At 46.1% G+C, this 72,089-nt stretch overlaps 1 protein-coding gene across 1 annotated transcript; it reads left to right on the top strand.

The window, feature by feature from the left end:
- The first annotated feature begins 23,101 nt into the window (after positions 1–23,101).
- ALOX5AP (arachidonate 5-lipoxygenase activating protein) lies at positions 23,102–54,064 on the top strand. Its single transcript, XM_061170948.1, has 5 exons — positions 23,102–23,210; positions 30,267–30,366; positions 44,726–44,796; positions 48,362–48,443; positions 53,614–54,064. The coding sequence occupies exons 1-5, from the start codon at positions 23,141–23,143 to the stop codon at positions 53,774–53,776; spliced, it is 486 nt and encodes a 161-aa protein (XP_061026931.1). The 5' UTR covers positions 23,102–23,140; the 3' UTR covers positions 53,777–54,064.
- The last annotated feature ends 18,025 nt before the right edge of the window (positions 54,065–72,089 follow it).

The raw sequence follows: 72,089 nt of genomic DNA, 5'->3' as shown, positions 1-72,089 counted from the left end.
CATATCTGTTAGTTTCCTAGTCTGATTTTATTTTTTACTTTATTATTGTTCTTTTTTTTTCTGCCACCCCATGCGGAATGTGGGCTCTTGGTTCCCGAGTCGGGGATGGGGCCGAAGCTCCTGCAGTGGAGCTCCGAGTCCAAACCACTGGACTAACAGAAAACCTCAGATCCCAGGGAATATTCATCGGAGTGAGGTCTCACGGAGGTCCTCATCTCAGCACCGAGACCCAGCTCTACCCAATAGCCTACAAACTCCAGTGTTGGAAGCCTCAGGCCAAACAACCAGTAAGACAGGAACACAATCCCACTCATTAAAAAAAACAAACAAACAAAAAAAACTGAGACAGCAAAAAAATATGTCACAGATGAAGGAGCAAGGTAAAGACTTACAAGACCAAATAAATGAAGAGGAAATAGGCAATCTTCCTGAAAAAGAATTCAGAGTAATGATAGTAAAGATGATCCAGAATCTCGGAAATAGAATGGAGGCACGGATTGAGAAAATACAAGAAATGTTTAACAAAGATCTAGAAGAACTAAAGAACAAACAAATAGAGATGAACAACACACTAACTGAAATGAAAAATACACTAGAAGGGATCAATAACAGAATAACTGAGGTGGAAGAACGAATCAGTGAGCTGGAAGACAAAATGGTGGAAATAACTGCCGAGGGGCAGAATAAAGAAAAAGAATGAAACGAATTGAAGGCAATCTCAGAGACCTCTGGGACAACACTAAATGCACCAACATTTGAATTATAGGGGTCCCAGAAGAAGAAGAGAAAAAGAAAGGGTCTGAGAAAATATTTGAAGAGGTTATAGTCTAAAACTTCCCTAACATGGGAAAGGAAATAGTCACCCAAGTCCAGGAAGCACAGAGAGTCCCATACAGGATAAACCCTAGGAAAATCACACCAAGACACATATTAATCAAACTAACAAAAATTAACTTCTAAGAAAAAATATTAAAAGCAGCAAGGGAAAAACAAAAAATAACATGCAAAGGAACCCCCATAAGGTTATCAGCTGATTTTTCAGCAGAAACTCTGCAGGCCAGAAGGGAGTGGCGGGATATACTTAAAGTGATGAAAGAGAAAAACCTGCAATCAAGATTACTCTACCCAGTAAGGATCTCATTCAGATTCGATGGAGAAATCAAAAGCTTTTCAGACAAGCAAAAGCTAAGAGAATTCAGCACCACCAAACCAGATTTACAACAAATGCTAGAGAAGCTTCTCTAGGAGGGAAACACATGAGAAGAAAAAGACCCACAAAAACAAATCCAAAACAATTAAGAAAATGGTAATAGGAACATACATATCAATAATAACCTTGAATGTAAATGGATTAAATGCCCCAACCAAAAGACACAGACTGGCTGAATGGATGCAAAAACAAGACCCATATATACGCTGTCTACAAGAGACCCACTTCAGACCTAGGGACACATACAGACTGAAAGTGAGGGGATGGAAAAAGATATTCCATGCAAATGGAAATCAAAAGAATGCTGGAGTAGCAATACTCGTATCAGATAAAATAGATTTTAAAATAAAGACTGTTACAAGAGATAAGGAGGGACACTACATAATGATCAAAGGATTAATCCAAGAAGAAGATATAACAATTATAAATGTCTATGCACCCAACATAGGAGCACCTCAATGCATAAGGCAAATGCTAACAACCATAAAGGAGAAACCAACAGTAACACAATAATAATAGGGGACTTTAATACCCCACTTTCACCAATGGACAGATCATCCAAACAGAAAATAAATAAGGAAACACAAGCTTTAAATGACACAATAGACCAAATAGATCTAATTGATATTTATAGAACATTCCACCCAAAAGTGGCAGAATACACTTTCTTCTCAAGTGCACACAGAACATTCTCCAGGATAGATCACATCTTGGGTCATAAATCAAGCCTTGGAAACTTTAAGAAAATTGAAATCGTATCAAGCATCTTTTCTGACCACAACGCTATAAGATTGGAAATCGCTTACAGGAAAAAAACTGTAAAAAACACAAATACATGGAGGCTAAACAGTGCGCTACTAAATAACCAAGAGATCACTGAAGAAATCAAAGAAGAAATAAAAAAATACATAGAAACAAATGACAACGAAAACATGATGACCCAACACTTATGGGAAGCAGCAAAAGCCTTTCTAAGAGAGAAGTTTATAGAAATTCAGTGTCACCTCAAGAAACAAGAAACATCTCAAATAAACAATCTAACCCTACACTTAAAACAACTAGAGAAAGAAGAACAAAGAAAACCCAAAGTCAGTAGAAGGAAAGAAATCATAAAGATCAGAGCAGAAATAAATGAAATAGAAATGAAGAAAACCATAGCAAAAATCAATAAAACTAAAAGCTGGTTCTTTGAGAAGATAAACAAAATTGGTAAACCTTTAGCCAGGCTCATCAAGAAAAAAAGAGAGAGGATCCAAATCAATAAAATTAGAAATGAAAAAGGAGAAATCACAACTGACACTGCAGAAATACAAAGGATTATAAGAGACTACTACAAACAACTATATGCCAATAAAATGGACAACCACGAAGAAATGGACAAATTCTTGGAAAGGTACAATTTTCCAAGACAACCAGGAAGAATTAGAAAATATAAACAGACCTATCACAAGTAATGAAATTGAAACCGTAATTTAAAATCTTCCAAGAAACAAAAGTCCAGGACCAGATGGCTTCACAGGCGAATTCTATCAAACATTTAGAGAAGAGCTAACACCAATCCTTCTCAAACTCTTGCAAAAAATTGCAGAGGGAGAAACACTCCCAAATTCATTCTACAAAGCCACCATCACCCTGATACCAAAACCAGAAAAAGATATCACAAAAAAAGAAAATTATAGACCAATATCACTGATGAACATAGATGCAAAAATCCTTAACAAAATACTAGCAAACAGAATCCAGCAACACATTAAAAGGATCATACACCATGATCAAGTGGGATTTATCTCAGGGATGCAAGGATTCTTCAATATACGCAAATCAATCAATGTGATACACCATATCAACAAATTAAAGAATAAAAACCATATGAGCATCTCAATAGATGCAGAAAAAGCTTTTGACAAAATTCAACACCTATTTATGATAAAAACTCTCCAGAAAATGGGCATAGAGGGGACCTACCTCAACATAATAAAGGCCATATATGACAAACCCACAGCAAGCATCATACTCAATTGTGAAAAACTGAAAGCATTTCCACTAAGATCAGGAATGAGACAAGGATGTTCACACTCACCACTCTTATTCTACATAGTTTTGGAAGTCCTAGCCACAGCAGTCAGAGAAGAAAAAGAAATAAAAGGAATACAAATTGGAAAAGAAGAAGTAAAACTGTCACTAGTTGCCGATGACATGGTACTATACATAGAATGTCCTAAAGATGCCACCAGAAAACTGCTAGAACTAATCAATGAATTTGGTAAGGTTGCAGGATACAAAATTAATGCACAGAGATCTCTGGCATTCCTACAACCAACACTGAAAAATCAAGAAGAGAAATTAAGGAAACACTCCCATTTACCATTCCAACAAAAAGAATAAAATACCTAGGAATAAATCTGCCTAAGGAGGCAAAAGACTTGTACTCAGCAAACTATAAAACACTGATGAAAGAAATCAAAGATGACATAAACAGATGGAGAAATATACCACGTTCTTGGATTGGAAGAATCAATATTGTGAAAATGACTATACTACCCAAAGCAATCTACAGATTCAATGCAATCCCTATCAAACTACCAGTGGCATTCTTCACAGAATTAGAACAAAACATTTTACAATTTGTATGGAAACACAAAAGACCCCGAATAGTCAAAGCAATCTTGAGAAAGAAAAACGGAGTTGGAGGAATCAGGTGCCTCGACTTCAAACTATACTACAAAGCTACAGTAATCAAGACAGTATGGTACTGGCACAAAAACAAATATTGATCAATGGTACAGGATAGAATGCCCAGTGATTGATAAACCCACGCACATATGGGGAACTAATTTATGACAAAGGAGGCAAGAACATACAATGGAGAAAAGACAACCTCTTCAATAAGTGGCACTGGGAAAACTGGACAGCTGCATGTAAAGAATGAAATTAGAACACTCCCTAACACCATACACAAAAATAAAGTCACAGTGGATTAAAGACTTAAATGTAAGATGAGGCAATATAAAACTCTTAGAGGAAAACATAGGAAAAACACTCTTTGACATAAACCACTGCAAGATCTTTTTTGACCCACCTCCTAGAGTAACAGAAATAAAAACAAAAATAAACAAATGGGTCTTAATTAAACTTAAAAGCTTTTGCACAGCAAAGGAAACCATAAACGAGAAAAAGACAACCCTCAGAATGGGAGAAAACATTTGCAAATGAAGCAACAGACAAAGGATTAATCTCCAAAATATACATACCTCATGGGGCTCAATATCAAAAAAACAAACAAACCAGTTAAAAAATGGGCGGAAGACCTAAATAGACATTTCACCAAGGAAGACATACAGATGGCCAAGAGGCACGTGAAAAGATGCTCAACATCACTAATTATTAGAGAAATGCAAATCAAAACTACAATGAGGTATCACCTCACGCTGGTCAGAATGGCCATTATCAAAAAATCTAGAAACAATAAGCACTGGAAAGGGTGTGGTGAAAAGGGAACCCACCTGCACTGTTGGTGGGAATGTAAATTGATACAACCACTATGGAAAACAGTATGGAGGTTCCTTAAAAAACTAAAAATAGAACCACCATATGACCCAGCAATCCCACTACTGGGCATATACCCTGAGAAAACCATAATTCAAAAAGAGACATGTACCACAATGTTCATTGCAGCATTATTTACAATAGCCAGGACATGGAACCAACCTAAATGCCCATCGACAGATGAATGGATAAAGAAGATGTGGCACATATATACAATGGAATATTACTCAGCCATAAAAAGAAACGAAACTGAGTTATTTGTAGTGAGGTGGATGGACCTAGAGCCTGTCATACAGAGTGAAGTAAGTCAGAAAGAGGAAAACAAATACCATATGCTAACGCATATATATGGAATCTAAAAAAAAAATTGGTACTGATGAACCTAGTTGCAGGGCAGGAATAAAGATGTAGGCATAGAGAATGGACTTGAGGACATGGGGTGGGAGGGGAAAGCTGGGGCGAAGTGAGAATAGCATGGACATATATACACTACCGATGTAAAATAGATAGCTAGTGGGAAGCAGCTGCATAGCACAGGGAGATCAGCTCGGTGCTTTGTGACCACCTAGAGGGGTGGGATAGGGAGGGTGGGAGGGAGACGCAAGAGGGAGGAGATATGGGGACATATGTATGCATATGACTGATTCACTTTGTTGTACAAGGGAAACTAACAAACAGTACTGTGAAGCAATTATACTCCAATAAAGATCTATTTTAAAAAATGAGCATTCACGAAGTTTGCTTTAGCAGTCGTAGGTCCCAGTATTCCAGGACAGCAGTGAAGGAAAATATTCCACCTGATTACTAGACCCATGTGCCAAACAATGGGGCTAGCCAGGTGTTCTTATTCATGGATCAAAAAAATACAGTAATGATAAGAATAGTCCTGATTCCCTGGGAATTAATATCTGAGCATGATTTCATTTTTTCCCTTCTTTTTGGAAGATTGGTAGGTGCTAGATTCCTTGGAGTCCCTAGTGTTGAATCACTGGTGTACCTGTCCTCTCCAGGCCGGCCACCGTGGTCCAGAGAGGGGACAGCCAGCACTGAGCAGTCCAGGGTGAGGACTGGCCCATTTCCTTTCTGAGGGAAGCACACTGCCGAGACTTTTTACCTAGAGAATTTCAATGCATCCCTGTTCCTATTTCCTTTCTTGGCTCTCAATTCCCTGCATAGAAAGAGGGAGAGATTGGCAAGGATGTTTTGTTCTGGGGATCAGGGGACGGTGTCCAGATCTTGCTGGACAAAAAAGACACAGCTTTTTAATCTCTGGTGTAGTTTGTGGTGTTTCCTGTGCTCTCAGCAGCTCCTGTAGCAGAAGCGAGGGTCCTGCCCCTCACACGCTTGCAGAGGACCATCTCCTGAATCACTCTCAGAATCTGCTGCTGCTGCCGGGCTACCAGCTGCGTTATAGTCATCTGTGTGCCCGTTTGTCTCCTCCACTGGATTACAAAGGTCTTAAAAGGAGAAACTCTCTTGTTCATCTTTGAATCCCCACAGTAGGTGCGTGAACGAGTAAATGAATGAATGCATGAATAGGAACCATCACAAGAAAGCTGAGAAGAAAGTGGAAGGATTGGGCCATAAAATCTTCATAAAATCTTATTTTAAAATACTTTCAGTAATATTCTAATGCACTGAGTTTACAGAATAGAGATTTTTAAATATGGTGCCATTTGTCCAGTCATTTGTGAGAAGTTGTCAATGTTTCGCTAGGCTGAAAACTCCGTGGAAGCAAGAACCATGTCTGTCCCCAACAGCTAGCACATAGTAGACCCATAGTATGATGTTAAATGAAATAGTCTCTTCCCAGTCTGGCAGGAAGAAAGACACATTCAATTCAATTTAATTTTTTTTTTATAAATGTATTTATTTTTTATTTTTGGCTGCGTTGGGTCTTCGTTGCTGCGCGCGGGCTTTCTCTAGTTGCGGCGAGAGGGGACTACTCTTCGTTGCGGTGCGCGGGCTTCTCATTGCGGTGGCTTCTCTTGTTGCGGAGCACAGGCTCTAGGCGCGCAGGCTTCAGTAGTTGTGGCACGCGGGCTCAGTAGTTGTGGTGCAGGGCTTAGTTGCTCCGCAGCATGTGGGATCTCCCCAGACCAGGGCTCGAATCCGTGTCCCCTGCACTGGCGGGCAGATTCTTAACCACTGTGCCACCAGGGAAGTCCTCAATTTAATACATTTTTTATAGAGCATCATCTTCAAGTATTTTGCCAAGGACTGGGTGAAAATGTGAATGTCAGGGATTTTCTCCTTAGGAGTTTTCAGTCTTTTGGAGGTAGATACATTTGCACCCAACTATAATACAAGGCAGAGTGTGATAAGTACTGCAATGGAAGTAAAAGTGCTGAGTGAACCAGGAGTTTATTAAAGCTTATGGGATCTGGGTGGCCTTCATGGAAGAGTGAGCTCTGGCAGAACTGGGAAGATTTGGGCAGCTAGGAGTGGGAGGAGGGTCATTTTGAGTGGCTACCATGCAGGGTGCCCAGGATGGGAGGGTGAGGGTCACGATGGAAAATCATGGTAGCCAGCCTCCAAGGTGGTGCCCGGTGATCCTCGCCTTGGGGCATTCATGCTCTTTCATAGTCCTCCCAACACTGTATGAAGGTTGGTCTGTGTGACCAACTAAATATAGTGGAAGTGATGGTGTGTGGCTTCTAAGACTAGGTCATAGAAAATGTTTCCACTTCCCTTACTGGATTTTGGATTGCCTGCTCTGGGGAAGCCAGCCATTCTGTCATGAGACACACACGCAGCGTAGGGAGAGACCCACGTCGGGGAGGAACTCAGGTCCCCTGCCAACAGCCAGCACCCACTTCCTGTCCCCGTGAGCGAGCCACCTTGGAAATGGATCTTGCAGCCCGAGGTCCAGCTTTCAGATGACTTCAGCCCCTGCTGACAACTTGACTGAAACCTCCTGAGAGACCCAAGCCAGCACTGCCCAGCTAGGACATGCCTGAATTTCTGACTCACAGAGAGGGAGAGATAATAAATGTTTTCTTTGTTGCTTTAAGCCACTCACTGGGGGGGTAACTTTTTATGCAGCAAAAGATACAGAAATGAAGGCTAGGGGAATCGTTTGGGAAAAGCCTTGAGTTTCAAGGCTTTGCCATGGTGTTGTGTGCAATGGGAGCAATGTTTTTTGTTTGTTTGTTTTGCTTTGTTTAAAAAAAACACACAAAGGGGACTTCCCTGGTGGTCCAGTGGTTAAGACTCTGCACTTCCAATGCAGGGGGCCCAGGTTTGATCCCTGGTTGGGGAGCTGAGACCCCACATACCGCAACTAAGCCCATGCATTGCAACTACTGGGCCCGCGGACTCTAAAGCTTGTGCGCCACAGCGAAGACCCAGCGCAGCCAAAATAATAAATGAAAAAAAAATTTTTTTAAATAATGAAAAGAAAACAAGCACAAAGAATGATAATTCTGATGATGTGCATAGTATCGGTCGTCAAAAGGAGTGACCGGAGGTGGGAAGGTAATTTCGGAGGCCACTGCAGTAGTCCAGACAAGTCATAATGAGAGTCTGAACGCAGACACTGTTGGGGGGATGGAAAGAGACACCTCAGGGGCAGGTCCATGAGACCCTCGACGTGGGGAGGAGTGTGAAGGAGCAGAGGAGGGTGACTCCTTGGTTGGGAGCCTGGGGACGCGGGAGGGCCAGGATCTCATTTACCCCAAGAGGAAACAGGAGTGAGCACTGGTGTGGAGGCCTGGCGGGTAGGAGAGAAGCCGTGTAGATGTCCAGCAGCGGGGACTGGGCACCAGGCTCGTTCACAGACCAGACTGGCTGAGAAACCTCTCCCTGAAGGATGGGGCTTTCCATGTCAGAGCATCTCTTCCTCGATGCCAAGTGTTCCCCGGTGACAGCGTCTGCCATGGAGATTTTTAGCGTGTGACCTTTCCCAGCCTGAAGAGCAACATCCCCTTCCAGGAACTTGTTCTCCAGCAGACAGTCAGTGACCCTTAGAGGAGGGAGCTGCCGGGGCCTGACCGGCCAGAGTCTGTGGCAGCGCCGGTGTGTGTGGGAAAGAGGAGGTCAGACCCTGAGATGAAAGCCTCCATCTCCCTCCCTTCTAGGGTACCAAGTTCCATGCAAATCAGAGGCTGAAAAATAAAAAGTCCTGTCCATAAATCCCAAGTGGAAGGGAGCTTCTCATGGAATTGCCTTACATGACAGTGACATCAAGCCTGGAGGTAATACTTGGCAAGATAATGTTAGGAAACCACCAGGACATAAACATTGCTTTTAAAGATCCTAGAACAGCCCTGAGCAAAAGCCCTTTGGGATTCGTAACATGCTTTCTTGCAACAAATAGAGTCTGGTTTGGAGCAAAGCAAGAAAGCACTGAGGGAAACTTGAGAAAGACTGAAGAGTGTCTCAGATGGGGTCTGCAGCCCCCGGCCGCAGCGGGGCGGTGGGAGGATACACCTGGCTGCAGTCCCAGAGTTGTGAGAGTCCTCTGCAAGGGATCATGTGTTAAGACCGTGTGTTTTCATGTTTATGGTCATCTAAACAGATGGAGATAAGCCTATTCTGTGCTCTCCAGTGACCCCCTCAGTTAGGAGTACTACTTTGCCACCTCAGGACCCGTATCCATAAATGGGTTTATAATCGTTTTGATGCCACGTGGCATTTTTAAAAGTAGTCGCAGATTAATGGAAAAGACAAGAGATGGATTTCATACGAAACAAAGTATTTGTGTCAAGTGAAGGACAAGAGACATCTCAGTGCCTGGCGTGAGTGAAGACATAGCAGCAACTCACACCAAGAAGCCAAGGAAGTTGCCTGACAGGCAGGGCCACCTCTGTGGTTTGACGGAATTAGGGTTCAGCAAAACAATAACATCTGTCGTTCTGAACTAACGTGGTTCCCTGGAATTTCAGGGTTTGGAAGCTTCTTGCATTTAATTTGCAGCTGGTCAGGTGGCAGAAAATGCAGGTGAAGTGTGCTCGGAGGACAGTCCCCTCAGGCCACTGAGCTCCATATGCCCAGGTCTTCTCCCTGACTTTCTGGGAGAATCCACTAGAAATACCACGATCACTGTTCCTGCTGAGCTGGAGTCTGATGAGCACAGTTTCTTTTACTTTCTAAAGCAAAGTTTTTCTGGGAGATGTGTGACTCCACCCAAAGAAGAAAGAGCCACTATTGTGGGGAATATAATCAACAAAATCACCACCAGCACCAGCACCATCATCATCGTCAAAGCATTTATCAATACTTGGCATGTGCCCTAGGAACTGCAGTAGGTATTAGTGATGGCATGTGTTGTTGTTGTTTTTCAATGGGAACCGCATGGATGCTTTGGGATCAGAACACAAGGTCTTATTGCTGATGCTGTGAAAGCCCCACATAAGTCTACCCCAGAGGGTGAGGGGCAGATGCACCACTGTGGGATTTTGTTCCTGGAGCCCCAGCTGGGCTGGGCTGGGGGTAGAGGGGCCAGAGGACAAGACTATATGTGTTGGGTGGTAATAAATGGGCAAGGGAAGTGGCCTTCCATAAGAAGGTCCTATACTGCTGTGAAAACGGCTTCGAGGTGAAACCATACCCCTGCAGTATGTAACGGCTGGAAACTAGGATGGGGACAGAAACACAACGAGACCTCAAATGGAGTCAAGGCACCAGGTATAAACCCTCCTCTCCCCTTAGCAGACCCAACTCATACGTTAGCTTGGGCCTCTTAGAACTTCAAAGATTTAGGTACGTTTGTTCACACACCCAGTTTCCTGGCTGTGAGTTTCTAAAGCTCGTCCCATGATGCCTGGAATACCCGAAAGCCTACCTCCCCTTGTCCCTTGAGTGTCCCCTCAGGAAGAAGCACATGTGATCTATTTCCACCCTGTACACAAAGCTTCATCTTTTCAGTATTCCCACCCACCTGCACAAGAAAATCCAATTAAACTATGGGATCAATGCAATTAATTTCACTGTGCTTGTGAAGGTTTAAGGACTTATGAAAGGAGGTCACACTGTATGCCACACTGCCTTCTGTCCGCTCTTCATTTCACCTTTATTATTTTTATTTTTGCTCTGGTTCTTCCTTCCTGAATCAATGACGGATTACATTTGGTAGCGTTAATAAAAACCTCACCACAGCGCTTAACCAAATAGGGTAATTTGTTTTTTGGAGGTGTTGTTTACATGATGTAAATTCCACACAGTTTAAGTGCACAGTTCAATGAGTTTTCACAAGTGTAAGGTAGCTATCTAAAACCACCCCCTCAAAATAGAAAACGTTTGTATCACCCTAGAAAATGACCTCTTGTCCCTTCCTTGTCAATCTGGGTCCCCTGTCCCCAGGCAAAAACAGTTTGGATTTTTCTCACCATAGCTAAGTTTTGCCTGTTTCTAGCACCTCATATGAATAGAGTAATACAGAATGTATTCTTTTGTGCTGACTTCTTTTGTTCAAAATAATATTGCTCTATTGGCAACCAGAGTGGTCCCAGAATCTCCATCCAACTCCACCTACTTCCAAACCAAATTTCTTCTAAAGTTTTGTTCCATGAATCTGAACATGGGGCCACCCTCCTAGCAAACTGAGAGTTTGAGGGATTCTTATCTGCCTTGCATTAAATAACTGTGATCTCCCTGAGCGGTACCTCCGCGCCCTGGCTCTTTATAAATGGATGCTGAATAAGCATTAGGGTAAGTGATGGATTTACCAACCTTAGAACAAAAGACCTGAGCTGAGTGTTCAGATTGACAAAGAGCTTAGAACATCGCTCCGCCCCTTTGGAGGGAGAAGCCAGGCGATCCTTTCTGCTCTCCTGAGGAAGACACTCGGAGGCAGTCACTGTATTCCCTCCTCATGAGTGGCCTCTCCAGGACCAAGGGCGAAGGGGGTGGAGCAAGTGGGGGGGAGACTCGAGGAGTAAGTGTGGGCGTCACCGTGTATGGACACTGGTGGGATCGCTCAGCGTGAGTGGTCCATTTTCCGAGGCCTCATTCATTCTTTCCTGCCCTCCCCGCATTCCCAGGCTCCTCCTGAGAGAGGCAGGGGGCTGGCAAGGGGGCTGGCAAGTGGCCTGGCGGGAGGACTGCCAGCTGCCCTGGGTCGGAGGAGCTCCCGGGACCCAGCACCTCGTGGGCAGCCTGCGGACGGCTCTCACGATGCTTTGGGCGGGAGGATGGTAGACTTGGGGAGCATTTGTAGGAGGTTCTGTTGGGGGCTTTTGTGGCCTCTGAGAAGCCAGCTTGCCACTGGGCCCTGGGCACTGGGCAGAATGTCTCCACTTAGCTTACAGGCTGTGGTTCCTGTTGGGAAATTCATCTTACTCTGTGAGCAGTGCCACTCCCAGCATCATCATTACTCACCGTGGTACTGTGCTGGGTTCCCCTTTTGGAACTTGCGTCAAGGTTGTGAGAGACTGTCCCTTGGCTGGGGAGAGGGCACCTTGTGGTCAGATCACTTCTCGATTGGCTATGGCTCACAGGCTGTAGCAGGGCTGCCCTCATCCCTGGCTTCGCCACCTTGCTCCTTCCCCAGGTTGATGTGCGCCATGGACGGGTTGCCTGAGCCTCCAGGGCCTCCAGAATAAGTAACTAAGTTTCACTGGCTTTGGAGTTGACGGGACTGGCTTTGAGTACCATGTTTTTCTTTGCTTTGTGACTTTAGTCAAGTGACTGGGGTTCTCTGAGCTTCAATTTCCTCATCTGTAAAAAGGGCGATAACAATAGGGTTTTGTCCATGTTAAATGAGGCATTGGATGAAAAAGCACTTGGTACAGTGTCTGGTGCATTTACTGCGTTTGCTATATGTTAGCTTTTATTCTAAGATACATTCTAAGACCACATAGTTGTGCCACAGTGCACTGGCCAGAGTGAAGGTGGTAAGGGTCTTCTCGAGCACTGGGGGCAGAGAATATCTCCATGCCCAGTCTTACTTGCTCCTGAGCCTGGAGGCCTCCCTGTCAGTACATGCAGAGGAAAAGGCGGCAGTAACCTCCAAGGCCTGTAGGTGGACCAGGGAGGCTGGGACGTGACTTACGGGGTGGGAAGTGGTCCAGGCGCCCTGCTGCCCTGCCCCGGTGGCTCCTCCTGGCTTGAGCCCCCGTGGAAGCCGTCCTCATGGTGGGAAGGGCCCATCCATCAGGATGTGTTTCGAGGCCAGAACAGTTTGAAAAACTCCCCGTCGAGTTTCCTTCTGTAACACAGCACCCCTTTCCTCTCTTGGGCTTCTTTTCAAGAACTAATGTTCAGGCAAGTGGCCCCTTGACTACTAGGATGATCCCTTCCTGGCTACCAAATCCAACATTCAAAGTGATAAGAAAAATATATGGTCATAGTCAAATAGGAATGTCAGCATTTAAGGGCCTGATGATCACTGTGATGCTGAGTTGGGGGCAACATCTGCCAACTCGTGACATCAAGGCTATGCCCCCCGTCAGAGCTGAGCTGCCTCCAGGGGTCCGAGTCACTGGGCCTGTGATGTTGGAGTGATGAGAGCTACCAGCCCAGAGGAAGCGATCCCCAGGGGCCAGGGGAACCCCACTGGGAGACATGCTCCTTTGTCAGTTTCACAGGGTCTGGGCTAGTTTTTACATGTTTTCCAACCATAAGCAGACCTGTGGGGCTACATCAGTGGCTTGAGGTCACATCAGCAGGTGGGATCAGGGTGGCCCTGGCTTCCCAATGCAGCTTTTGAAACTCCCGTAAAATCCCTGAGCTTTGAGGTCATGACAGCCCCCTCCCCCTCTATTCCTAGCTGCCCCCTGACCTCCCTACTCTCCCTCCCTCAAGTTCACTGAACATGTGGCCACAGGCCTCACAGTCTTCCCCTCCCCCAAACTCCTGCCCTCATCCTGAGTGACAGCTGCATCTTTTGGACGCCTCAGCCTGGGCAGCTTTATTTTTGTGCTCTGGTTGCTTCTTAATTTTTTTCTTTTTTCCTCTCTTGCCATCAAGTTGCCCCTTCTTACTGTTGCCATGGTACCTGTTTCCTGCTGTCCCTTCCCCTATCAGTGCAGAGCAGACTGTGGTGAAACCCCATGGGCTTGGAGTCACACTATCCCGGGTCTGAGGCCCGTCTCTGCTCTCGGTGGGTTGTGCGATGGTGGGAAAGTGACCGAAAATTTCCTCAGTTCACTCATCTGTGGCATGGTCACAATAGAGAAGGGTGACAAAGTCTTTTTGTAAGAATTAGGGGTTATAATGGATATAAAGTGCTCAGGACAGTATCTGGCACACACAGAAAACAACCAATAAATGTTAGTATTTATTGTTATTATTATGATTCTCTAGAGTCAAACAAGCCTAGGCTAGGATTTCAGCTTCACCACATGCTCGTGTGACCTCTCTCAGCCTCAGTGTCCCCAGCTGTAAAGTGGGACAACAATGCCTCTTCAGAGGGTTGTTATCAAGATTAAATAAGGTGCTGCGGTTGCTTGCACTTAGTTGCATTCAACAAATGTTCCCCAAGCCTCACCCTCATTCCTCCTTATCTCTTCCTGTAGGTGTACACTTCAGAGAACAAGTCTTGTTACAATCCTGCATACAATGACCAGGCTCTTTAGGGCATTTCAAAGAATCAAATGGTGTTTAGTGAATATTCTCTGTTAAACTTGCTTGGATTGCTTAGGGCTGTCTTTGCCGTGTCATAGTTCATGGTGCCGTTAATGGACAAGCTCCAGGTCGAGTGAGGAGTGACTGTTTGGGATGTTTTGTTGATAAACCTGTGTCAGTTCTAACTTGTGAATGTGATTCAGACACAGTCAGAGAACAATAGGGCTGCAGTTCAAATGCTTTGTTTTTCTTCTTTTTAAGGATACTTTTTTAAAAAAGGGATTTAAAAATATATATATATTTATTTGTTTATTTATGGCTGCTTTGGGTCTTCGTTGCTGCGCATGGACTTTCTCTAGTTGCGGCGAGCGGGGGCTACTCTTCGTTGCGGTGCGCGGGATTCTCATTGCGGTGGCTTCTGTTGTTGTGGAGCACGGGCTCTAGTCACGCGGGCTTCAGTAGTTGCAGCGCGTGGGCTCAGTAGTTGCGGCGCCTGGGCTCAGTAGTTGCGTCGCGTGGCTTAGTTGCTCCGCGGCATGTGGGATCTTCCTGGATCAGGGATCGAACCCATGTCCCCTGCATTGGCAGGCGGATTCTTAACCATTGCGCCACCAGGGAAGTCCCATAGATGCTTTAAAAATATGTGTTCGCATTTGGAAAATGTGATTGGCATTTTTTTCTAACTTTATAATATGACAGAGAAAATCAGATGCTATGGATTACTGAAAACTTAGCCACCTAAGAAGATCTCTAAGTGGCTCTCAACACCCTTCGTATACAGTGTAAATTGTAATATCTCTCAGGATATGTGAGAACATCTGTTTTTCTTCTAATGCAGTAAACATATAAGAGTCTCTTGGGATATCTTTTAAATAGACTTAATACAACATTCAGGAATGATAAGCAAAATATAATCACAGTCGTGGGGAATGTGAGCATTTCATATTAATAACATTGGAACCTTATGTTTAATGCAGTGTTAAAAGTTGACAATTAAGCATGTAAGAGTCAGGAAATTCAATTAAAATTATCACAGTAATAGGAATTTAGCCACATCCTATATTAGTTAAGAAATCCATTTAACACCACAAACAGTAATGTTTTCAGCTAGTTTATTCGAAAGGAAACCAGGAACAAAAACACTTCAATGCTGTATATACTCTGTTCATGTGGTCAGGCTAATTTTGCCAGAGGAAGAATCTTAACTTTTGAATCTTTGAATGCCCAGTCATTTGATTTGAGTTCTATGTACTTGCTTGTTGCATAATTTCTGTCAATAAAGACAGAACGACAAACAAAGGAGTTCTTCTCTCTTCTGCCTGCGGCTCCCTAAGAGAATGGGGTGTCTGCACCCTGAGGGCATCCTCCAGCGAACACAACCACCATTCTAATGTCTCTCCCCACTTCTCTGTGGGCACAGATGCTCTTCGGTTGTGGGAGTTGAACTTCATTGTGGATGCTGCACCTCTAATCTTGAGCTGGGAACCCCCTGTGGCCGTGTATTTGGGGGGAAATGAAGCTTGTAATTCAGTTCTCCAGTCATCACACAGGGTTCATGGACTCTTCGTTGAGTCTACCCCATACACCTTCCTTCTGATAGCCAGGTACACCTCCCTCTACTCCTGTCAGGAGACCATAGGAAATGGGCATTCATTTTTAATACACGTACCTCTGCATCAATTCTAAATTTGCTATATCTCAATAGTACGGTCAAGTGGATCATTTGGGAGCTATGACGCTTATCAAAATTCACTCAAGAAGAGCCAAAGTCAACCAAGCACTGGGGACTTCAGCTACGTGCCCAAATGACCCCTGATGAGGTACCATAAGAATGATGATAGTGAAAGGGTCTCGAGAGGAACTTCTCAGGGAATTGCGCCAACACTCATCCAGATCCAGAACGTTGTCAGAAATCTGAGAATCACACTTGTCTTCTCTTCCTTATCCCCCATCCCTCGCTAAACCTCATAGTTACTATTTAATAGCCCTCATATCCACCATCTTGTGCCCGAAGCCATTTTTCTCCATAGATCTCTGGAACGGACCCCCAACTGCTCTCCCGTCTCCATGCTGGCTCCTCCAATTTGCTCTCCATACTGTAGCCAGCGTGATCTTCCAAAATGCAAATACAGTTGCGAGACAATCCTCTTAAAATCCTCGAGTGGCTTCTCTTTGCCTCTGGGATCATTTCAAAACTTCTTATTTTATTTTATTTTATTTTTGGCCACCCCACGCAGCTTGTGGGATTTAGTTCCCTGACGAGGGATTGAACCCAGGCCCTTGGCAGCAAGAGTGTGGAGTCCTAACCACTGGACCACCAGAGAGTTCCCTTGAAACTTCTTGATGGCACTGGTAGGGCCCTTTGTGACGGGGTTCCCCAGGCCCTTCTCATACCACCTCTTCAATCTGGTTTCCAGCTAAATGAAAAAGATTTCAGCTCTTCAACTGCATCATGATCTTCCTTTTTTTTTTTTTTAAACTTTTTTCCCCCATTTATTTATTTATTTATTTATGGCTGTGTTGGGTCTTCGTTTCTGTGCGAGGGCTTTCTCTAGTTGCGGCAAGTGGGGGCCACTCTTCATTGCGGTGCACGGGCCTCTCACTATCGCGGCCTCTCTTGTTGCGTGTGGAGCACAGGCTCCAGACGCACAGGCTCAGTAATTGTGGCTCACGGGTCCAGTTGCTCCGTGGCATGTGGGATCTTCCCAGACCAGGGCTCGAACCCGTGTGCCCTGCATTGGCAGGCGGATTCCCAACCACTGCGCCACCAGGGAAGCCCCCATGATCTTCCTTTTGCATACAAATTCAAATTCAGCCTGCTGTGAAAGCTGCTCTGTCACTTGAGCCTAAAGACTCTGCTGATACAATGTGATTCAGTGGTGGTTGAAGTACTATTGGTAGGTCGCTGGTAGCGGTAGGTAGGAAGATGTGGTTTGGAGCCTTTGGCAGGCCTCTACAGGTGAATCCTAGCAAAGCTCCTTAGGATGTTGGAGCAAAGCTATGTTATCCTCTGAAGATAACTATTCTCCTTTTAAGAAACACCTGGCTTGCTCTTGATAATAAATGCTGACTCTTCACCATGGGCCATCATGGTAGCTTGTGAACTGAGTTGTCCATAGTGAACTGTCATCTGACCCAAGCTAGAAAGTTGGGCTCACAAAGCCACATTCCATCATCAAATGGAAGGGGTATACGTATACGAGACTGGGCTCAAGCAGTGCCTGAAGCCACAAGTAAATTGCATGAGCAAGTAGGTTTCAGAGGCAACGTGGCCCTGCCAACAACTTGATTTTGGACTTCTGCTCTCCAGGACTGTGAGACAATAAACTTCTGTTGTTTTAAGGCACGCAGCTGTGGTACTTTGTTACATCTGCCCTAGAAGCAAATACATACATGCACATAGACTATTTAACCACACAATTGTGTTAGGTCATATCCCTATAATACGTCCATATATATACATATATTGTCTTCCAGTGGTTCTGCTTCTCTGGTTGAACCCCTGCTGATATAGGACATATGTTTTTACTTCTTTTGGAAAAATACCTAAGAATTGCTAGGTAGTAGTAAGTGTGTATCTAGCTTTTTAAGAAACTGCCAAGCTTTTTCCAACGTGTTTTTATTTATATTTTACCTTTTTTACATTTAGCACTTTACACTCTCACCAGTTACAGATTAGAATTTCACTTGTTCCACATCCTTGCTAACCATTCTAAGAGCTTTATAGTAGGATCTCATTGTGGTTTTAATTTGCATTTCCCTGATGGCTAATGATGTTGAGCATCTCTTCAGGCACTTCTGGGCTATTTGTCTATCTTCTTTTTTTGAAATATCTGTTCAAGTCATTTACCCATTTTCAAAATGAGTTGTTTATATTCTTGTCATTGACTGAAAATAAGTTCCTTATGTATTCTGGTTATAAGTCCTTCATCAGATTTATGTAGTACACGTATTTTCTCCCTGTCTGTGGCTTGCATTTTTATCTTCTTAATGGTCTTCTGAAGTGCAGAAGTTTTCAATTTTGATGAAGTCAAATTTATTGATTTTTTTCCCTTACATAGCTCACACTTTTTGTGTCTTATCTAAAAAATCTTTGCCTTCCTCATAGTCACAAAGACTTTCTCCTATATTTTCTTCTAGAAGCTTTATAATTTTAGTTTTTATGTTTAGGTTAAAGACTCATTTCTAGTTATATTTTGTGTGATTTTGGGGCGGGGTCAAGATTCATTTCCCCCCCATATGAATATCCAGTTGTTCTAGTGCCCTTTATTGAAAAGACTTTCCTTTCCTCATTGAATCACTTTGTCAAAAATCAGCTGAGCATATATGAGCATCGCAATTTTTAATACTATTAGAACTGAACTTTCCCAAGTCAGGTCATACCATTTCTGATCTCCTTTCCTTGGTGAGTCTATAAGGCAGACTAAGCTGATACTTGGGCGAAGGAATCTATGTCTAACCTCTGTTTCTGTACATAGAACACAACATGATGTCTTCTGCACTTGTGGGTTACTTGCTTAATTTTCCTATTAAACTCATAACAGTACACTGTGTTGTGTGTTTGTGACAAGAGAGAAAGAAGCTTTCCGGATATATTATCTTCATTTCTTGCAGCCTATGGATTTCTGCTTCTATTTGTTTCCTTGCACTGATATTATCAGCCTGTAACTTGAGCTTCTAGAGAACTGAGGTCATATCTGTACATGTCATTTTGATTTGTGAGGCATCTAGCTCAGTGCCCTGAGTATGCGTGGACTTTTATTGGTAGCACTGAGGTTGTAGCATACTCACTACCCCTCAATTTCCTCATCTGGCATGAGGGCTCATCTCTATCTAACTCAGTTCGGTTCGGAACTGCGGGCTGTTCATATAAAGAAAGGCCATCTGATTGTGGTCGGGGAAGAAGACATGACACTTTAACCAGGCTGATTGGTTCTCTTGGAGACTACCGATGTATGACATCTGGAACAAATTGTGGCCTGATCTTTGGTCCTATCACTTCTCATTCAGATCAATACTGGTCTGAATATTCTTTTTTTTTTTGGCCACGCCGTGCAGTTTGCGGAATCTTAGCTCCCCAACCAGGGATCGAACCCCTGACCGCTGCAGTGGAAGAGCAGAATCCTAACCACTGGACCGCCAGGGAAGTCCCAGGTCTGAATATTCTTTAGATTAAGTGAAATTAAAAGGAACTGCTTTGTAGCCACCTCCAGTGTGTGCCTACAGACCTGGGCTATATCTGCATGCCCCTCTAGAGTTGACCCGCAGCCTGGGGGCATTCTGCGCCCTCTCCCTCACTCCCAACGTTTATGTGCGGGGAAATCCTCTTCCTAATGAACGCTGAGGGCAACCTTGGCCAGAAAGTGAAGGCAAGAGACGTCATGAAACGGCAACACTCCACCCACCCGTGGTGAGATGAAGGATGCGTGAATGTTGTTGCCTGAAGTGGGCCCGTGTTGCCATGGTGATGGAGGCGCGCTGGCGCTAAGTGGATGAGCCGCAGCTCCCATGGATTTTAATAGCAGCTGGTCAGTGCCACCGCCTTCCGTGAATTGCTGCCCCCGAGTCGCTGCTTGGCCCCGGCTGTCCTGATCTCTGTTGACAAATGGTTGTCTTCACAGTCAAACTACTAACTGTACTCTAATTAATGAACGTGCTAATTATTCTTCCCTACTCCCAGCACATTTGTCTAACTAACTTGTCACACACGGATAAGTGCAGGGTCTGCATCAGCACCGAGGGCGCTGGGAGCAGGGGTCCGGGAGGAGAGGGTGTTGGGCCTACAGCCGGGATCTGTGGGCTCTTTCTTGTTAAACTACCTTTACTAACGGTCAGGTGTCTGGAAATATGTTAATTTCTCCTTTCTCTTCTTAAAAAAAAAAATCTCTTTAGGGGCTGAGCGGCCATTGGTCTCTTCACTAGCCCCTGAGGGGATTGCCAAATTCGGATGCAGAAGGACCAGGAGCCCCAAGCTCTGAAAACTATTCCAGAAGCAGCATTCGGGGTGGTTAAAAACCCAGACTTTGAAGCTAGACAGGCCTGGTTTTGAATCCTAGGTCTGCTCCTTGCTTTCTGTGGTTTCACCGCTCTGCACCTCAGTCTCGTCTTTTGGGCAATGGGAGGGATAATCTGTCCCCAGAGGGGTGTGTTGGAGAGCAAATGCACAAGCTAGGTCCCCAGGACACAGCTGCTCAGGGCCTTGGGTCCAGGGCTGGGTCTGCTCTGGTGTAGGCCGGACCAGGGCCGGATCCAGGCCTGGAGACCGTTCTGCTAGGAATTCGGAATCCAGCGCGGGCCGCTGCGCCCCTCGCGCCCCCTGCGCGCTCCTGCCCCGTGCCCCTGGCCTCCCTCTCTTTTTGTTCTGTCTCAGCAGCTCTCTGTTGAGATGAATGGCGTTTCCAGAGGCTTCACCTCTGATAAGTGTTCCTGTGTAGCCGCAGCCAGAATCTTAATGTGCACGCTGTAATTTAATAGCCATCTCGGCCGACTGTTAAAACGCTCTCTTCCTGGGTGAAGTGGACTCGCTCCACCGGTACGCGCGCCCCGCCCGGGCGGGGAGGCTCCGGGAGCTCAGACGTGGAGGTCCCACCACGGGAAGGGTGAACCTCTTCCCAGGCGCCTTCTCAGCTTTCTAAAGTGGAACTGGCTGGACATTCCGCTCCAACCCCCACGCCCCCATCCTGTTTGCGGGGCTCTTGAGGGTCGGGGAACGAGCCGGAGAGGCTGCTCCTTCCTGCGTTCCTGGCATCTGGCGAGATTGCCACAGACGCCCTGGGCTGACCACGTAGGATTCTGTTGATGCTGTTTTCTGTGTGCCTGCAGATCCTGGCGCAAACTCAGACGCCACAGACAGAAACACAGGAGCAGGAAGGAGATCAGGATGAGCCTTAAAGACATCAGGCTGTAAGATACAGAGAATTCTTTAAGGCTGGGCATTTAAAATCTGGGATTATAAGTGGTGAACAGTCACAGCGTGGCAGCAGACGCATCGGGCACTCCTCACCCCACCCCTGCCCTGCCCCAGTCTTTCTTTATGGAGCAGTGTCCCTCAGCCACGTGACAGCTGTGAAAGCACCAGGTCCTTTCATTGTCCTGCCATCTGGTGGTCCTAGGAGTAGATATCTGACCAGCCTGGGCCAGTGGGATTGTCCTAATAGTTCACTGAGAAGAGTCAGTCCTTTACAGGTGACAGAGCTGTAAGACATAAAACTCCAGAATTGGAGGTGGAGGTATTTTCCACTGTGTGGAGAAAACTGGTCTGCAGAGAGAATATGGCTGCTGAGTTGTGAGAAAGTGGAGAGAGAAGGAGAGGGATTGAGACAGAGAACTCCGTTTGAGAGGCCCAACCTCATCTCTGCTCTTTTCAGTGTTTGGTTGTTCAGTTCCTTGGATTCTTTGAGTCAATAAATTTCCCTTTTTTGCCCAAGCTAGCTTGAACTAAGTGTCTATTGTTTGCAACTAGAGTACTTTTCAAGGGGCCTGGCCTTCACTTCTGATGCACTGTCACTAAGACAGCAGGGGTCTTAGAAGGGCCAACACTTTATGGGGACCAGACCCCTTGTCTACTGGGACCTAAGCGTTCCCTGACAGTTACAAATGAGATCTCGTTGAGGTGAATACACAAATCTTGCTAGTGCCCGGCCCCTAACCAATCTTGTAAAGACTCCACACGTTGTGAAGTGCCCCAGGCACTCAGAGAGAGTTCTCAAGAGCATCATGACCAGCCAGGGCTGCCCTTGCTACTGGCCTCTGTGCATCCAAGCTCCAAACGCTTGGGTCCTCCATGGACCCCCATGGACCTCTTTCACTCAAGCTGGCCTCAGCTGCTTTAGGTATGAGGACTGTGTGATCTCTTCCCCGTGCTGGCCTCTCCCACAGCACGATGCAAATCCTGCTGCCACTAAGTAGAGTGGCCAATGTCTTCTTTCTTTTTACTTTCTTTCTTTTTGTTGTTGTTGTTGTTTTTTCTGGCTGTGTGGCACGCGGGGATCTTAGTTCCCTGACCAGGGATCGAACCCGTGCCCCCTGCATTGGGATCACGGAATCTTAACCACTGGGCTGCCAGGGAAGTCCCCCAGTGTTCTCTTTCAAAGTGAGGTTTTGATAAGAGCTCTTCTTCATCACTGCCAAATAGTTGTTGAGCCTGGGATGAAGTTTGCAGAATCTTGCATTATCTATGTAACTTCCGAGGGAAGAAAACTGTCCTATAAGATGCCAGGCCACCACCTCCCTCACTCAGCAGGTTCCCTCTTACACCTTCTCTCTACTCTTATTATTATGCTGAGACGATTCCAGGGAAGTAGCTCAGTAATTACCGCAGAGAAGCCAGTTGCAGTGGTTAACAGTCCTTCCTGTGTGGAAGCTTTCCTAGGTGACCCCCTTCTGCTCCTTATCTAAGTTCTTTGGTTTAGTTTTCATTCTCTTGTTGCTTGTTTCCTGTGGAAACAGAGGCATCAGCCGTCCACCTCATCATCATTCATTCATTCATCCAGGGCTTATTACTCGGCTGCTACTCTGGACCCTGCCATGTGTCAAGTAGTTGTTTTTTCCCTAGGAATTCAAGGAAAGAAAGAAAGACAGTACTCTGGACACAGACCTTTTTGGTGCTCAGTAAATAAAAAACATGCTTCACTTTTTCTTCCCTTCCTGCCTCTCTCCCGAGCCCTGCTTCTTCTGGCAGGACACACTGAGCCAGGGTACTTTGGTGGCTAGTTTACAAAAAAAAAGAAGAAGAAGAAGAAGCCCTTTAATTGTGCTGGGACCTTTGGAAATTCTAATGATGAAAGGCAGAGTCCGGCCCTCACTTCCCCTTCCTGCACAGTGCGGGCCTGGGGTGCCACGGAGCTGAGCAGCCCTTGCTGGGAGCCGGAAACAAACATGGATCACGAAACCCTGGGCAATATTGTCCTGCTGGCCATCGTCACCCTCATCAGCGTGGTCCAGAACGGTAAGGGAATCCCCTCCCTCAGGGTAGATTTTGTTTCTAGCTGTTTGAAAGTCAGGCTTACACAGTTGTGTGTGTGTGTGTGTGTACACTTTTGTCTTTATATTTGTATCTTTATTTGAATGTATAGGGATTTGTGCCTTTCTGCGTGAATTTAGGTTTTTCCTTCTACCAATCGTTCTTTCACTTTAATGGGGATGATTAATCATGTCTGTAGAGCCAGGGCAGCAAGCTGGAGGTTGTACAAAAACCGTCACTGGAGTGTCTGCAATCAGCATTTTAACTATGAATTACTGTGGCCAGAGACCAGCTGGAGGGCAGGAAGGCTGGAAAGGGACAATCAGATATATGTTCACCCAGACACTGGGTTATACTAAGTGCAGCTGGGCGCTCTTCACCTGTCACCTGTAGGCTAAAAAAAAGGAAATTTATGCGGTGTGAGGGGGATTTCACCTTAACATTATTTTACCTCTGTAATGCTTTTTTTTTTCTTTTGAAGAAACATGTTCTTTGCAATACTTTCTTTTTCTCTAGCAATGCGTAGTTTTTGAAGCATTTTTTGGTAGGCATTATGTACTTATATAAAGGGGGAGAGAGAGCGGGGAGGATGTTCTTGTTTGGGGTTTGCATTTCCATTAACTCTGCTATCACTTAAACCAAGCAAGGGACCTAGAACTGAAAAAGGCAGGACTGGGTAGAACTTTCTCTTTAAAGTTCTGAGCTAGGACTGCCTCAGGCTCTCTCTATCAGTACGGCCAGTGTCTTTGGGATTTGCAGTTTACAAAGATAGAGAAAAAAGGAGAGGAATTACTAAGGGCAGCTCTGTAACTTAATGGTAATTACTGAATGCTCACACCCTGGCACACTTTGGAAACTTGGGTATTCAATCAATTGGGGATATTCGGATATTTTCCCCCATCTCGAGTGTGGACAGAGGCTGGTGATGAGCCTTCTGGGCACTGAGTAAGGCTTCCCGTGGTCTCCCCGCACCAGAGAGTGGCCACTTTGCATACTCCGAGTATGTTTCCTCCATGGAACAACACGTTCTCTTTTTTCTTTTTTGAATTTTTGAATTTTATTTCATTTATTTTTTTATACAGAAGCTTCTTGTTAGTTATCTGTTTTATACATTATCAGTGTATATATGTCAATTCCAATCTCCCAATTCATCCCACCACCACCAACGCTCCCGCCACTTTCCCCCGCTTGGTGTCCGGAACAGCACTTGGCAGCTTTCTGACCCAAACATTTTCATTCTAAACCTCACACAACAGAGTTGCAGCTCAGAGAGGGGACGAAGGGCCGGTTGAGGCTGCCACAGTCTCAGGCCATTGCTGTTTCGTGTTGGGGCTCCCTTAGTCTTGTCAGTCACCAAGGGATTCATTCATTCGGCCTGCATACACCCACAGGGACCCTGCTCTGTCCAGGAAGGGTCCCGCATCCATGAGGATGTAGCAGTGAACAAGAAAGCTAGGTTCCTGCCTCCCAGGAAAGGAGAGGCTGGCGGGAAAAGATGGGCAGGCAGGAAGCAGGAAGCCTGCAGTGATGCTTCCGGCCCCCGTGGAGGCAGTCGCATGGGTGTCGGAGGGCGCTGCTTGTTCAGCTCTCCCCCTCCGGCCCTCCCCCGGATACCCGTCGATGTCGGTGACCGTGGACGGGAGCCAGGGTCCCCTCAGCCGCCTGTGCAGATGGGGCTGAGCAGAGGTTCGAGTGCACCCTGAGCTGCTCCCTGCTGGTCCAGGCCGAGTCGGGGGAAGCTGGAGGGTCTCCTCCTGTGAGAACAGACTCTTTTCATCTCTCCTGAGATGCCCCAGGACCTGGCCCTGGTCTGTCCGGGGGGTCCTGGGCTTTTCCGTAGAAGCACAGCAAACCCGGAGCGGACTTGAGGTGGACGATGAGATTTCTAATTATTTTTTGGCAGATGAGATTAAGTCTTCTTCTTCGGTGCAAGGGGGGAGGAGAGATTACAGACGGCCACATGTCTGAGTTTGAACCGCAATCTTTTGGCCGGCCATTTCAGATAGATAACGACAGGACACAGCGGTCTCCCTGACACAGTCCCATGAACTGAGGAGGCTTCCTGGTGGGGGAGAGACAAGTGTGGACCAGCTCCTGCTTTGGGCTGGAGACTTTTCATCCTGGGCACACAGGTGATTGGGGTGCATGTGTAGCGGTGTGGACAGCACGGCCCCAGCATCACAGCCTCTGTCCGTCCCCCTCCAATCCCCCCACTTCCCTTTCACAGCGTTGTCCCACCCATGCTCGGGGGAAAAGACATGCTGCTGCCCTTTTGAAGCCACAGAAGGAGCCCTTGCCTCCCCCTCAGAGGCTTAGGATCAGCCCTGCTCCCCTCTGAGGCAGAGACCAGGGCTCCCGTGCGATGCTGAGATCACCCTGTGAGGACTTCTTGTTTCTAACTGTTAAATGTGCCCGTGCAGGGGAACAAGAAAAATTCAAATGACTTGGAAGATAACACCTCTACCCGTTTTAACCGTTGAGTTTTTAGGCAAACACAAAGGTCCAAATGTAGGTCCAGAACTTCTCTTTGCAATTCTAATTAACCTCGATGTTGCAGCCATAGGTCTACCTTATTGAGTGCGGAAAATATGCAAAAACTCTGCCTCCACCCCCAATTACATTTGATACCCTTTCTGTTAGCTTTAGGAACTATTTACATGTTGTTGCCAGGCGCGGCACACTTTGTCTTTGTCCCAAGACAAGGAGGTCAGTCCCCGTGTCTGTGACAGTGTTGGAGGGCTCTGCGCTCTCGGCACATTGTGTGCGCCCGATTCCCTGGGGGAAGGGCCAGAGCCCACCCGCCTGGTGGAACCTTCTCCTCTGCCTCCCAGATGCTCGTTAGTCATCAAGATCTTTGAACTCGTGGCCCTCTTCCAGCATGATCCAGCAGAACGCACGTTTGGAAATGCAGACCAAGTTTAAAGTACCTCATTCCAAGAGACCTGGACCAGAACTACCAAAGCCTGGTTTCCCAGGGAGTGGAGGGAGATGCATTTCCTATGCGTAGCATCCAGAGGACCTCCAGCTTCTTGGCCAAGGTGCCAGCAGCTTTGCCATGAAGCAAACCTGGGAAACACAGATTTAGAGAAAGTGATTTCCATAGGAAGCCAAACTAATTAGACTGGGAGGAGAGGGTGAGCTGAGGGGAGGGACCCGGGCCTCGTGCGCGGAGGCCTGAATGGTGACAGCAGAAATCTTCTTTACAGCATCCTCAAGAGCCCCTGCTGAACACTCCCCTGACGGAGGGCTCACAACGCACTGGCCTTGCCCTTCCCATTGTTAAGTGTATTGAGAATTAGCTTTGTGTCAAGTATGGTGCTGGGCATACTATTATCTCATTTAAGCCTTGCACCCTATGAAATATATAGTATTATATTTCTTTGTTTTTTATTTTTAAAAAATTTTTTAACATCTTTATTGGAGTATAATTGCTTTACAATGGTGTGTTAGTTTCTGCTGTATAACAAAGTGAATCAGCTATATATATACATATATCCCCATATCTCCTCCCTCTTGTGTCTCCCTCCCACCCTCCCTATCCCACCCCTCTAGGTGGTCACAAAGCACCGAGCTGATCTCCCTGTGCTATGCAGCTGCTTCCCACTAGCTATCTATTTTACATCTGGTAGTGTATATAAGTCCATGCCACTCTCTCACTTCATCCCAGCTTGCCCTTCCCCCTCCCCTTGTCCTCAAGTCCATTCTCTACGTCTGCGTCTTTATTCCTGTCCTGCCCCTAGGTTCCTCAGAACCTTTTTTTTTTTTTAGATTCCATATATATGTGTTGGCATACGGTATTTGTTTTTCTCTTTCTGACTTACTTCCCTCTGTATGACAGACTCTAGGTCCATCCACCTCACTACAAATAACTCAATTTCGTTTCTTTTTATGGCTGAGTAATAGTCATTGTATACATGTGCCACATCTTCTTTATCCATTCACTTGTCAATGGACACTTAGGTTGCTTCCATGTCCTGGCTTAATTCACAGGTAAGCAAAGTGGAGCTTGGAGAGGTTAGACCATTGGTTGGAGGTTCCAGAGCCAGTAATGGTGAAACTGGGATTCAAACCTACTCCAAAGGGTAGACCTTTACACAGTGTATTTTGTCTCAAATTCATTCATTCAAATGCTCACTACTCAGGAAGTTGTCTCTCATATGGAACTGAAATCTGCTGCCTTATAATTTCTATCCACTAGTGTGTCTGTTCTTTGGAAAAGCTTAGACTGTGCCTGCTGCTTCTGTGTTTACAAAGTCACCTGTAACATCCCTTCTTCAATGTATCATTCCTCATATGACTTGGTTTCCAGAGTCCCTTGTCATTGGGTTCCCCCTCCTACCCCACTCCCCACCAACTTGCCATGTTCTTTCTAAGATGCAGGTGGGTGTTTTCCATGCAGGGAAACTGTTCCCGAGATTCAGACACCAGTTCTGTTAAAATAATGGATGTGTGAATTATTCTTTTGTATCACGCTGCTGGCTCATACTAACTTAATGAAAATCTCAAGAGCTTTTTATGTGATCCTGAGAAAGTTATTTACCTTCTCTGACCACCAGTTTCCTCAACAGAGAGATGGAGTTACTAATATCTTCTATGTGTGATGGTTGAAGGTATTGCCTGAGATAATTAACATAGGTAGAGTAGCCAGCAGAGCCCAGCATGTGGTAAGTTCTTGGTCACCGTTTGCAGCCTTCTCTCTCCGTGTCTCTCTCTGTCTCTCTGGTTTGGCCTGATGTTAGCAGCCAGCCAAGAGAAGAGTGTGAGTGGTCTTTGCATGCATAGTTTCTGTAACATGGTCAAGGATAATAGGAGTTGGAGTGTCAGTGTTTGGAGGAGTGGACAAAGGTGGCCCAACTCTTTCAAATTTAGCTTAGAAGGAGGGAGAGGTAGACCCTAGTGGGATACAGGACTAAGGCAGGCTTGTTTTTGTTTTGTTTTGAGGGTAGGAAAGATCTGAGTGTGTTTCAAAGGTAAAGATTAGGAGGAAAACAGAGACTGAAGGTTCAGGAAATGGGGCAAACACTGATGAACAAAGACCCGAAGAGGGTGGCAGAAGCAGCGTCAAGGTTGCAGGTGGAGGGCTAAGGCTTGGAAAAGAGGAAGGGGTTTGTTATTGGGCAAGGAGAGGAAGAAGAGAGGCAGACTCGGAGAAGGACGGCCACGCTGTGCAATTGGTTGCAGAAATAACCTCAGACTTTCTTAATACTGTCTCTGTTTACATGTTCAGGGGTAAGGGGTGTCACCTTGGGTTCTGGAAAGACAATGATCAGAATTTTCCACTGTATTCTATGGTAAGAAGGGATGTCCAGAGTGGACAGTTGGATACTTAAACCCTGTGTAGTTGATGGAATCCCTGAAGTGAGCTTCTATGTGACAGTAGGAGGATAAACACACCCTCGAATGCCCAGCTGGAGTTGAATCCCAACCTCCCTGCTCCCCGGTGGAGTGACATTGAGAAAGTTATTTAACCTCCCTGAGCAGTAGGGCCCTTGTCTACAAAGTGGGGACAGTACCACCCACTTCACAGAGCTGGTGCCAGGCCCAATAAAGGAGCATATATCCAGTGCCTAACAGAGGGCCTTCAGACAAGCCAGCCCTGCAGCTCTGCTCAAAACGGGCACAGTTCTAGGAGAGGAATGTACTTTTGACAAAAAGGAAAACATGAAGACTTTTATTCATGTACACAATGGATAAGGCATCCTTTTCATGTCTTTTTGAGGAGTCTAATAGAAAGTTGATGGAAAGAAACCCTGTGAGTGGATCCCTGACAATCACACTTCTCCCTTTTTCACTCTTGAAATAGGAGGAAAGGAATAAAATAGGAGGGGTGAGGGAGAGAGAGAGAGAGAGAGAGAGGGAGGGACAGACCTTTACCCCGCCATCCCCACCATCCAGCCTGCAGATTGTGTCCCCTCGGCATCTCTTAATCCCACAAGCATCACCCTAACCAGCTCCCTTCTGTCTTTCCCGTGTCCTGGGTCTCACCCCTTTAAACACTCACCATGCGAAAGACAGAGTGCCTTTCTGGCGATGCCACTCCTCAACTTACATCTGTCAGTAACTCCTTGCTGCTCTCAAGACGGAAATAAATTCAGAAGTTCTTAACGTGGCTCTCATCAAGGTCACGGTCATGCTGCTAAGTCCGGCAGGCACTTCTCAGCCACCGTCTTCTTCAGCCTTGGTTCACTTACTGCTTTCTCCCTGGGGCTCCCTCCGGCCGCCCTGTCTGCACCCCCAGCGGCCCCTGTCGTGCTGTGCCTTCTCTTTTGTCCACAGCTTGGCACACTGTGTCGTTTTAATTTTTGCGTTTTGTTTACGGTGTGTGGTCTGTCTTCTCTTCTTGTATCCTCGCCAGAACAAAAGCTCCTCAGGCCAAGGCTCTTTGTGTGTTTTGTTCTCAGACGTAAGCTGAGTGTCTGGCACATGGCAAGTGATAATAGAGAAATGTCATTGAAAGAACAATTCACCACCTACCTCTTCGGTCTCATTTGTAATTGTACCAGGTTCCACTTCCCATTCCCCACCACCAATAAGCTGGATGTACTGAACCCCAGAGGTTCTTGCCTCTGGACCTTTGCACATTCCGTTACACGAGAGTGGAGTGGTCTCCTCTGCTTGCCACACTTGTTCTTCAGATTTTATCTTAAATATCACCTCCTCTAGGAATCCTTCTCTGTCCCAAACACTGAATTAAGTTGCCCCCTTTGACCCTCGATGGCTCTGTATTCTCACTCAATCTAATATTCGCACGAGTCACTCTGTAGTGTAATTTCTTTACTTGGTTGTCTATTTTTTCCGACTGTCGGATCCTTGAAAGTGAGGGTCGTGTCTTGCTCACCATTGAGTCTCCAACACCAAACGCAGTGATTAGTGGAGGGTAGCTGCTGAATAAATTTTTGCTCAGTGACATTTGATGGAGGACATTTAGGGCTCCTTAGAGGTCAAGTTAAGGAACCGTCTAACATTCTAGTAAAATAATGGGATACCAGGCTCGTGAACGTTCCCCGTTATAAACCAAATCCAAACTTTTCCCTCTGGCAGGGTTCTTTGCCCACAAGGTGGAGCACGAAAGCAAGACCCATAATGGGTGGAGCTTCCAGAGGACGGGGACACTTGCCTTTGAACGGGTCTACACTGCCAAGTGAGTCCAAACCCTGACACTGCTAACTAACAGAGAGGGGGCCTGGGCACAGGGATGCATGTCTGTCTGGGCCAACCTTCCAAAGGCCGGGGAGGCGGGGTTCCCAGGGAAGCTTGAACTTCACCTGGGAGACTTTGGGGGCACTTTTCATCATCTTAACAAGTGCTGGTGTGTAAAGAGAGGAAGCGGGGCTGTGGGATGGGGGGATGGAGCTCCGCCTGTTCAGGAACCTCTCAGCCAGTCATTCAGTCGTGGAGTTGACAGATTTTCTGGGGCGTTAGTCCAGAGGGGCTGCCGGGAAAACCAGCCATCACTCACCAGCCGGCTTCGGAAGCAACAGGCAGGACCAGCTGGCAGCTGCCTGCAGCCCCTCAGGTCCCCTCGGTGGGGTCTGGAGGGGACTCTAGTGCGTTTCCTAAGCCAGGTCTCCTGGAGCACCCAGAACGGAAAGAATGGGGGAATTATGCAATGGCTTCTCCACCTCTCCTGCTTTACTTCTGAATGAAAAGGCTGTTTGAAAACACCTGAAGAACTCAGTGAAGGAGGCGGGTGCTATTTGGGATGCAAATCCAACATTCATTTTCCTCTCTGCTGAACGCATTCAGACAGAGGGTTCAGCCAGCGGCCTGTCACCTACTTCTCTGAGCCTGTGATTGGCCTGTGAGAAAGGGAGGCTGCAGCTCTGGGCTGGCCAAGGAGCTGGCCTTCAGTCTCGGCTTGGAGGTGACTTGGATGTCTCCAGAGAGCCTTCCAAAGTGGGAGTCGTGGCTACACAAGCAACGTTCTCCTAGAACGGCAGGAATAGCACAAGCAAATGCAGCCCCTCGAGGCTGCTCTGCCTCCCTTCGGCCCCAGCCCCTCAGACCCAGCACTCCTGTGCAGTCTGATTCCGAGGAAATCCCTTCCTGAACTACTTACAGGGAGATTTCCATCTTAAGATTTGGACCTTCGGTGTGTTAATTCTCAGAATCCACTGAAGAAGTGTAAGGATGTGATTTAAGCCATATTAGATGTTCACATTTACAGGAGGTGGAGGAGAGTGTGTGCGGTGCTGTCAGCCCCTCTGTGCTGTTTGCAGGGGAGATGGGAGAGGTCCCCGCAGACACACCCACGTGCAAGAGTGCAAGAGGGGCAAAGACAGTGTCCTCCATCAGGGGTAATGCCAGAACCTCCCCCCACACGGAATCCAAAAGAACGTGAATACCATTCTACCTGTTCGGAAAGGGAAGCTTCTTCCGCCCAGATCACTGCCTTCTCACCAGCTGCGCCGTGTTCTTAGGAGCACGGCCGGGCCCGTCTGGAGAAGTGGGGCAGGGCTGCATGCAGCGGAATTTCTCTGTACCGGGTGAGAAGCTAAGTTTCCATCCTGCCGAAAATGAAGAAGAACCGGGGCAGGCCAGGCCGCCTGGTGTCTGCCGTTTCCCCCAGGAGTGAACTAGCTCTGCTTCTAAGAAGCCGCCTCGCTGACACCTGGTCCCCCGCTGCCAGCCTCCAGACTGTGGAAGTGCCCTCTGGGGATGGTTGTGCTGTCGTTTGGAAGGTGGTTTGGAAGTTCTGCAATGGCGTGGGGTCCCTGAAGTCAGAAGGCGCTAGAGGAGAGTGGTGGGTGATTGGTGCCGCCTGGGGGTCCCCATCACATGGGTGCTGCCGCCCAGCTCCCAAACCCACGTGACTTTCCCATTTACCCCCCGAGAGAGGGCAAGGAGAGGGAGGGGAGGAGAGAGAGCTGTGGAGAGGTAGGAGCTTTGGGGGGAGGGGGGAGCGGAGGAGAATTTTCTGTAATTAAAAGGTTGCCCAGACACTGCTGTGGTTCTGTTACAAAGACTACTTCCTCCCTGACCCAGCTGGCAGCGCCCTGTGTGCGCCTGAGGTGGGCTGTGGAAGGTGCTGAAGATCAACACAGAGGTTGCCGCCTGCTGGCGACGCCAGGAGCCCCCGGTCTGCGTGCCCCAGCCAGGAAGCTACCAGGAAGGGCCTTATGTGTTAGCTCGGTAGCAAGTCATCCCCAGTGATAGCTTCTCCAGGGGCCTCCAAAAGCACCAAAGAGGGGTACAAGAAGAGCCGTAGGGGTGTGAGAAGAAAAGAACATGTATTTAATGTTGCTATCTAAAAAATAGGAAATTGAACTTTACTCAATTTTAATATACAGATTGAGAGTAGGATGTGTATATAATTTGTACATAAATATACCCGTCATAGGGTTGCATGATAAAAACTCTTGGTTGATGGGGTGTGGGATCATAAATGTTTAGAGACCGTATAAAGGGAAAATAGCATAAAGAATAAATGATGCTGGTGGATTGAAATGGCTGATGCATGCTTTTCAGCATAAAGTATGACTGTTGACTGATACAGATAGTTCAAGATTTGGGGGCTGTTGGTAAACAGACGTCCCAGCCAGGTGAGGCCTTCAGCTCAGACTCAGCCTCGGTTAATGGGCTGCTCTACCACCCATCTCCCTCGAGGGCAGAGCTGAGTCAGGGTTTGAGAGTTAAAAGGATCTCGACCTTGACTCTGTCTTCATGTGTCTAAAACATAGGTCAAAGACCTGTTCCCAGTTGATGAGCGCAGCCAGAGCCGTCAAAGTTTGATATTTGGAGAAAGTCTCAGTTAACTGACCTAAGATTCTTCTCCATGAGTGCGGGTGAGCACAGGTTGTGGAGAGAAGATGGGTCTCTGCAGATGTGTCATTTTCCAAAATGTGACCCATAGATTACAAGTTCATGGGCTGTTAACAGGTGTTAAAGAGAAGAACAAGTTCTGTACAGCAAGACTTTTGAGAACCTTTAAAGTACTAAGACACTGTGATTCTTGGTTCTACAAGAAGGGGAGGTCTTATTTAACTACAGACACCCCTCCTTTTTTTTTTCTAGAGCATATCAAAGGTTTAGTGTTTCATAAGATGCATTTTGGTAAATGATACCCTAAGGTCCCTTCTCCCCCCACACTTCTCAGAATCCACTCTGGACTCACTTCCAAGTAGCAGGGACTTGTGAGTGATTTGAAGGTGATACATCTACATTGGTTCTCTTGATTAGTATTGATACTGTTATTACCAATATTTACTTAGTTATGTATTTATTTATTTAAAGTTCTATTGCAATATAGTTGATTTACAATGTTGTGTTAGTTTCAGGTGTAGAGCAAAGTGATTCACTTTTATATATATATGTATATATACACACACACATATTCTTATTTAGATTCCTTTCCATTATAGGTTATTGCAAGATATTGAGTATAGTTCCCTGTGCTATACAGTAGGTCCTTGTTGGTTATCTATTTTATATATAGTAGTGTGTATATTTTAATCCCAAACTCCTAATTTATCCCTCCCATATTTACTTATTTTAAATAAACCCAAATTAACTAGCAAAACATTAAGTGCTTCTATATCTCATTCCTAAAGGTGGAGAAAAATGAAAGGGAAAATTGCAATGAATCCTTTTCTCCATAAAAACACTGGCAGTGCGGTGCATCCAGTTGAACACAGCACAGTGAATTGTTGAGAGATCTGCTGAGTAGCTCGTAGTTAGACCTCAAGAAATGACAGACAAAGTGGGTTTGTCAGTTTTGTCCTGCAGAAAAACTGGCACAAAAGAATATTTGGAATAACAATAATTTGTCAGTAGGAAAGACATTTCCATTGGGGGTTATAAGAAGGAGAGGTTGGAGGAATAATAGCCACCGTTTATTGAATGCTTACTACGAGCCTGGAGCTGCTTTCTCTCATTTTATTCTCACAACAGCCAGAGAGGTATCAATAAATACTCATGTCTCCATTCACCTTCAATTGATGAGGAGACTGAGACTCAGTGAGGCTAGGAAATGCACCCACAATCGCACAGTCAAAAAGTGGCAGCCGGGAGACCTTCAAGATGGGGGAAGCGTAAGACGTGGAGATCACCTTCCTCCCCGCAAATACATCAGAAATACATCTACATGTGGAACAACTACAGAACACCTACTGAACGCTGGCAGAAGACCCCAGACCTCCCAAAAGGCAAGAAACTCCCCACGTACCTGGGTAGGACAAAGGAAAATAGAAAAAACAGAGACAAAAGAATAGGGACGGGACCTGCACCAGTGGGAGGGAGCTGGGAAGGAGGAAAGGTTTCCACGCACTAGGAAGCCCCGTCACTGGCGGAGACGGCGGGTGGCGGAGGGGGGAGCATCGGAGCCACGGAGGAGAGCACAGCCACAGGGGTGTGGAGGGCAAAGCGGAGAGATTCCCGCACAGAGGATCGGTGCCGCCCAGCACTCACCAGCCCGAGAGGCTTGTCTGCTCAGCCACCGGGGCGGGCGGGGGCTGGGAGCTGAGGCTCGGGCTTCGGAGGTCGGATCCCAGGGAGAGGACTGCGGTTTGCTGCATGAACACGGCCAGAAAGGGGCTAGTGCGCCACAGCTAGCTGGGAGGGAGTCTGGGAGAAAGTCTGGAGCTGCCGAAGAGGCAAGAGGCCACTGTTTCGCAGTGCGCGAGGAGAGGGGGTTCAGAGCACCGCCTAAATGAGCTCCAGAGATGGGCACGAGCCGCGGCTGTCAGCGCGGACCCCAGAGACGGGCATGAGACGCTAAGGCTGCTGCTGCCGCCACCAAGAAGCCTGTGTGCAAGCACAGGTCACTCTCCACACCTCCCCTCCCGGGAGCCTGTGCAGCCCGCCACTGCCAGGGCCCCGTGGTCCAGGGACAACTTCCCCGGGAGAACGCACAGCGTGCCTCATGCTGCTGCAACGTCACGCTGGCCTCTGCCGCCGCAGGCTCGCCCCTGCCGCCGCAGGCTCGCCCCGCATCCGTACCCCTCCCTCCCCCCGGCCTGAGTGAGCCAGAGCCCCCGAATCAAATGCTCCTTTAACCCCGTCCTGTCTGAGCGGGGAACAGATGCCCTCAGGCGACCTACACGCAGAGGCGGGGCCAAATCCAAAACTGAACCCTGGGAGCTGTGCGAACAAAGAAGAGAAAGGGAAATCTCTCCCAGCAGCCTTAGGAGCAGCGGATTAAATTTCCACAATCAACTTGATGTACCCTGCATCTGTGGAATACCTGAATAGACAATGAATCATCCCAAAATTGAGGTGGTGGACTTTGGGAGCAATGATATATATATATTTTTTTCCTTTTTCTCTTTTTGTGAATGTGTATGTGCATGCTTCTTTGTGTGGTTTTGTCTGTATAGCTTTGCTTTTACCATTTGTCCTAGGGTTCTGTCTGTCCTTTTTTTTTTTTTTGTATAGTTTTTAGCACTTGTTATCATTGGTGGATTTGTTTTTTGGTTTGATTGCTCTCTTCTTTCTTTTTTTCATCTTTTTATTACTTTTCAATTTTAAAAAAATTTTTAATAATTATTTCTTATTTTGTATTTTAATAACTTTATTTTATTTTTTTAATTTATTTCTTATTTTCTTCCTTTTCTTCTGAGCTGTGTGGCTGACAGGGTCTTGGTGCTCCAGCCAGGTGTCAGGTCTGTGCCTCTGAGGTGGTAGAGCCGAGTTCAGGACATTGGTCCAACAGACACCTCCCAGCTCCACGTAATATCAAACAGTGAAAGCTCTCCCAGAGATCTCCATCTCAACGCTAAGACCCAGCTCCACTTAATGACCAGCAAGCTACAGTGCTGGACACCCTATGCCAAACAACTAGCAAGACAGAAACACAACCCCACCCATTAGCAGAGAGGCTGCCTAAAATCATAATAAGGTCACAGGCACCCCAAAATACACCACCGGATGTGGTCCTGCCCACCAGAAAGACAAGATCCAGCCTCATCCACCAGAACACAGGCACCAGTCCCCTCCACCAGGAAGCCTACAAACCCACTGAACCAACCTTAGCCACTGGGGGCAGAAACCAAAAACAACAGGAACTACAAACCTGCAGCCTGCGAAAAGGAGACCCCAAACACAGTAAGATAAGCAAAATGAGAAGACAGAGAAACACACAGCAGATGAAGGAGCAAGGTAAAAACCCACCAGACCAAACAAATGAAGAGGAAATAGGCAGTTTACCTGAAAAAGAATTCAGAGTAATGATAGTAAAGATGACCCAAAATCTTGGAAATAGAATGGAGAAAATACAAGAAACGTTTAACAAGGACCTAGAAGAACTAAAGAGCAAACAAACAATGATGAACAACACAATAAATGAAATTAAAAATTCTCTAGAAGGTATCAATAGCAGGATAACTGAGGCAGAAGAAAAGATAAGTGACCTGGAAGATAAAATAGTGGAAATAACTACCACAGAGAAGAATAAAGAAAAAAGAATGAAAAGAATTGAGGACAGTCTCAGAGACCTCTGGGACAACATTAAACACACCAACATTCGAATTATAGGGGTCCCAGAAGAAGAAGAGAAAAAGGGACTGAGAAAATATTTGAAGAGATTATAGCTGAAAATTTCCCTAATATGGGAAAGGAAATAGCCAAGTCCAGGAAGCACAGAGAGTCCCATACAGGATAAATCCAAGGAGAAACACATCGAGACACATATTAATCAACCTATCAAAAATTAAATACAAAGAAAAAATATTAAAAGCAGCAAGGGAAAAACAACAAATAACATACAAGGGAATCCCTATAAGGTTAACAGCTGATCTTTCAGCAGAAACTCTGCAAGCCAGAAGGGAGTGGCAGGACATATTTAAAGTGATGAAAGGGAAAAACCTACAACCAAGATTACTCTACCCAGCAAGGATCTCATTCAGATTCGACGGAGAAATTAAAACTTTACAGGCAAGCAAAAGCTAAGAGAATTCAGCACCACCAAACCAGATTTACAAAAAATGCTAATGGAACTTCTCTAGGCAGGAAACACAAGAGAAGGAAAAGATGTACAATAACAAACCCAAAACAATTAAGAAAATGGTAATAGGAACATACATATCAATAATTACCTTAAATGTAAATGGATTAAATGCTCCAACCAAAAGACATAGACTGGCTGAATGGATACAAAAACAAGACCTGTACATATGCTGTCTACAAGAGACCCACTTCAGACTTAGGGACACATACAGACTGAAAGTGAGGGGATGGAAAAAGATATTCTATGCAAATGGACATCAAAAGAAAGCTGGAGTAGCAATTCTCATATCAGACAAAATAGACTTTAAAATAAAGACTATTACAAGAGACAAAGAAGGACACTACATAATGATCAAGGGATCAATCCAAGAAGAAGATATAACAATTCTAAATATTTATGCACCCAACATAGGAGCACCTCAATACATAAGGCAAACGCTAACAGCCATAAAAGGGGAAATCGACAGTAACACAGTCATAGTAGGGGACCTTAACACCCTACTTTCACCAATGGACAGATCATCCAAAATGAAAATAAATAAGGAAACACAAGCTTTAAATGACAAGCATTAAACAAGATGGACTTAATTGATATTTGTAGGACATTCCATCCAAAAACAACAGAATACACTTTCTTCTCAAGTGCTTAAGGAACATTCTCCAGGATAGATCATATCTTGGGTCACAAATCAAGCCTTGGTAAATTTAAGAAAATTGAAATTGTATCAAGTATCTTTTCCGACCACACGCTATGAGACTAGATATCAATTACAGGAAAAAATCTGTAAAAAATACAAACACATGGAGGCTAAACAACACACTACTAAATAACCAAGAGATCACTGAAGAAATCAAAGAGGAAATCAAAAAATACCTAGAAACAAATGACAAAACACAACGACCCAAAACCTATGGGATGCAGCAAAAGCAGTTCTAAGAGGGAAGTTTATAGCAATCCTACCTCAAGGAACAAGAAACATTTCAAAGAAACAACCTAACCTTACACCTAAAGCAATTAGAGAAAGAAGAACAAAAAACTCCCAAAGTTAGCAGAAGGAAAGAAATCATAAAGATCAGATCAGAAATAAATGAAAAAGAAAAGAAGGAAACAGTAGCAAAGATCAATAAAACTAAAAGCTGGTTCTTTGAGAAGATAAACAAAATTGATAAACCATTAGCCAGACTCATCAAGAAAAAAGGGAGAAGACTCAAATCAATAGAATTAGAAATGAAAAAGCAGAAGTAACAACTGACACTGCAGAAATACAAAGGATCATGAGAGATTACTACAAGCCAATAAAATGGACAACCTGGAAGAAATGGACAGATTCTTAGAAAAGCACAAACTTCTGAGACTGAACCAGGAAGAAGTAGAAAATATAAACAGACCAATCACAAGCACTGAAATTGAGACTGTGATTAAAAATCTTCCAACAAACAAAAGCCCAGGACCCGATGGCTTCACAGGTGAATTCTATCAAACATTGACAGAAGAGCTAACACCTATCCTTCTCAAACTCTTCCAAAATCTAGCAGAGGGAGGAACACTCCCAAACTCATTCTACAAGGCCACCATCACCCCCGATACCAAAACCAGACAAAGATGTCACAAAGAAAGAAAACCACAGGCCAGTATCACTGATGAACATAGATGCAAAAATCCTCAACAAAATATGAGCAAACAGAATCCAACAGCACATTAAAAGGATCATACACCATGATCAAGTGGGGTTTATCCCAGGAATGCAAGGATTCTTCAATATACGCAAATCAATGTGGTAAACCATATTAACAAATTGAAGGAGAAAAACCATATGATCATCTCAATAGATGCAGAAAAAGCTTTTGAAAAAATTCAACACCCATTTATGATAAAAACCCTCCAGAAAGTAGGCATAGAGGGAACTTACCTCAACATAATAAAGGCCATATATGACAAACCCACAGCCAACATCGTTCTCAATTGTGAAAAACTGAAACCATTTCCACTAAGATCAGGAACAAGACAAGGTTGCCCACTCTCAGCACTATTATTCAACATAGTTTTGGAAGTTTTAGCCACAGCAATGAGAGAAGAAAAAGAAATAAAAGGTATCCAAATCGGCAAAGAAGAAGTAGACTGTCACTGTTTGCAGATGACTTGATACTATACATAGAGAATCCTAAAGATGCTACCAGAAAAGTACTAGAGCTAATCAATGAATTTGGTGAAGTAGCAGGATACAAAATTAATGCACAGAAATCTCTTGCATTCCTATACACTAATGATGAAAAATCTGAACAAGAAATTAAGGAAATGCTCCCATTTACCATTACAACAAAAAGAATAAAATACCTAGGAATAAACCTATCTAAGGAGACAAAAGACCTGTATGCAGAAAACTATAAGATACTGATGAAAGAAATTAAAGACGATACAAATAGATGGAGAGAAATACCATGTTCTTGGATTGGAAGAATCAACATTGTGAAAATGACTATACTACCCAAAGCAATCTGCAGATTCAATGCAATCCCTATCAAACTACCAATGGCATTTTTCACAGAATAAGAACAAAAAATTTCACAATTTGTATGGAAACACAAAAGACCGTGAATAGCCAAAGCAATCTTGAGAAAGAAAAATGGAGCTGGAAGAATCAGGCTCCCTGACTTCAGACTATACTACAAAGCTACAGTAATCAAGACAGTATGGTACTGGCACAAAACCAGAAATATAGATCAATGGAACAGGATAGAAAGCCCAGAGATAAACCCACGCACCTATGGTCACCTTATCTTTGATAAAGGAGGCAAGAATATACAATGGAGAAAAGACAGCCTCTTCAATAAGTGGTGCTGGGAAAAGTAGACAGCTACATGTAAAAGAATGAAATTAGAACACTCCCTAACACCATACACAAAAATAAACTCAAAATGGATTAAAGACCTAATGTAAGGCCAGACACTATAAAACTCTTAGAGGAAAACATAGGCAGAACACTCTATGATATAAATCACAGCAAGATCCTTTTTGACCCACCTCTTAGAGAAATGGAAATAAAAACAAAAATAAACAAATGGGACCTAATGAAACTTAAAAACTTTTGCACAGCAGAGGAAACCATAAACAAGATGAAAAGACAACCCTCAGAATGGGAGAAAATATTTGCATATATTTTGAAGCAGCTGACAAAGGATTAATCTCCAAAATTTACAAGCAGCTCATGCAGCTCAATATCAAAAAAACGAACAACCCAATCCAAAAATGGGCAGAAGACCTAAATAGACATTTCTGCAAAGAAGATATACAGATTGCCAACAAACACATGAAAGAATGCTCAGCATCACTAATCATTAGAGAAATGCAAATCAAAACTACAATGAGGTATCACCTCACACCGGTCAGAATGGCCATCATCAAAAAATCTACAAACAACAAATGCTGGAGAGGGTGTGGAGAAAAGGGAACCCTCTTGCACTGTTGGTGGGAATGTAAATTGATACAGCTACTATGGAGAACAGTATGGCGGTTCCCTAAAATACTAAAAATAGAATTACCATATGACCCAGCAATCCCACTACTGGGCATATACCCTGAGAAAACCATAATTCAAAAAGGGTCATGTACCACAATGTTCATTGCAGCTCTATTTACAACAGCCAGGACATGGAAGCAACCTAAGTGTCCATCGGCAGATGAATGGATAAAGAAGATGTGGCACATATATACAATGGAATATTACTCAGCCATAAAACGAAACGAAATTGAGTTATTTGTAGTGAGGTGGATGGACCTAGAGTCCATCATACAGAGTGCAGTAAGTCAGAAAGAGAAAAACAAATACTATATGTTAATACATATATATGGAATCTAAAAAAAAAAAAAAGGTTATGAAGAACTTAGGGGCAGGACAGGAATAAAGATGCAGACATAGAGAATGGACTTGAGGACACGGGGAGGGGGAAGGGTAAGCTGGGACGAAGTGAGAGAGTGGCATGGACTTATATACACTACTAAATGTAAAATAGATAGCTAGTGGGAAGCAGCCACATAGCACAGGGAGATCAGCTCGGTGCTTTGTGACCACCTAGAGGGGTGGGATAGGGAGGGTGGGAGGGAGACGCAAGAGGGAGGAGTTATGGGGATATATGTATATGTATAGCTGATCCACTTTGTTATAAAGCAGAAACTAACACACCATTGTAAAGCAATTATACTCCAATAAAGATGTTAAAAAAAAGAAGAAGATTAAACGTGGTAAAGACAATATAAAATTAAACATTTTAATACTGAAAAAAAAAAAAAGTGGCAGCCCCGAGTGGGACCCAGGCTTTGTGACTTTAGGGACCAGACGAGTGACCTCTAAGGTCCCTAAAGGCAGCCGCATCACTGACCAAAGGACAAAAGCTGCTTGAGTTCAGCCCAGCAGCGGCCCTCTGGCGAGGAGAGGCATGTGTGCATGAAGCTGTTGATGGAAGATGTGTCAGAGATCCTGGATGGGGAGAGGGACCGGCTTGAGCCAGAATGGGGGTTAGGACTCTGGGCGTATTCTGGAAATCCAGAGAAGAGCCCGTTTTCTTAGAGTTGGGAGAGTTTCGTTCAATTTCAGGCCGACTGTGTTGTACCAGGGCCCATGGTGACTTGATATAAGAGGCAGGAATGATTGAATGGCTGATCTAATGTCACGTCACTAGACACTTGTCTCTATGAGCACATTCCTTGGACAATAAAGAATTTTTTATAATTTTGCATCACCCAGACAAAATCACAACTTCAAAACAAACAAAACAGAAGCATGAGAATGAGAGGAAGCAGGGGAGAGCTTTGATATTATAGATTTTCAAACTGTTCGAGTGTCAGGTATTAGATCCCATCTGACATGGAACATTGTTCAACTAAATAAAAGGGAATTTTCTCTCTAGTTTTCTGGAACTGGGAGATGGATCTTCTCTCAGTCTTGAGGCTGCAGTTTTGTGTCTCTAATGAGGTGTAAGAATAGATGTGATGCATTTGCTTGGCGGCTGCTGCAGTTATCACTTTGGGGCTTGTTTACTCACTAAGTGCTTCACCCCAAATGGCAGATTTGTAAGGGACTCCCGCCCTTTGGAGTTCTTACTGTGTCCATAGATCAATGGAAATCCTGGGTATCCAGAGCCCCCAGCAAGGTCAGCAGGGCTCTTCTGGCTCTCCTGTGTCTATCCAGGACAGGGTACATTGGTTTCTTACCTTTTCCATTTGTTGACTTCTCCGGTAAAGGATTTTTTGACCATCAGAAAGATCTGAAGGCCCCCGTGACCCAACCTCTCTGGGTTCTCTGCAGGGGACTGACCAAGGGCTGGTCATTCCAGAGTTCTCAGTGGTACCAACTGAATCGTGAGATCCTATCGGTTTGAACGAGGCTTCAAGGCTGATTTTTAGGAGGACCTTTATGAGAACCAGATCAAGAAGGATCCAGATGAAGAATCCAAGGAAGGAATTTGGATAAAAGGCCAAATGTAATTTGAAAATTGCATCTTTGCTTTTACCTATACAGTTCGAATTACCTTAGAACAGTGGTTCTCAGACTTGAGTATGTATCAGAATCACCTGGAGGGCTGTTAAAACTCTTGCTGGGCCCGCCCTCAGAGTTTTTAATTCCTTAGGTCCAAGGAAGGCATTCACATTTGCATTTTCAACAAGTTCCGTGGTGATTCTGATGTGGCTGATCTAGGGACCACACCTTGAGAACCAGTACATTAGACCATCAACTCCTAGAGCTTAAATGGATCTCAGAGTTATTCTTTATTAGTCTCTTAGTTTTACTGGTAAGGAAACTAAGTCCAGAGAGTTTGCTTTGCCAGTGACAAACAGCAGGTTAATGTCAGGTGGGGGACGAAATCCTAGTCACCAAATCCTTCCCACTCTATTGCATTGCCCCTCCTCTTTTGAGTCTTGTTGTGTTGTGTTTCCATGGATGTGCATATCGATTGTTCTGATCTAGGCTGTAAACTCAAGAGAACACTTGCTGTTTGCTTTAGTGCAGGCATACCTCTTTTTATTGTGCTTCACAGACACTGTGGTTTTCTTTTTTTTTGTTTTTTGTTTTACACATTGAAGGTTTGCGGCAGCCCTGCATTGTCAGATGATGGTTAGCATTTTTTAGCAATAACGTATTTTTTAATTAAGGTATGTACCTTGTTTTTTAGACATAATGCTATTGCACATATATTGGACTACGGTTTGGCATAAACATCACTTTTATGTGCACTGGGAAACAAAAACATTCCTGTGACTTGCTTTATCGCGGTATTTGCTTCATCGTGGTGGTGTGGAACTGAACCCACGCTATTTCTGAGGTGTGCATGTAGAGTCGAAGAGGTAACACACCTGGTTTTAGAGTCGTACTGACCAGGCTGTGAATCCTGGCTTTGCTACTCTGTAGCTGGGTGACCCTGGGCAAGTTATTCAACTTCTCCAAGATTCAGTTTCTCATCTGAAACATGAGACTAATTGTGGTAGGCTGAATAATGACCCCCCAGAGGTGTTCACATCCTAATCTCGGGAACATGTGAATGGGTTATGTTACGTGGCAAGGAAGAATCAAGGTTGCTAACCAGCTGAATTTAAGTTCAATTTAAGAGATTATCCTGGATTATCTGGGTGGGACCCAATGTAATCACAAGGGTCCTTCAAATGTGGAAGAAGGAGGCAGAAGAGTTGGTGTCGCAAAGAAGACATGATCAGACATTGCTGGCTTTGAGGTTGGAAGGGCCCACAAGCCAGGGAATGCAGGCGATCTCTAGAAGCTGGGAAAAGCAAGGAAACAGAAGCGATGCATCTCCAGAAGGAATGCAGCCATGCGGACACCTTCATTTTGGCCCAATGAGACTGATTTCAGACTTCTGACCTCCAGATAATCAATTTGTCTTGTTTTAAGCCACTGAGCTTGTGGCTAGTTGTTCCAGCAGCCATAGGAAACGCATGCAGCCACCATGTGTGCTTGCAGGATTGCCTGAGTTTAAAGGAGACCAAGGGTGTAAGACATCAGCACGTGGGTGAGGACTGAGCCCTGCACAAAGCCATTGCTCCAGCAGCAAGATAACGCCGTGAGCACCAGCTTTGCTGAATCGACCTCTGGTCCCTCTAATGCTTGAGGCTCGCCTTGCCTTCCTCAGCCTGGCCCGCGTGTCTGGGCTGACTTGTGTGTCTGACCTGAAGGTTTCTTAGTCGGGTCCCTCTTCCCTGCTGCCCCGACCCTGACTGCCGCCCAGCCCTGCTGTCCGCGGCGCTCACTTTTCAATTCCAAGAAGCGCTTTGGTGTAACCGCGAGCAGGAATCCTGCCAAGGCGAATCCATCAAGAAAGCGGGTCTCCAATCGGCTTCACCGAGGAAGGGAGTGGATGGATTCCGAACACGTGTCCGCTTTACACACACCACTGTCTGTTTCTGACGTCTTATCAGGTAAAGGTCAGTGGAATTATGAATGGGGTTTGTGCTGTGCGCGACAGTGATTATTAATTCAGGGTTTCAGGTAATTTTCAGGCTGCGCTGCAGTAACATGTCTTCTGATGTTTCCCCTTGTGTGTTTATTCTACAGCCAGAACTGTGTCGATGCGTACCCCACCTTCCTTGTCATGCTCTGGAGCGCCGGCCTCCTCTGCAGCCAAGGTAACCCAGGCTTCTCCTTGTGTGTTCTCTTTCTGAAACGTGATGCATCACCAGGAGGTTCAAGTGCAGGCTTTTTGTTGAAAAGGCTTTGCCTGCCCTCCAGCTCCAATCCATGAAGCCCCGGAGAGGCGAGACCCTCCAGAGGCCGTGTTTCAGCGGGCGGGGTGCCTGCGCGGAGCCCTGCGGTAATGCATCGCTAATGCTGGCTCCCTGATGGCTGGTGGAGAGTGGCTGCGCTGGCAAGGGTGGTTTAAGGCTAAATGTGACTCAGAATCCTTAAGCAGTGTTAGCTCAGATACAAGGGCATTCTAAATGAGAGCGCCCGAGGGGTCTATTCTGGGCCAGCTGTCACTTGACTGTCCTGCTAATCGGCTTCTGCGTGGTGGTCCTTCTTCGGGCCTGGGTCCAGGTCTCCAGCCTCCCCGGTTCTTAGCAGCCCATGGTCTTGACTTCAGCAAGTTGACACCCAGAGTTGATTTAAAATTAAATGGAAACCCGAGTGGTGGTTTGTTGTGGTTTTTTTTTGGCCATGCCACGCGGCATGTGGGATCCTAGTTCCCAGACCAGGGATCGAACCCGCGCCCCCTTCATTGGAAGTGCAGAGTCTTAACCACTGGACCGCCAGGGAAGTCCCTGTGTGGTATTTTTGGTCCCCTTTGGAGACTGGCACTGTGTCTGGTGAAGGCTCGGCACGACCTGGCCGGCTTCCATGCTGTGGCCCAGCAGTGCATGAGAAAAGGCCACTGATAAATGATTTCATCCTTATTGCCTTCACTCATTCTATAAAGTAGGTAAAGTGGATATTATTTCACCCTGTTACCTTTGAGAACCCTTTGGTCCAGGGACATAAAGTGACTTTTTCAAGGTTGCTCAGCTGGTGAATAACAGAGCCAGGATGGGAGCCCAGGTCTTTCAGACTAAATCCTGGATTTTTCACAAGTATCCTCTTACTTTATTTATTTCCATAAAAATATACATTGAACACCTACTATGTGCCAAGCCCTGTCCCTGGATACACAGCGATAGATAAAACAGAGATGGTGGTGAAGCACACAGCAGTTGGCGAGGTGGACCGTAGAAAATAAATGAATGGATAAATTTTTGCCAAGAGTGAGACATGCCATGAAGGAAAAGAATAAGGTGCAGTGAGAGAGAAGAGAGGTGAGGGATGGTAGCAGAAACCACTTCAGGAATATCATGTGCGCCGTAAGGCTGTCAGTAAGCTCACTCTTTATTTCCCACTTTCTGTCCTCAGTTAAATAAGAAACATGTCTGGCATCACTTGAAAAATCAAGTCAAACTACACTTAGAGTAGGAGTGATGATTCCTTTTATGTCTTAGACGATACTTGATACAGGTGAATCTGGAGTTGTTCTGGTTAGTTAAATACAAAGGGAGTTGGAAGGGGTTTCAGGGTCCTGGAAATATGCATTTTCTGCCAAAACAAGTGTTGGCATTGCTGGGAGACAGAAGTGTCAGTCACCCCTGTTCAATAATCATCACTTCCTATGAATATGGTAGATTGTAGAATTTTTTAGGTGAAAGGAACCCCAGCCCAAACCCATCACTTTACAGAGCAGGAACCCAAACCCCAGGGGAACTTGCTCAAACCTGAGAATTTTAGAGCCTGGATTTGAATCCACGACACCTCTCCTGGTGTTCCAAACAGCCCAGGTCCACACCAGAGGTGGGCGCCATTCCCTGCATATGGGCGATGAGTTCAGCCACTTTGCACCCTGATTTCTTTTAGGTCATGTTCAACTTAGCTCCCAGTGAAAGAGAGATGGGCCGATAAGTTAGAGCAGAGCCACCCGGAAGGGACCAACCTGGAAAGACTTTGTCCAAGGCAAATTGTGAATTGTGACAATTTTGTGACCTTCAGAGAAGAGAGGATCGGAGACCAGAGTACCCGGTACGCCTCGGGCAGTACCTGACACATAAAAAGTGCTCGGTTAATGCACTTAATTTGGTATTTGAATAATGCTGGGGGGTGTTCACAGAGCTTTTATACCCATACTTCTGTTTCACCCGCATATTAATTCCTGATAGGTAGGAAAGCTGTAATCAGCCCTTTGTCCAGAGGTAGAATGAGTTAAGCATTAGCTCCAGATCGTAATAGTCCTGGTGGGGCTGGGTTTCCTAACTCTCAGCTCCAAGTGTTCAGGACTCCATGGGGTTATTTGGCTGGAATGCAAAGGGCATTTCTTTCCCCAGAGATCTTTCCTGAACTGTAGCAATTGTTCAGAAAAGGTTGTGCATCGCAATTCCTGGAGGCTCACAGGTGAAGGGTGTACTTTGAAGAGAACCAGCTTCAGAGCAGGGCTCTGGGTTCAAGTCCAGCTCTCCTCCCAAACACACACACACACACACACACACTTACAAGCTGACAGTCTTACACAAGCCCCTTGGCCAGTGGAGCCCATGTTTCCACATCTGGAAATAGAAAAGATATCAGTCATGTGAAAAGGATTCAAATTGGATGAAGGGTTTGAAAAGACTTTGTAAACTACACCGTGATGCCAATACAGGGTAACATGACTATTATTATTATTTTTTTATGTGAACATAATTTTTTATTTCTCTGAGATAAATGCCCAAGTGTACAGTTGCTGCACCATATGGTAATTCCATGTTTAGTTTTGTGGGAAATTCTTGAAGCCTTTACCAGACTGTAACATTTCACATTCCCACCGGCAATATGTATCCTCATCGGTGTTTGGTGTTATCGTTATTTTTTGTTAGCCATTCTGATAGGTGTGTAGTGATGTCTCATTATAGTTTTAATTTGTGCTTCCTTATAATGTCTAATGAGAGTAATCTTCATGTGCTTTTTTTTTTTTTTTGGCCATTTGTACATCCCCTTTGCTGAAATATCTTTCCTGTCTTTTGTTAAATTTCTAATTAGATTGTTTCGTTTTATTTTTTCTGTTGAATTTTTTTTAACATCTTTATTGGAGTATAATTGCTTTACAATGGTGTGCTAGTTTCTGCTTTATAACAAAGTGAATCAGCTATACATATACTTATATCCCCATGTCCCCTCTCTCTTGCGTCTCCCTCCCACCCTCCCTATCCCACCCCTCTAGGTGGTCGCAAAGCACTGAGCTGATCTCCCTGTGCTAAGCGGCTGCTTCCCACTAGCTATTTTACATCTGGTAGTGTCTATATGTCAGTGCCACTCTCTCACTTCATCCCAGCTTACCCTTCCCCCTCCCCGTGTCCTCACATCCATTCTCTACATCTGCATCTTTATTCCTGTCCTGCCCCAGGTTCTTCAGAACCATTTTTTTTTTTTTTTAGATTCCATATATATGTGTTAGCATGCGGTATTTGTTTTTCTGTTTCTGACTTACTTCACAACATGACTATTATTAGAGATCTCAGGTTTCTTCCAGCTGCAGGCTCTTTGCTGAACTTCACATCGGCCCCGACTGGCAGAAGCTGAGGCCTCTGCTCAATTCTGTGACCAGCGTTGATTGCATAGTGACTGTATTAATATTGGGTTAACTTAGCATGCTTTGGCGTCAGCGACACTAACACGAGGTGTTTTCCTTTCTCCACTTAGTTCCTGCCGCTTTTGCTGGACTGATGTACCTGGTTGTGAGGCAAAAGTACTTTGTTGGCTACCTGGGGGAGAGAACGCAGAGGTAGGCCACTGGGACTGTTTAAGAACCGGGCGGGGAGTCGTACTTTTCCAGCTGCAAGAGTGATCATTCACAACAGTGTTCTGTCTACCATTTAAGGCCCTGTGGGACCACTCGGGGTGGGAGGGCAGAGGCCGACTAGGATCCCTCGTCCTTTTCTCCTTGAGCTTTGCTGGTTCTGAAATACAGCTGGGGCCCTTGACTAGTTTTCCCGTTTAAAAATTCCTCCACACGGTGCTGGGCTCACAAAGGATGCTTTAACGCATTCTTTGCAACCCCACACCCTCTACTCCCACCGTGCAGAGTCTGGGGCTTGAATGACAGTCTCTGTCTGGCCTCCCAAGGCCTCCAGCGAGTGAAACATTTCATTGTTTGCCTAGAGAGATGAGAACTAAAGCTTGCACCTTGTGATGAGCTCTCTTGAGTAGCAGATCATCCGGGGACCGGCGGAAAGAATGCTGAGAAAGTAAGATGCACGAGCAGGCATCAGACGGAGGCAGTGGGTAGAGTCACCACTGCGCTGCTTACAGATGTCGCCCAGAGCGGCAATTGTACTTTCCCTAGACCTGGGTTGGGAAGGCTGGATTTTAGTAAAATAAATGATAATACTTGAAGAAGAAATGTTTGAGTTACAGTTTCCACCAGTTCCTGAGGGATCAGAATTCCTGATGGGCTCTGAAGGCCGGGAAGATGCTCTGGGAGCTCCGCCCACACGCTGACCCCAGCCTCCTGCTCCATTTCTCTCTCTTGTCTGGCTTCACTTCTCTCTGTCTCTCACAATAGCGCCCCCTCTAGTGAATAAGGGACTCTCCGTTCAGAGAGCCTCCTTCAGCGGTGACAAAGGCAGTGCCATCCCAGAAGGTCACCAGGTGAAAGCACTGCGTCTGGGGAACCCGGGGGCCTGCGAAGCTGAGTGATTTCGGGTGGTTGGATGGTGAGCTGCAGCCGGAGAGGAATGGTGGTGCCCCCAGCAAGTCTCCTCCCAGCTCACCTCCCCCTCATTCCTCTCTAGCGGCGTTTTTAGTTATCCTCGAAAACCGCAACTCCATTACCTCTCTCATCCTTATCAACGCTGTCCTCAGTGATATTCTTTATTCTCCTTTACCCTGGAAAACCTCTATTCTGCCTTTCCCCAGAGGATTACCTGTTGTCCAGAGTCGAAGGGGGCAGAGTAACTATCAATGAAATGAGGGGCTCTGCTCTCCCAACTGGCTCCCCGGAAGCCCCGTCTTCCTCCCCCAAAGTCCCGGGAATTCAGCCCAGTCACTGGTCTCCTCTTTATCTGTTACCACTTGCCTGAGATCTTAAAGTTGCTTTATTTTTTAAATTTTTTTGGCCACGCTGCGCGGCTTGCGAGATCGTAGTTCCCCGACCAGGGATTGAACCCGGGGCCACAGCAGTGAAAGCACGGAGTCCTAACCACTGGACCACCAGGGAATTCCCTTAAAGTTGCTTTAATTCCAGGACACTCTGTGGGACATGACAAACTATGTCCATTTACCCACAGGCTCTTTTCATTTCAAAGGTAGTCACTACTAGGGAATGAACAAGAATAAACAACAGGATATAGACTTAAAAATGGACGCGTCTCTGGACCTCGTTGAAATGAGGCCTATGCCCTTAAATCCCTCCCTGGTCTCCCCCATTAGGTGGCAGGAAGAAGATCCCATCGCCCCTTAGCCCACTGTCTGTGCCCGTTCTGGGCCCTTCTCACCACTCCTGCGTGCATTACTAATCATCATGGTGCTCCTTCCTGCCGAGACCAAGCGTGGCCTCACAGTACTTTCTCAACACAGTGTTCTGGGCAGGTGTCATCAGCAGAAATGATACACTAGATGAAGTGTCTGATCCTAATTTAGACCAAAATATAGCCTGAGGTAGCTGCGAGCCTGAGGGCCTCTGGGGTCATGTCAAGGGGATTTTTTTTTTTTTTTTGCTGTGCCGTGGGGCATGTGGGATCTTAGTTTCCTGACCAGCAATCGAACCCACGCCCCCTGCATTGGGAGCGCAGAGTCTTAACCACTGGGCTGCCAGGGAAGTCCCCAGGTCAAGGGGATTTTTAATTCTGCCTTCTAGAAACGACTTGCTAATCCCTCTTCTGTTGTAGACTCCTTTCCTTCCCCCGTCCCCCTTCTGTCCCTGGGCTGTGTCACCCTTGGACTCTGCAGACGCCTTAATGCCCTCCGGACCTGCTTTAGTTCTTGGCCTCACCAAGAGATGGAGGTTACTGCTCAGTGAGATCCTTCCCCAGAACTTTCTCCCTTGGGCTCTAGATTATCTTTTGGCTCTGCTCCCTGCAGAAGTTCTAGCGTCATTTTTGGTCCAGTGGGTAGGTAAGTCACTCCTTGAGGCATCTCCCTCACCGAAGCTTCGCCTTCTGGCTTCAAGCTGCCCTGCAAGGATTTTACGTCTCCCTCCTTTATTCCTCCTGGAAGTTATGGCTCTCATTCTCAGTCCTTCTCCTTACATGGTGACCCCTTTCTCCGTGTCCTGATGAGGTCATCAGCAGCATCCTTAACGACACTGCAGTGTAGGATGAATTTTAGTTTCTTCCCCTTTCATTCTGAGCTACTATCTGGGCCAAACTCAATGGCAGTTGGCATGATGTTACAAGACTATCTGCCTTTTATCACCTGCCTTGCATCTAGAGAGATGCTCGTCTGCTTGTCCCTCAGAGCCCTGTTCCCTGTTGGAGCTCCCACTAAATTCCTCTTTGCAATTTGAAGTTCTCAGCTCAGAGCTGGATGGGCAAAGATTGGCTGCGACTTGAGGCCTGTGAATTCGGGTTACCCAAGCCCACCTTCTCCTCATTGCCCACGCCCCCCTCGTTCACTCAGCATCATTCAGGACCTTTACTGACCACCTGCCCTGAGCAGGTGCTGTGTCAGTTGTGAGGTGATAATAGTAAGCATGACAGAGACCTGGGAATCTCCCAGAGTCAGGGGCACCGTGCAAGACCCCAAATATTGAGCTTACAGAAATGATAATGTACACAGTTTTCAAAAGCCCATCTCCAAGCTTGAGACTTAAAAAGGCAGTGAATGAAGGGCCGGAGCTGGGGACCCCACTGTTCACACTTAGCCCTGCACATGACAGCATGGTGAGTTCTTGTCTGGGAAGAGTTAAAGCACCACAGACCCATCTCCTTAGGGGAGATATGCCTCGAATCCTTAGAAACATCCTACCCAAATCAAGAACACCACTGTTTCATCAGGAGGTACTCCCGTTTCATCCTTCACCACAGATTTATCTTGAGCAGGTTCTGAAATAGCTTCACAAATCACTTTTCCTTGTTTCTGTAATGAGCATATGGTGGCCTCATTCATGTGATAAATCTGAGTCACTACAATATTTGACTTTTAACAATTTAATTTCTCTGAAGCCTCTATTCTCTGGCTGAAAAATAGACTCCTTTACTTTCTTTTCCATTCCTTGTCAGCATTAGCAGGTAATTCTCTGTATCTGTCTTTGAGGACCGCCGTAACAAAGTGCCACAGACCCGGGGGTTTAAACAACAGAAATGCATTTTCTCACAGTTCTGGAGGCTGGAAGTCCAAGACGAAGGTGTCAGGAGCGTTGGTTTCCTCCGAGGCCTCTCTCCTGGGCTTCTCCCTTTGTCCTCAGTGGTCCTCCCTCTGTGCATGTCTGTGTCCTCACCTCTTTCTATAAGAACACCAGTTATGGTGAGTTAGGGCCCACCCCAGTGACCTCATTTGACCTTAATTACCTCTTTAAAGACCCTCTTTCTAAATAGTCATTCTGCGGTACTGGGGTTTAGGAGCTTCAACACATGAATGCGGGGGACACAATTCAGCTCATGACGCTCTCTTTTGGGACTAAACTTTTTTTTCCCCAACAAAGAGCTAGAACGTGTCACTTCATAGCAGGACCGTGAACAGGAAACCAAGGAGAGAGGAACACAGACGGCTAAGGAGCCGGGTGCTGGCAGCTGGCAGCACCTCTCAGACTTTACTGGGCCCGGGGGTCACAGAGGGGGCTCGTCAGTGGCACAGATTCTGACCCAGTGGATCTGGGGAGGGACCTGGGGTTCTGCATTTCCAACAAGTTTCTGTGCTGCTGGTCCCCGGGACACTGTGAGGAACGAGGACATTCATACTCAACTGTGGAATGATTTTCAAATTCTCGACACAGGAATATTAGGAGTTGCCTTATGCACCTTTGCGGTCCCTTTCAAAAAGATAAAATTTCTAACGTCGAACCCATGGATGCCACATTCTGGTCTCTGATTGTAGCAAACAAGGGCCAAGCAGCATTAAGGCATCTGTTTAGCTGAGCTGGCTGATCTCGGGGAGCACTCCTGATTGCCAAAGGGGCCCCTCGCCGGGGTCTTTACTAACAGCCTTAGAGACTCACTTGGCTGGACTTTCCAAACACGCCAGTGCTGCACAGATGGACCAGCCACAGCCGTCATAGGAGGATGCTGCAGGGGAGAGAGGAAGCCAGGGCAGCCCCTGTGCACAGCTAGGTGGTCACATGTCACTGGGGAGATGCCTCCTGACCCCAGCTGATACTCTGTCTAAGCGGCTTAGGATTTCGAGCCTCTGAGAGAAGGCGAGGAAAAGTCTCCCTCCCCTGATTCACTTAAATTGTAAGGGCCTGCCTTCCAGCGCTGGGGGTCGGCTCTCATTAGTGCGAACATGAGTTATTCCCAGGCAGCCTCAGGAGACTAGATCGAGCCCTCAGATGCCAAAGCACCTCTTAGATTCCACCAGCCTTCTTGGCTCATTTAAACCATCCTTCTCACATAGAGGCACTGAAAGTCCTGCATTCTACACATTGGCCAGCACAGCTCCTACAGGCGCTCCTGGAGAGGGTCTTAGTGCATGGGTTCCTAGTGCCCGGTCAGAACCGCGATGACCAGCGGAAGCCCCCACCTTCATGCCATCCAGGAGCTGGAGTTCCGATGGCACAGAGAAGCCGGAGAGCAGAGCCCTAATGGTGATGGGTTTGAGGCTCTTTTAGCTTGGTTTTGAAATAGATTCAATGACTAATAGTAGTTAAGACACTTCCATCCTTCATATGAAGTAAACGGAGCATTTCTGAGTAAAAGGAGCTGTAATTTAAACCCCGTGTATCTCAAAGTGATAACATTTTTTGTTAAATTGCTATCATTTGTGCTGCTCCTACAGTTTTCTCTTTCCTTTTTTTCCAGCACACCTGGCTACATATTTGGGAAACGCATCATCTTGTTCCTGTTCCTCATGTCCCTGGCTGGGATAGTCAACTATTTCCTCATCCTCCTTTTCGGAAGTGACTTTGAAAACTACATCAAGACAGTCACCACCAGCATCTCCCCCCTCCTTCTCATCCCCTAACTGAATTCTGGGTGGGTGTGCTCAGCTAATCAATACCTAGAAGCCATCATAACTCAACCCTTTAAACGATGCTGTACATCTGATGACCCTCTGGGCTTTGCAGCTTGAGTGAACCTCACTTTTCCTGGAAGAGAATATCTTCATGTCAGCTCCGCCCCCCGAACATGATGGTGGCACCAGATTTGCTCTTCAGATCCCGTCTGTGTGTTTCTTACTTATCCTGCTTTCCGAAGATGTTTTGTGACCCGATTTATGTTTTCCTAAAATAAAATGCAGACACATATGTGAGGCTGGTGGTTGAGTTTTACGTGGGTAAATTGCTACAGTTGAATAACTGCTTTGTTTTCCTTGACCTTGATGATGATGATAAAAAATACGCTGTCTTCACACACACACACACACACACACACCTGGAAGGTCACCAATGGTCAACTGTGATTATCTCTGGGTGAAGAGATTTGGAGTAAGCGTTAATCTCTTATTTATATTTTCATGTATTATTTGAAAATTTTTAAGTGGCAAAAAAATACCACTAAACCAAGAAAGAGACAAGACACAACTGAAGATTCCCTTTTCCAGGTTGGTCTCGTGTTGCCCCTGACCCCCAGCATAGCACCCTATGCACGTCTCAACCGCGGCAAATCCATATCACAATGTCAAGGTGTTTATTAGTATGTGCCACCCATCCCCACTAAATCATCAGCTCTTGAATGTCCCTATTTATTTTGCTTTTCCTGTGCCAAGCTTAGAGGCTGGCACATAGCAGGCACCCAATGGCTCAGACTATTTGGGAACTCAAAAAAACGTCCTGTACAGTGATGTATTGTAGGGGACAGTAGGCGTGAGTCGTAGGAGATTAAGATTTTTTTCTAACAGTTTTAATGAGATAAATAAATTGGGGATAAATGCAAAAACAAACAAACAATCCTTCCTATGGACAAACAGACTTCCTTAAGAATCTTTTGTTTCCTTAAGAATCTTTTGTTGAATGTGTGCCCCCTACCCACACCCCATGAGAACTAGGTTAGTATCTTTATGTGCTAGCATTGTGCCCAGCACTCTTCATATCATTCAGTTTAAAATGTGCTGTAACTCAGTGTCAGAGTCTAAGATGATGCCGGACCCATCGTAGGGGTCCCCAAATATTAGTAGAACAAATGAATAAGTAAGTGCATGAGTTCATGAGTCACTGGCTGGTAATACTTAATAAAGTATGTGTGTTGAGCCATTTCCCATATCAGGTACAGATTCGTAGTGGTCCAACCACTGTCACACCTGCTGTCCCTTGACAAAAGGAGCACAATTTGGAAGACAGCAGGGTGTGCTCAAGAGTCTAGGACACCCAACAGAGAGAAGCCAGCTCATTGGGACTGAGCTCTCAGTTGAGGTGACCAGCAGTAGATGAGTTCCCTTTACCCCCAGCCGAGTTGCATCATGGTCACCATCACAGGAAGGATGAGGCTGGACGGGGGCCAACTCTCCCCCCGGCTTTCTCCTGTTGGGAGCAGAGCGGATGGAGACGTGGAGTCTGGCCTCAGTGATGTCTGCATCAATGTGCTGCATGTGTGATGCTCAAGGCAAGCAGGTCTCTCAATTCACAGGAACAGTCCTCACGGGGTCATGGTTTCCTAGGCCTGTCTGAGGGTCCAGGCTGAAGACCCCATCCAGCAGGAGCCAGTTGCTTCAGTGGAGTTGCTTCTACTCTCAGCTCTCGGAGCGGGAGCAGAACTCCGTATCCTAGCCGGGCCTTTCTTTTCTTCTTGGTGACAGGAAAGGTCACGGCAAGCTGCAGGATGCAAGTGGCCCCTGGGCCTACCTCAGCCTGGGTTGGTTCAGAGGATGATAGGGTGAGAAATCATCCCAGTTTGCCTGGGCTTTCCTGGAAGGTGGGGCTTTTGTTTTTAAAACTGGGACAGTCCTGGGAAACCAAGAAGAGTCGGTCACCCTAGGGGTGGGCTAGGCCAGAATATGCCCAGTGGAGCCTGGGGACACCTTAGCTCCCAGAGGCCAAACTGGCCATGGGGCCTCCAGAGGGCAGGAGAGGAAGCAAGGTGGTGGCCCATCAGAGGAGGCTCTGCAGGCCGTGGCCTGGGCAGGCCGGGCAGGGCTGAGGCACCAGGGGGATAAGACGCGGGTAGAGCAGCCCTCCTCTACATTGTGAAGAAGGGGCTCTCAGGCGCAGAGCTCCTGCATGAGGGACCCCGCCCCTAATAGGAGGCAGCGTTGCGCAGTGACCAAACTCTCTGCAGAGTTCCGGCCTCGGCTGGACCCCTGCTCTGTCACGTCCTCAGTTCTGTGCCGTCTTCCTAAGCCTCAGCTTTTGCACGTGCTAAAGTGGGCTAATAACAGTGCCGGCTTTATGGGATGTTGTGAGGAATAATGAGATAAAGCAATTGAATATGTTTAGCATATAGTAAGTGCTGAAGATTATTATTGCTATATTTATTATATTCATTATTGTTATCTTACTGCATTCGTTTTCTGTTGCTGCAGAACGAAATCCCACACACTTCGTTGTTTAAAGTCAAGTGCATTGACTATCACAGGCCTCGCGCTGCCAGCTCTAACGCAGTGCTCTCCTCCCAGACTACTCCGGGGCTCCCTCCATCCTTTCATTCAGTGTCTGTGGTCATCTCTTCCCAGAGCCCCCAAGACCACCGCACTGCGCCTGCGTAGAAGCCCATCCTTCCTCCGCCCCACCCCCTGTCCTCCTGCCTTCCCGCTTTTCTTGTCTGTACTCATCACCACCAGAAATCAGACCACTTATTTACCCCTTCCCTGGTTTATTGTTTGCCTCCTCCACTGGAATGTAAGCTTCCAAAGGGCAGGGACTCTGCCTCTATTGTTTATTGCTCTACCCCAGAGCAATAAACACCCCAGAGCAATACCCCTATTGTTTATTACCGAGAACAGTGCTGGAGCATGGTCAGTGCTCAAGAGACGCTTGTGAGCCAATAACAGAATAGACTGGGTTGTGAGGTTGTATCTCCTGGTTTATATGACGTGTGGTGGTGAGACAGGCCTGGGACCTGGACCCTTTGCTGCAGTGCTGCAGTGCTTGCTCCGGGACACACCTCTCCTCGAGCTACAAAATAGAAGGAAACTGTATGGGACTAAAAATAACTGTGTGCATACGCAGTTGGGGCAAATTCTGGACCCAAAAGATACAGAGAGACCAAAAAAAAAACCTCAACTGCTACTTTTGAAGAGCCTGGAGCAAAAGCAAGGTATCGAGCCTGCCCCCTGCACACAACACCACCTAAGGGGTGGACGGACCCCCTAAGCCGCCCCTCCGGCCTGACCCCTGGACACACCTCACTCTCACCCCATGTAAGAAACAAGCCTGCCCCGCCTCGGGAACGAACAAGCAAGGGAACCTGTTGTTTGTTCTCCCTCCCCGCTGCTGCAGCAGGGGCCCCGGTAAAGCCTTGCCTGCATTTCTTGCCTGGCCTCTAGTCAATTTCTATTGACTGGGGAAGGCCAGGAACCCTGTCGGTAACAGTGAGGGTTGTGGTGGTGATATCTGAAGGACTATGTGCAAATTTGGGACAGGGAGCCTAACGGATGTTCTCGAGTTTTAGTAAGCAAAGCTCCAGCTACGGAGCTGTTAAAAGATGCAAATCCCTCAGTGCCACCCCCAGAGATATGATTTCGTAGGTCATGAACAGGGCCCAGGAATTCACCTTCTTATTAAGATTCTCAGGTTGTTCCTGATGTGAGTGGTTGCAGACTACCTTTTCAGGAGCTCTTTGCTCTAGAGCTGCACCACCCAATACGATAGCCACACGTGGCTATGGAGCCCTTGAACTTGGCTTGTCGGAATGGAGATGGGCTGTAAATGGAAAACGCACACCAGATTTTGAAGACATAATATAAAAAATGTAAAATATCCCATTAAGAATGTTTTTATATTGATTACACATCCAAATGATAATCTTGTGGATATGTTGTGTTAAACAAAATGCATTCATTAATTAATTAGAATTAATTGCACCTGTTTCTTTCCACTTTCCTTAATGTGATGACTAGAAAATTGTAAATTCCATATGTAGCTTGCGTTGTATCGATATTTCTATTGGACAGCACCGGTCCAGAAGTTCCGTGAGAGCCAGCAAGATCTCCTAGCTGAAAAAAATGCTGGCCCTCAGGCCAAGCACGCGTCTTCGGGTAACGATTCCTTGCAGACGATATTGAAAAATTACCACAAGAAGCAAAGAGGTCCTGTCTAAATCTGGAAAAGAGTTCTTTGAAGCTTGTTACCCATATGATCATGAGAGTGTTTCATTAAGCATTTCTGATCACAGATGTGGCACATTATTAAAATATCATTTTTCTGGTCACCCTAGAGGCGAGGGTTATCTGAATGTGGAGAGAGAAACAGCTTGTGGAGCTGTTGTATAAATGAAATTACTAGAAAGCACTGCACTCGATTGCACATTGGCTCAGGGGCTTATTCTTATTAAAATGTTTAGATAGCAGTTTCTGTTCATTTCTGCAGAATTGCTCTCCAAATTAAAAATTCGACTTGGCACACAAATAGACCAGAGTCCCAGGAGAAGTTTATCCTCCTTTCTTCTTGTTACCCTGGCCTATGCACTTAGATGCTGTGCTGATAGGTAGTACAGATTGTAACCAGCAGATGTATTAAAATTTCCTGCAGCTCCGCAAACTGGCACACTCCTGCTTCCCTAAAAGATGTCAGCATAGGCTTCAAGGAAATCAGAAATTCTATCTATAGAAAAGCAACAACTCTGTCTCTCTTTGGATAATTTTTGAAAACAATTTTTAATGGAAATTGGCCTTAATGGTTGAGGAAGTTTGCTGCAAAAATGGACATGCTATTAATAGACTGGAAACCACTGCATAAACATAATGAAACATAAGCCTTCTCAGAATTCCAACGAATAAATATCTGCTCAGCCAGTCAACAAGAGAGCAAAAGAATGAACATTTGGTGCGTGATTACTTGCTTCTGTGCGTGTATGTTCGGTTCTCATCGTCAGTGCTATGGCAACCTGACCATGGCCACAGCATTGTCTGGAAAGGTCGATTCTCACCTGGATCCAGGAGGCCACGCCCACTGGGCACACTGCCTCCCTCCCTCACCCCAATTATACTTACACTTATGGATGCGCCGGCCAGTGACAGATGAAAAGAGTGCTGGCTGGCGTGACTGACGCCATGCGGCTGGATGAGGCTTGTTATTTCCAGCCTCTGAAAAAGGCTGGGGGAGGGGCCGGAGGGAAAAGGGTGTGTGTGTGTGTGTGTGTGTGTGTATAGTTGGTGCCCACTGAGTGGAAGAAAACCTCAATAGCATTCTGTGATTCAGCTGACACATCCTTCCATTGCCCTTTCAATCACCTGGGTTAATGGGGACCACAGAAAGCAGAGCTAATGACTGAACCTCATTTCAATTTAACCTTCTGTTTCAAAGCCCTTCCTTCCATGAGTTCCCTGCCTTCATTCTTCCGTTCGGTGGGGCTGTTATTGAGACATGAAATGGGAGAGGCCGGGCAGAGAAAGGAAGTGGGTCTCCAGGAAGCTGAGAGCTGCTTGTGTACTTTTCTGAAATGTTCCATTTTACTTCAGTGAGGGATTCTCAACTGGTGTGTTATCATGAAACAAGTCAAATAAATCTCTGAGCACAGGGCCTGTCTTTGATAAAATGCCAAAAACAAACAAACAAACAAATAAATAAGCCATTCTTTGTTACTCTTATCACTCTTTATATTGTTCTGTTGGAAGCATTTTAAAGCATAGCATCAGAAAAACTCCTACCATTGAGAGACAACTCAGTGTCTGGTTCACTCAGACCCGAAATAGGAGAGAAGGAGAAAGAAATGCCATTGAAGGAATGGGAAAGAAAGAGGAGAAAAGACAAGAAAGAAAGAAATCGATGTAAAATGGAAACGCTAAAGAGACACTTTAAAGCATATGAGGAATACAGAAGATGTTGCTGAGGGCTGTTTTTGCTCAGAGCTCCGTGCCACACCCAGGGGAAAAACACTGGTGTAACAGAGGGTCTTTGTCTCTGAGAGCCTACCTTTTATCTGGGGGAACAGAATTGTTTATGAAAAGATGGTCCACAGTTCAAGCTACAGTGAGTAGGATCTCAGAGGAGGCGGTGACTACTGCCCGAAATAGTCAGGGTAGGGAGGAGGGAAACCAGGAGAACAGACTGTGGGCTTGTGATGGTGGGGAAAATGGTGTTTTGTGGTAAGCTAGAGGATTCACAAACCATTGGCTTACCTGGACACATCTTCTTGGACCCTGGAGATTGGACTCATCCAATTTTACAGAGTGGCTATAATCTAAGATGTTTATATATTAATACAAACACGGATGGATATATTATGTGCTAGGAATGCAAAATTCATATGAGTTTTTTATATAAAACACAGGACTTGAAAGCAACATCTCCCTCTATGTACTTGAGCCACCTCCTCTGTAGTTTAGGGAGCCTTTGGTGGAGATGTTTGAGAGACACTGGTCTGTGAACACAGGGGTCAGCAGAGATAATGAGTAAACCGCTGTGACTGGAGTGAAGGATTTCCTGAAAGGAAGGTCCATGGGTTAGGTCGTGGAGACTCCAGTTACCAGCCAGCCTGTGGGATTTGGATGCTCTCAGTAGAGAGTTGTTGAAAGTGGGTTTTTTTGTTTTTTTTTTGTTTTTTGAGAGAATGATGATTTGTGCAGAGTTCTAATAGAATAATCTGGCTGCTTTGTAGAAGACAGTTTGAAGAAAGAACTAGCCAGACACGGGAGGGGAAACAAGCTGGATATAATCAGTAGGTGAAGAGGTCAATGGTCTAAATGCAAGATGGTGCCTGGACTAAGATGGTGGCTGAGAGGCTGGAAGAGGTAACATTATGAATAAGCAACAAACGGGAAGCATGGTTGGTGGAATGAGAGCAGGGAAAGGAGAGGGAGAATAAAGAACTCCTGGTTTTGAGCTTGGATAAGAGAAGATGCACAGTTCAGTTAGGTCCTTATCATTCCCCTGCCACATTCCAGGCCTGGGTCCAGGTGCCGGGCATCAACAGTGACTAAGAGACAAGATCGCTGCCCACAAGGAATGTTCATCCCAATGGGGACCTTAAAGACTCCAAGAGGTAAAAGAAGCACCTGAGCAAAGTCGGTCACAAGAGCCCAAGAGTGGGCACTTTCGACTTACAGCTCTGCGTAAAATTGTCATGAAAAATAAACATCTAAAGACGTTGGAAAGCCACTTATAATTAGGAGAAATGAGAATCCCTACACACTTGATCATAACCACGATGATGCCTTTATTACTCTCTCACTGTGTGCCAGGTACGGTGCACGTGCTCTGTATGCCTTATCTTATTTAATCCTTTAATGACCCACAGGTAAGGACATCTGGGTCAAAGGGCTAGGAGGTAGCACATCTGGGAGTCAAACTCAGGTCTATCTTATCTTAAAGCTATTGTGGGGACTTCCCTGGTGGTCCAGTGGTTAGGACTCCGTGCTTTCACTGCTGGGGGCCCAGGTTCCATCCCTGGTCAGGGAACTAAGATCCTGCAGGCTGCGCAGTGGGGGTCGCAGGAAAAAAAAAAAAAACAAAAGCTACTGTGAACTGACTTAATCCAATAGCGCTGAGCACCACTCTTGGGTAATTTGGGTTTATGACGTCACTGAGACATTGAAGGTGGGTGAGAGTTAGCTGTGCCCTCAGACCTCATTATCATGTTATTAGGAAAGCAATTCTCAGACCAAATTTGGACACAAATACAGAACTTTTATTAAACAAGGATTCCTTTAGAAAGCAGGCCCAGGACAATTCGTACAACCGTGAGCTTGATGGATTCTATCTCTTGACTAAAAATTTCCCCTGAGGCACAAGCAACAATATTCCAGAGGTAGGGCCCTAGAACTGGCATTAGGCAACCAGCAATTTTAACCAATGGCAGCTCACAGGACTGTCTTTGGCCTCAGTGCCATCCCTATGCACATGACCCCAGCTGCACTGGGTCCTACAGCATGCATTGGGGAGCATTTTTACAGTATTTTACCCAGTCTTGCAAACTTGAATACCTTTAATTCTACCATTGAGAGTCTATTTCTGATATTCATCATGTAGACTAACAAGTCTCTCATTTTGCCAATAAAAACTCATTTCTGACATGCATTATCTTAATATGCAAAGCCTCAGGTGGTGCTTGAAATTTGAAGAGCCGACATCTTTCTGATATATTGCCAGCTGACCACTCTCGGAGGCTGAATTTTCTATTACAGCAACTCAATGCCCCAAGAGTTAAGGCTTCAAATAATACAAACTCATGTTTCCATTCTCAATGTCAAGCTATTTTCAAGTAAACTATGGACATTAAAGTAAACTAATGCTCTTAACTGTTACTCCATAAAACCTGCCATATAGATTTTTAAAAATTGATACAGGGACTTCCCTGGTGGCCCAGTGGTTAAGAATCCATCTGCCAATGTAGGGGACACGGGTTTGATCTCTGGTCCGGGAAGATCCCACATGCCGTGGAACCACAAAGCCCATGAGCCACAACTACTGAAGCCCACGCGTGCCTAGAGCTGGTGCCTCGCAACAAGAGAAGCCACCGCAATGAGAAGCCCACGCACTGCAACGAAAAGTAGCCCCTGCTCGCCGCAACTAGAGAAAGCCCGCGCGCAGCAACAAAGACCCAACGCAGCCAAAAATAAATAAATAAATAAATAAATAAATAAATAAATAATTGATACAGATAAACTATAAAGTACCTATATTATTCTTTTTGACCAGGGAATCTTAAACTCATGGCCCAGGCATGGAAATAACAGCTAACGATGACCAGCTTTCATTATGGGCAAGGCATTGTGCTGAGAGCTTCAGATACATCTGCTCATTTAATCTTTAAAGTCGACTGATGATCAAGGTATTGTTATCACATGCCCACTTATGAAGGAGGAGAGTGAGCCTTAGAGAGAGCAAGTAAGTAACCTGGATCACAGAGCTCAGATGTGGTTTTGGGGTCTGGACCTCTGGGGTGGCGATGCTTGAAAACCCTGAAATTATCCTCAAAACGTACACGTGTGGGTCTCCATGTTGTTCATGTTGTTTCTGAGGATGGGGGGTGGGAAGGGACTTGCTAAGGGTCCTCGAAGGCTTTCAGCCTGGGGGTCTAAATCAGCTCAGCCAGAATCCAGATGCCTCGTCTGACAGCAGCCCATTGTAAGTCATCTTCTTAATGGAGGCACAAAGCAAATGCTTCATGTACTCCTCCGTGGACAGACATATTGAACTGGGTCTTTTAATCTAAAAACCTAGCATCATTGTCCTAATTTATGGAAAATATGTCAGGTAAGAAAAATCACATTCATAAGAAATCAATTGACCCTTTGTATTTCCCAATTTAGGACCGGGCTCAAAGAACAGGATGGCTCCATACCGGTGAAAAAGAAAAATCCAGGTCTTTTGCTTACTGTTTGTTTGTTAAAGAAATGTGACTTGAGGGAATTTTCCTGATAATGGCCTTGCAAGCCTTCCAGACTTTACAGGTGATTTCTAACTCTATGGTCCTTGGCTGTTTGAAAAAATAATCTACTCCCATATTTATTTACACCAAAGCAAAATGATCATGTTTACCTTGGCTCTGGTGAGGTGTTGACAGAACGGATAATTGAAACATCTTACTGTCAGTAAAGCAAACTGACTTGAAAAAGAAGATGAGGAGAGATAGAGGAAGTAGACATTTTTTTGGAAATACTTTGTCCTTCCATCTTCCTTCTGAGGTATCTTGAGTCTTCATGGAAGAGTACTTCAGGAATTAGTACAAAAAAGAAAATAGATGGTTTCTTTGATCCCTTCTCAAGCCATACACATTTATCTTAAGAATTGCCTGAGATTTTTATAGAAAGAGGTGTATAAATTTTGCAAAAACTTGAACCATGTTCTACTTACACATGCCCAGCAATCCACCACTTTACTGCCTTTCTTACACTCTAGAAATGAGGCTAAAACAAATGCCTGATTGTCCTTTGAGGCTCATCTGCCCCTTATACAAAGAGTTCCTGTGAGCACTGAAGCCTTGCTCCTTATAATACGAGGATTTGGTTATATTAATGCAGAAATTCATGAATTTCCCATTATAATGCTGGGGTATGCAGAATTGAGAACCTATTTCAGGTTAGTATATCAGACCTGAGAGAGAAATTGGTGTGGAAATTGATTTTTCCAAAGCCTCCACATTTCAAATGCAAAACCTCTTTTATCTGGTTACTTCTGGGGAAATCACAGCTGGGAGCTAATGAATGGGAAGAGACACCAAGATATCTTAGCTTCGTGTTGGCCCTAATTCCCCTTCCACCACCAATCCTAGGGGATGTTAGCTCTGAGCCTGAGCTCCTAGGAAAAGTCTCCTCCTACTGTCAGTCTGTGGCCCGTGGGCATTGGGGTCATTTTTCAGAGGTTGTCATGGTCATGTTGATTTACTCACATCCTGTCACCTGATCCCCAACTTCCTGGGGACTCCCAGTCCCAATGCATATGTGAACCACAGCAGAAGGGAGACACTTCCGGCTGGAGGACGGTAAGAAGACCTTTCAATAATGAATAGCTTCCTCTTTCTTCAAACACCTAGAGCATCTCCACTCTCCACTCTATGTCTCCTCTAAATCTCCACGACTGGATTGTAAATTCCATGAGACGAAAACCTTTGTCTTGCCTTTCTCTTGTGTATTTTCAACCACAAGCAGAGGGCTGTGAATATAGCAGACACCTGGTGAATACTGCTAGATTAATTCCTTCTTTGATGCGGCAGAAGCTTTCATTGATGTTGTATTTTCTTTAGTAGATGGAAAGCTTCATGAGGACAGGGAGTATGTATTAAACACTTTTGCATCTTGTGCAACATCCAGTTTAGTTACTAATCAGAGTAAATGGAGAGACAAATAGATAAGGCAGCGATGAGTAGACCAGGTTTTGTGATGCTTCACCGGAACAATTTATAACGTTGGAAAATGGGGAGGAGGTGGTATTTAGTTTTTCTTCCTGGCATGGGAGCACTTCCCTGGCATGGCTGATCACTCTCATCTCTTGGAACACTTTCTTCATTTGGCTTTCTTCTCACCTCATCCTGCTTCTCCACATCCTCTGCAGGGTTAGAGGTTAGAGCGCTCAGGGAGGAGAGCTCAGCTTGCGGGGAAGGATCTCCTGGATGTACTCTTGCACCTACACTGAATTCTTCAGTGCCCTTCTCTACATTTGCCAATTTCTAAAATTTTTTTCCTACAAAAAAAGACCTCTTTTTTTAACCTCCAGATTAAATCTCCAATTTCCCTCATCTCCACTTAATATGCCCACAACAAAACCCCCGATTTGCCCAACCCCCAAATCACTTTCTCCCACCTTCCCCGTGGTCCTCATCTCAGTAAACGGCAACTCTGTACTCACTGCTCAGGACGAAGCCTTGGGGTCAACTTCGGCTCCTCTTTCATTCTACCCAATTCTTAGAAAATCCTGTTGGTTTTACCTTCAAAAGATACAAAAACCCGGCCATTTTCACCCCTCTGCCACCTCCACCCTGTTCTAAGCTTCCACTGTCATTGCACTGTAAACTCATGAAGGCACAGACCTGGTCTGTGTTGTTCGTCGCTGTATCTTCAGTTCCTGGAACATTGCCCGGCGCACAGTAGGTGCTCAGTTGCTATTTAATGAGTATATCTCTCGCCTAGATGATGGCAGTAATCCGCTAACTCCGGATTTCTCAACCCTGGCACGACTGACATTTGGGGCTGGATAATTCTCTGTCGTGGGGGATTTGTGTGCAGTGCAGGATGCTTGGCAGCATACCCGCTGATACTCACCGATGCCAGTAGCACACTCCCTGACTCTCCAAGTTGCGACAACCCAACGTGTGTCCAGGCACTGTCGGATGTCCGCTAGGGGGCAGAACCACGGCCATGGCCTCCCCTTTCATGCGCATGCCACTCAGTGTCTGAGCAGCCAGAGTGACTCTCCAAACCTGTAAGTCAAACCATGGCTTCCTGTTGACTCAGAGCAAAATCCTAATACCTTACAGCACCCATAAGTCCTCTCCCTTCCCTGACCCCGTCCCTGCCCACTGCTCCCCTGTCTCAGGCCCACTCCTGCTGGTCCTCTGGACACACCAGGCACGTTCTGCCTCAGGACCTCGCCGCTAGCTGTCCCACTGCCTGGAGTATCCTGCTCCACAGTCTCTCACATGGAACCTGCAAAGCAGCATCCTCTGCTATCCTCAGCATCCCACCCCCGACCTTGCTCTGTGCCTCTGCAGTACTTACCACCTCTTGATAGACAGATGTGCCCAGAATGGCATGGCGCCTGGCAGTGATTGGGCGTTGGGTGAACGGCCAGTGGATGGGTGGGTAGACACGGGCAACAGTGGTTCTATTGTGGGTCCTCCTTCACCCTCTGTCTTTGGCTGCCTCCTAAGTCTTGCCAAATCACACGTTGGTTCTGTTTCCTCCTAACACTGAAATATGACCAGAACTCAACAAACGGTATAAAAGAAACAAACGTATTCAACCAAAAGCCTCACAGGGAATACCTTCCAGAAACACAGCCCCTTTATGTCCCAGGATTTGGGCTTTATTTGGGGTTAGCAGCACAGCTCAGTGATTGTGCTTGGAGTTAGGGTTCGATTGCCTGGGTCCATCCAGGCATCCTCTGACCCATGTGGTCCCAGGCGAGGACGTTTCCTACCTGTGCCCCAGGCCCTTACCTGTGACATGGGATAATAACATGACGGAATTCCCAGGGCTGTTGTGAGGATTAAGAGAGTTAATTATACATGTGAAGTGCTTAGGCAGCGAGCCCTGGATAAATATTTGCTAGTGTCATTAGTCTGTGTGTGTTTTGTCTTCATGAGGATTTGGTGCCTGGTGAAAAGATGAGCCTGTGAAAGTTTCTGCAAGTCATTCATTCAGTTGGTCCACAGGTATTGATGGCCTACTCTGTGCTGTGCTGTTCTAGGGGCTGGGAATACGGGTTGAAGAGGAGAAACAGGGTCCCCATCTTTCTGGAGTTTACATTCTACTTGGAGGATACAGCCAATAAGCAAATAAACAAAAAATGATCAGATAGTAGTAAGTGCTATGATAAAAATCAAACAGCGTGATGAGATGGGGGGAAAGGGGTTGCTTTAGGTTTCATGATCTGGACAATTTGCCTGGAAAGGCAGCTTTTAGGCTGTTACCTGAGTGACAACAAGGCAGCAGCCAGGCAAACACCCGGGGAAAGGATTTTTCAAGCACAGTTACCAGCTCATAGGGAGCCCTAAGCGGGCGTGGAACTAGGTGTGCCTGAGGAGCAGAAAGAAGGCTGATGCAGGGGTGGAGGGGTGGAGTGAGTGTGACGGGGAGGGTGGGAGAGAACGCGGTCAGAGGATTGAGTCATGGGGCACTGGAGGCCACAGTAAAGGGTTTGGCTATTTTGTTGAAGGCTGGGGACTCATCAGAAGGTTTAAAGCAGGGGAATGGCGTTTTCCAAAGCCCTCTATGGCTGCTGGGTGGGGAACAGACTGCAGAGAGGCACGCATGAAAATCAGGACTCCCGTGGGAGACAATGACAAGTAAAGCACGTGACCAGTGGGATGATGATGGTGGAGGTTCTCTCACGATGTGATGCTGAGATGCAGCTGTCCATCCTGTTGTTGACGAGAGGCATCAGCACCCAGCGAGGATGTGGTCCAGGTACACGACCCATCCTCCCGGCCCTGGAAGGAGGTTGGCTTAGCCCTTCAGGCCTCTTGCCTTTTTTCTCCCCAAGGAGACTTTCATGTAAAATTGTAATGTGATCAGTATGGGGGAAAAGGGTGAGGCTAGACTCCCTTTACTTCTAGAACTTTCTCCCATGGCTCCCAGGAATATTAAGAAAATAAACTAAAATAATGAATCTAAAGGGAGAAAAACAGCATCTTTGCAAACGCTGACCAAGAATTCTGCGCTGACAATGGATTTATTTATTAAACAGCAAGTTTTTGACAGGCGCAATAACTACATGTGGAAAATGTTTGTTTTAAGAATTTGGAAAAAAACACACAGAGACTTCTTCCAAAGGTTCAAAGCAGAAAGGCCCCTTGTTCTCCCCATTCTATAAATTCTATTCTGAATGAGGCCGTATGTTTCACATTTAATAAACTGTCACTGGGTTGGGAGAATTTCTTCTCTGGATCTAGTAGACTGAAGGCCAAAGGGTTTTTTGGTTTGGTTTGGTTTGGTTTTGGTTTTTTTGAGTTTTTGTTTTTGTTTTTGTTTTTCTGTTCTAATTTATACCACTATTTACAAACCTGCCATTTTCTGTACTTAGACTACTTTCCAGAATGCAGAGAAGAGGCCCAGTGAAGTTGTTAGAGGTCTTCTACCTCCTGGCTATTCAGAAGAAGCAAACAACTTCTGATCCCTGAAACAGTGGTCTTTGATCGGCCTATGTCAGATGTTTCCCCCGTTTGTCCATACAAGATGACTTATTGGGCAGCCTGGATTAGGGTTGCCAGATCAAGTACAGAACACCTATTTCAATTTGAATTTCAGATTTTAAAAAGTGAATAGTATTTTAGTATAAGTATGTCCCAAGCATGACAAGGACAAATAAGAGTCGTTTATTTGAAATTCACATTTAAGTGGGCACCCTGTCTGTGTTTTTATTTGATTAAGTGGCATCCCGAGCCCTGGCTGGGGCTGGGTGGGAAGCATTTCCAGCAGCAGGAGCTGCTCGCTCACGCCACACATCTGCTGCCTCCTTGGGCCTGTCCATCTCTGGTCACCTGTTCTTCTTTACCCAGCTGGACTTGCCAACATACCCTAAGAGGGTGCTGTCACTGGAGTGACCAGCTCTCTCTCTTTACCTTCTTTCTCGTGTCTCAGTTAGACTCCCATGTCTATATTTAAGACGTTCCCTCCTTCCCCTGCCCTGCAGTAGAAGCCATTATCCATCCATCCATCCATCCATCCATCCATCTATCCATCCATCCATCCATCTATCCATCCATCCATCTATCCATCCATCCATCCGTTCAATAAGTATTTATAGAACACCTTTTAAACACCAGATACCATGCAGCAAAGCCATAATCTCTCTGGCAACATGTTATGTGAACAATTATTGCTCTGTCTTGGAGCCAACTTTTTGGAAATCCTCCAGAGCACAGGGAGAAGCTATCGTGATGAACATACCAGCATCTGTGGACCTTTCCAACTGAGCCTACATACCTCAGATGCCACCAGTTGTCCTGGAAATAGTCCTGTGAAATGGAGTACAAGGAAGCCGAAAGCTTCCCATCCCATTGTTCAGTTAGGGAAAGCCACTTGTTGTAACAAACAGACCCCATGTGTAGTCACACGAGAAGTTTATTTCTTGTCCAGGCAATACTCCTGCGCAGGGGCGGAAATTGGTGGGCAGCCCGATTCAGCACAGTTATTCAGGGGCTTGGATTGGCAGAGGCTCTGTCCTCTTCACCAGGTCACTGGTCACTTCCAAGGTTGCCCAGAGTCATCATCATTCCAGCCAGCCAGGAGAGCATGGAGGCACGCATGGGAGACTTATAAGACCACGCCTGGAAGAGGCCCAAGACGATAAGAACATGGATTCGGTTAACTTCTCTGAGCCTCAGCTTCTTCATCTGTGAAATAGTCCACAGATGCTTCTCAAAGTCACTTGGTAAAACCTCTGCTGGGATCCACCATCGGCAGGTCTGACAACATTCCCTGGTGCCCCTTTCCCAGCATCAGACCTCCCCACACACCCCAAAAGCCACCCTGTGGGTAAAGGAGAACTGATCCCTCTTCGATTTCCCCATCCTGCCTGCTTCTTGGTTCTCGCCCTTTTCAACTCACTGCCAAGTGTGAAGACACTTCATCTGACAGGATGTGCTCCAGCAGTGCATTTACTGGCTGGTCTCTTTGGAACCTTGAATGCCTTTTTCCATAAAAGCAGCTGTAGGTGGGGTGGTCCGAGCCCCACTGAAGCCCAGCCCCCATCTTCTGGCCTAAGGCATGGGCTGGAGGGAGGCGCTGGTACCTGGGAAGTTCCCATGGCCGCATGTGAGGAAGATCAGCAGCAGGGAGTGGGGGGCGGAGTTCAGGGCTCCCTGGAGGCTTTGTGAGTGGCTGGTTCCCATGGCAACCGTGGGGTGGCCTCCACAACAGCCAGGAACCAGAGGCCCTGGCTGGAAGCTGACGGTAAGTTCTGTGCTTGTAAGTAAGCCTGGAGCCACCTGTGGATGCAATGTGGAGCAGACCGCCTTTCAAGCTGGGCTGTTTCCATCACCAGCAGGCCCCGAAAAGCTCTGTTTCTATCTCACTGGAAGAAACACTTACTGAGCATCTGTATGCCAAACACTGTAGTGGATGCTGGGAACCCCAGAAGAAGACGGTCACTGGCTCTTGCCTGGCAGGGCTCCCAGCCTGGAGCGGGAGTGAAACAAACATCCACACAGAGGGACAGTGCCCGTGTGACCCAGGCAGGAAGGAGGTGGCGGGAAGGCTCTGGGAGGAGGAGAGGCCGGAGGATGAGTAGGGTTTCAGGAGGAAGGGGGAAGGTTTGGTCTAAACAGCACCTGCAGAAGCTCAAAGAGAAGCTGCAGAGGCTTTGACAAGGTCAAGTGCAGGGTGAGTGTGTGTGTGTGTGTGTGTGTGTGTGTGTGTGGCGGGGGGGGGGCGTGGCACAGGGACTGCTGGTGGCCTTCTAGCAGGAGCTCCTAAGGACTCTCGATCAAGCTCCAGGTGGTTGTAGACCCTGAAGCCTGCTCAGAGATGAGCACTTGAGGACGATGAGTCCAATGGATACATGAATACTTCCAAAAATTTTACCTAGATTTAGATTTCTTGGATTCGTTAAAAAAAAAAGAGAAAAACCCCAGGATGTTTCTCTAATGTTTGGCAAACCTTGCCCACTGACAAGTCCTGTGTGCACCCTCCAAATGATCATGATTATTATATTCTGGCCTGGAGATCAGCTGGAACTTTTCTCAAAAGTTGGAGAACTTTACATGGTGGTCCCTGCCCTGCAGGGGGCGTCTTGTGGGCCATGATCTTTCCCCTTGCTCCACGCAGCCCGGCATCTACACTTGAGGCCACGGTAATGTCCAGGTATCCACATTCCCACGTGGGGTGACCAACTGTCCCGGTTTCAGCACCCAGAGTCCCTCATCCCAGGAAACCCCTCAGTCCCGGGGCAAACCTCCAGGACAGAAAGGAAAGACTCAGCCCAGACCTCAGGCTTCTAAGACGCTGCCGGGCAGGTGGGGTCATAGAGAGAAGGTTGGCTTCGAAGCCAGGCCTGCCCAGCTGATGCTTGATCTCTCTGCTTAGCTGAGTGATCTTAGAGAAGTTACTTCACCTTTTGGATCCTTTGTTTTCTCATCTGTTATAGGGAAAAAAGAATACCTATCTTATGGGTTTGGAAGTAATGTATGTTAAACACTGACACGTAGGATGTGCTCAGTAAATGACAGTTCACATCTTCCAGGCGAAGGCATAGCAACAGTCACCATATAATGTGGTACAAGCTGTGTTGAGCTTTTCTATAGAATGTTGAGGATGTAGAAGAGATGCATATAACTTGCAGTTGCTCCCGGGTGCTGACCAGACTCACAGGTGGGGCTCTCCTGCCTTGCACACAGCCACTGCGGACAGTGGTTAGAAGTTAGAGGAGGGCTTCCCTGGTGGCGCAGTGGTTGAGAATCCGCCTGCCAACGCAGGGGACACGGGTTCGAGCCCTGGTCCGGGAAGATCCCACATGCCGCGGAGCAACTGGGCCCGTGAGCCACAACTACTGAGCCCGCGCGTCTGGAGCCTGTGCTCCGCAACAAGAGAGGCCGCGATAGTGAGAGGCCCGCGCACCGCGATGAAGAGTGGCCCCCACTTGCCGCAACTAGAGAAAGCCCTCGCACAGAAACGAAGACCCAACACAGCCATAAATAAATAAATAAATAAATAATTTTAAAAAAAAGAAAGAGAAGTTAGAGGAAAAGCAAGTGCAGTGCAGGGAGGATGTAGCGAGTAGCAAGAAAATTTGAGCACAGAAGGTAACACACACAAAACACATCCAGTCTCTGAACTTGAGTTTCGTTCATGTCGGGGAAGGACATGCAGGGGGAGATTCTGAAGCCTGCAAGTGCCTGGAGCAGAGAGCTGGGTTGCCTAGCTGGAGGGTATAGGCATTCCAGAATTCCCAGGGAGTTCTGGAACATTCTAGTATATTCTGGCATGCCCTCCCTGTGGGCGAAGCCAGGGGGCAGGGAGAAATTCACATTCTGTTTGTGAGAAGATGCTGCTTTTGAGGAAGAGGTTGAGTCTGCTGACTCGTCTG

The sequence above is a fragment of the Eubalaena glacialis genome, chromosome 16 (assembly GCF_028564815.1).
Source record: "Eubalaena glacialis isolate mEubGla1 chromosome 16, mEubGla1.1.hap2.+ XY, whole genome shotgun sequence".
NCBI classification, from domain to species: Eukaryota; Metazoa; Chordata; class Mammalia; order Artiodactyla; family Balaenidae; genus Eubalaena; species Eubalaena glacialis.
Note: the sequence above shows the minus strand (reverse complement) of the source record. Positions and strands in the feature narration are given on the sequence as shown.

Excerpts from the sequence above, each read along its gene's own strand:
- ALOX5AP (XM_061170948.1), top strand. The coding sequence starts at position 23,141 with ATGGATCACGAAACCCTGGGCAATATTGTCCTGCTGGCCATCGTCACC. Across the intron at positions 23,211-30,266 it reads CATCAGCGTGGTCCAGAACG|GGTTCTTTGCCCACAAGGTG; the intron begins GTAAGGGAATCC and ends TCCCTCTGGCAG. Across the intron at positions 48,444-53,613 it reads CTGGGGGAGAGAACGCAGAG|CACACCTGGCTACATATTTG; the intron begins GTAGGCCACTGG and ends CTTTTTTTCCAG.